The sequence below is a fragment of the Zea mays genome, chromosome 4, assembly GCF_902167145.1.
Source record: "Zea mays cultivar B73 chromosome 4, Zm-B73-REFERENCE-NAM-5.0, whole genome shotgun sequence".
Lineage (NCBI taxonomy): Eukaryota > Viridiplantae > Streptophyta > Magnoliopsida > Poales > Poaceae > Zea > Zea mays.
In genome coordinates, this window is record NC_050099.1 from 111,130,533 (window position 1) to 111,202,621 (window position 72,089).

Consider the following 72,089-nt stretch of genomic DNA (forward strand, 5'->3'; position numbering starts at 1 on the left):
CGACCAGGTCGAGGGCGGACCAGGTGAAGACGTCTTTGTTCTTGGACAAGCAGCAGAGGAGCTTCTCCTCGTCATGCGAAGTGAGGTCTTCGCTGATGATGACTGTCTGCTTGGGCGTGGCCTGGTCGAGGGGAACAGTCTTGGTCCTGTCGTTGCTCTGTAGTTGTGCTTTGTCGTGTTCTTTGTCAGTTGGGCTGGCGGACGCAGGGACCTCGCGCTGGGCCGTGAGGCAGTGCACGTTTCTTTGCCCGGGGACGAAGTCCCGTTCTATGTTGCGCGCAGTCTGCTGGTTGCCGTAGACCGTGATGGCGCCTAACGGACCTGGTATCTTCATGCACAGGTAAAGTCCGTGAATGGCTGCCTCAAACTTGTTGATGGAGCCCCGACCCATAATGGCGTTGTACGGATACACCATATCGACGATATCGAAGGTTACTTGCTCACTTCGGGCATTGGGTGCTACACCGAAGGAGAGAGGCAACTCTATTTTGCCGACGGGAAATGTGCCCTTGCCGCCGAAACCATACAACGGGTTGTCCGAAGGCTTGAGCAGGCTGTGGCTTATGCCCATGCGGTCGAAGGCATGGAGGAAAATGATGTCTGCTTGACTGCCATTGTCGACGAGGACTTTGTGCAAGTCCCATCCTGCCACGCTGCAGTTGATAACCATGGCATCGATGTGGGGGGCGCTGCGCAGATCGACGTCTCGAGCGTCGAAGGTTAGTGGCACATGGGACCACTTCGTCTGCACGACTGGACCGGTGATGGCGACGTGGTTGATGCTGCGGTAGTGGTCCCGCTTCTGCCGCTTCGTGTCGAAATCGGTGCTGGACCCCTCAGTGATCATATGAATGACTCCACGATACGGCTGATCGGCGAAGTCCTCTTGTTTTGGGGCATGGGGGTTGTGGATGTTTTGGTGTTGCTGATGTGGAGGTGGGGGTGGGGGTGGGGGAGGTACGATTTGTACTTCCTGGTGGTGTTGGTATGCGTGGTGCGGTGGATGCGGAGCGGGGGCGTGGATGTATGGTGGAGGGGGCTGCTGGTATGAGTGCGCGACAACTCTAGGGTTGTCGGCTGGTTGCGCCAGTGCCATCCTGTCTCTGGTGGCCTTCGTCTCTAGGCAGTCTCTGGTTTGATGGGCGCAGTCTTCGCCGTGAAACAGGCAGTAAAATCGGTGCGGCGGTTTCGCACGTCCCCGGCCCCATCCGCGAGTTCCGTTTCCGCGGCCCTGGGGGGATAATCCTGGCGGCGAGGGGCCTCACCAGCGGGGTGCTGGTTGGCGATGTTGTGCACCTGCTGTTGATTGCGGCCGTCCCGACCGGAGTCTGGCTGCGGAGTCCTCGTCCACGTGCGGCTGGACTGTGGAGTGTCTTTGGGTTTCCTCTAGGACTCAATTTTGCGCTGGTGGAGCTCTTCGGATTTGGCGTATTTTTCGAATAGCTGATACCACTCCTGGAGGTTCTTGGGTGGATCCCTGATGCAGTGGCTGTTGAGGACGCCGGCCCGAAGGCCACTGATGACGTAGTGGATGGCGATTTGGTCATCGACCGAGGGTAGCTGTGACTTGAGTGTCAGAAACTTGCGGTAGTACTCCCGTAGAGTCTCCTTTTCTAGCTGCTTGCAGAGTGAGAGTTCGGCCAGGGCGTCGGTGTCTGGGCGGTACCCTTGGAAGTTGAGCAGGAATTTGTCCTGGAGGCTTCTCCAGGAGTCAATGGACAACGGGGGCAACCTGGTGAACCAGGTGAGAGCTGGGCCCTCGAGGGCGATGATGAAAGACTTGGCCATCGTGGCGTCGTCCCCTCCGGAAGATGCAACGGCGACCTGATAACTCATGATGTACTGTGCTGGGTCAATACTGCCGTTGTACTTGGGATAGGTCCCTGCCCGGAAGTTAGCAGGCCAGGGTGTCACTTGCAGGTGTGGCGCTAGGGGACTTCGCTCGTCGAGGTAGTTGACACCTTGGAATGTCGCGGCGTGTGGGATGGCATGATCGCGGTGGGGAAAGTGCAGGTCTTCGACTTGTGCGCGCTGTTGCAGGGGTGGCCCGTGTTGCAGGCCGATGTGGCCTTCGCGCTGCATTAGCGTGATCTCTTGCTCGAGCTCCTGGGCCTTCTGCTCTTCGTCTCGTATCATTTGCCGCACCTTGGCTTGTGCAGACACATGTTGGCGCTTGGCCTCAAGTATCTCTTTTTGCTTCTGGAGATTGCGGTTCTTGATGCGCAGGGCGCGCAGTTGTAGCTGTTCTTCTGCTGAGACACCGATGACTTCGTCGTCCTCAGTGAAGTCCGTGCCCTCTGGTGGAGCGAAGCCTGGGGGAGGTTGCGGCTGTCCTTCAGGGCCGCAGGTGCGGAGAGCGTCGTCTTCGCAGGTGCGGAGAACGTCGTCTTCAGTGGCCTCTTGGTGGGTGGAGTGGGTAAGGGCGAGGGCCTTGCCCTTTTTTGCGGCCAGCAGTGCTGCCTTCGCAGCCTCGTTAGCCTTCGAGCTAGCTTCCTTGGGTGCCATCGCGGGTGTTTTTTTCGTAGCACGAACGGTGGGCGCCAAATGTTGGAACTTGCTCTCCGGTGCAAGTTGATCCAACGGGGGAGTGTAGCAACGCAAACAGGGTTTTTGCACGAGATGGCAATAGCTCTATTAATCTAGCCTCTCAAGGGCACTGTGCGGGGGTATTTATAGGTATCTGAGTGCCCAGCGTCCATTGTTAAGGACGCATGTGCCCTCAGGAGCCTAGGTTATCCCCGGAATATTCCCATAAAGCAGGGTTACAGACCGTAATTACAGGGAGGCTTTTACATAATAGGCCCGTAACGCGCAGCGGCCACACAGGGCCTGTTACAATGGCCGGATCACACGTGGGCCTCCATGTAGGGCGAGGTCGCGAGATGGGATGACCTCGTCATAGGTCTTCGTCCGGCGCCATGTCGGGCGAAGGGTAAGTCTGTCCGTCGTCTTGTCTCCGCCGATCCAGTGAGGTCGGCGAAGGCATCAAGCGAAGGGTGGCGTCTTCGCTTTCGCCCCAACACTCCACACAGCCCAAGGATTTTTCAAAACATCTTTCCTTGGATGCGCGAAGTTCTTCAACAGTTTTCTCTATATAGTTTTTCCAATATTCGCTAATCTCTCGGTTAGCTTCTGCGAGTGCACATTTTTCTTTGGCTTCTGCCAACTGTTTCCGAAGGTCTTCAATTTCATTCTTTTGGATTTTGGCTTGAGCCTTGAAACTAGCTTCATCTTCTTTCACTTTGTTTACCAATGAAATCAAGATTTTGTCTTTTGCAAGACCTTCGTTTCTTAATTCGATTACCTTTGAACGAAGGTTGTTCAGAGCCATCGTATATCCTTCATCTTCAATGTTTTCTGGGCCCTAAGCGCATTGCTAAGAATTAAGCCCTGCAAGAGGAGGCCAAAATTAAGTATAGCAAATAAAATATTTCGTTTTCAAATACAAAATTAGCTTTTATACCTTTATGCTATTGTAAGATAGGCTGTCAGCAAGTTCGTCCTTCGATAGAATCGAAATACCATCTTCCAGCTTCAGGAATCCGATGCTTCTACCTATCTCCCGGCAAACGGATATTTCTTTATTATCCGGGAGACAGTACAAAAAATCTTCTTCGCCACTGCCATTAAACACTAATGCCCCCTTCAGATACTTCAATTTTTGGGCATACTGTAGTGCTTCTAGTTTTTCTTCTTGGGATAATTCTTTCCCCGAAGCATGACGAATGATATAGTCAATGTCTTTATCCAAAGCTTCGGGAGCAGAAGCTTCCACCTTTTCAGATGCTATTTGTTCTGTTGCCTTTTCTTCAGATGTGGCAGGCATTGTTGTGATAGGCACTGAAGGCCTAGCTTCGGTTTTAGCTTGAACTTGGGCGGTTTCGGCCTGCCTAGTTTCAGTTTCGGCCTGCCTAGTTTCAGTTTCGGCCTGCGATTTAATTTTGGTTGGAACGACTTTCTTTATGAGAACAGGGCTCAAAACTTTCTTAGTTTCCAACACAACATCCAACACGTTTGACATCCTTCTCCTCTTAGGAGTGGCAGCAGAAGTCTTTTGTATCTTTGGCTCTTCAGCCTTTTTAGTCTTATCTTCGGCTGGCTCTGCTATATGCATCTTCGGCATTACAGCTGGTTCTTCAGTGCCGTGTGTAGTCGAAGCAGTTTGTATTGTTTTGGCCGCTGAAGAGGACCCTGCTTCAAACTCAAGCACCACGACCGGTTCAATGTAACACGGTCGGTGGGTAAGAACCTTCAACTTTTTTTCCTTTCGGCACAGGCTCAACTAGGGTGGCCGAAGTAGCAGCTTTCCTCTTTTCCCCTAGCCCCGCAGCCGATAGTGGTAGTCGGGGCATATGAAGCCAATGGCATCAAAAACCATGTTCAGACTTTTCTTCCCCCGTCTTCCGAAGGCTGCAGATAGAGCATTGTCTTCGGCATTAGAATAAGCTCCAAGCAATTCATCACTTGTAGCTTCAATACACTTTAGCCAGTCGTCATTGGGTTCATCAAACTTCTCTCTGAATCTGAAGGTATATTTCAGTCGTATCAGACCATCTTTGCTAGAGTCGGTGGTGGTCTCCTTGGCATTTCCCAGCTTTCTACAAGCGGCCATACTCTGAAGGCTATATGCTCCTGAGTTAAATCCCTTGTGCCAATAAAGGAGCAAACAGTGCTGAAGGCCCTTTGACATGCTTCAACTATTTCATCAATTTCTATTTTCGGCCTTCAAAGGCCGAAGCGGGACCAAATGGGGTGCATGATGACTTCCTTAATGTCCTCCCTTGCTTTCAAATCATTCTTCACATAAAACCATTCTTCCATCCAAGCTCCGGGCCATCTCTTCCGAAATGTTGGCACCGGGTGGCTTGCGTTGGGGCGAGCGACAAACCCATAACAACCGAAGTTGTCGTGGTACTGTTCTTTACCCATGGCCTTCATCTCATATAGAAGTTCGTGCATACTGCAGAAGCACTTCGCGCTTGGTTCTAGCCCTTGACTCCTTACTGCCTAGACAAAAATTCCCATCCTTATTATAGCTTCGGGGGTAATCTGATGGAGGAAGATCTGGTAGGTTTTCAACACTTCAACTACAAACTTGCTCAAAGGGAACCGAAGCCCAGCCTTGAAGAAGCTTCGATAAATTACAACTTCGTTTTCCTCAGGGGCAGGGACGTTGTTGTCTCCACCAGCCCTCACGATAGACAAATCCCGAAAGTACCTTCCTCTCATATTCTCAAGATGACTGTGTTTGATGGTCTATTTTCCGAAGATTGAATGACTTGGCCGCCAGGGCCGATCCTCAGAATCCTCATCCCCACTTTCCACATCATAGTTGTCACTGTCACCGGTATCTTCAGATAAACCTTCCAGTATCTCTTTAGTAATCTTCTCTGTGTTGGTCTTTGCCATTGATTCAACAAATCCAGCAATATAAGGATCCACAGCCTTCTTCTCCTCGAACAGCTTCATCTCTTCAGTCTGTTTCGTCTCCACAGTAACCTTCTTTTCCTGGGACATAATTTCACCAGACATGGAAAAAATGCGCCTTTTAAAACCGAAGCTCAGAGAACTTGAAAATCTAGCGAGCGCTAGTGAGCAGGAGCTAAAAGATTGAGAAAATAATGCAAATGGCAAAATCAGCGTATCAAATGCAGCCGGTGTGAGTTCCTATTTATACGCCCAGTGCGCTGCAAAATGGAGGGCCCCATCTGTCATTGTTTATTGCTATTCTAGCAAAGGGAAGGTGTTTTTTCAGACCTTCGGCTTAAGGCCTTCGTCCATGTCACAGTTTGAATTCGTTATCTTAACAAATTAATACTGCGAGGGGCTACTGTTGGGGGCCTTCATCTTCCAAAGGTCCTTAAAAATATGATTTAACAATGTTTTCCAAGTGTAACACGTGAACGGGTACCTTTGGACTCGGGTTAAAACCATATACGATGTGAAAAGCGTGGTCGAGACGAAGACTGATGTTGCTCCGAAGCTATGCGCAAGGGAGCTTCAGCGCAATAGCAGAAAAAGGAACCGACTAAAAGAGGAAAAGGCTATCTAGTCCCCACTGGGTTGTCCATAAGTCAATAACAAATATGAGGGGCATGAATATAAATTTGCACAGGCTGTGCCCTGTGCCTATAAATAGATGAACAGCACCCCGTACTGTGGACGCTGACTTATATTCATTTGTACGTCACGCTTGGTCTTTTACCTTCTGTCAAGCCGAAGGTACAAATGTAATTCAATATTGTTGTTGTTTATCTATGTTAATATGAAGTAGATATATTAATAATGTCATAAGAGCATTCATGTTGTCTCTTATATTTCATATGCTTCTTCTTTCATTAACATATGCTGTGATGATGAAGGTATGTCCTTCATAACCTTCGTCCGAAGATCATTACATCATATAATTCATAGCATTTGAGAAAGAAGAAGCCTCGGCGCCCCTCAGCGCGGCGCACCCGCCCCGTCCCACCCAGCGCGCTCGCCCCGTCCCGCCCGGCGCGCCCGCCTGCCTCGGCGCGCGGCCCAGCCCCTCTCCCCGCGTGGCGCCCCTGTCCCGACTTGGCATGGCAGCGCGGCCCACCCTGCGCGCGATGCCCCGGTGCGGCTGTGGCGCCCCCGCTCGGTCCTCCCCGCCCCGGTGCGGCCCCGCTGCCTTACTCGCGGCGTGCGCGCGGCTTGTTCGCGACGCGTCAGTGCGGCCTTGCGCGCGCTAGTGCTCGCGTGGTGCGCACGACGTCTTGGCGCGGTTCGCCGTGGTCTCAGCGCGACGTGTAGCGCCCCATCACGCGTGTTACGTGCCCGTCTACCCCCCCCCCCCCCCCCCCCCCGTGCATTTTATGCGCGTTGATCATGTTATTTATTTTAATGAAATTGAACTCTAGTTTAAAATTGATCACGTTAGTTATCCCCCATAGTTAATCATCGACTTTGTTTAATGTCGACCAATTGGAAATAGTTGTAACTCTATTAGTGGATGTGATTAATACCAATTAGAACTAGATGAAGTAATGATTAATTACACACCTACACGTGGTACACCTCGACTATAGCTTTAGCCACTGCAAGCCCCTTCTTTTTCTGTTTCTATCAATTGCGAATGCAAATCGTATGTCGTATCTTATGCATATCCAATCTATCTGCTCTCTTGTATGGTGTACTGTTTATTTCCTAATTCAAAGAGATGGATGTATGTTTGCGCTCGCATAGAGAACAGTCCAGTTGCGGAGTCCGAAGAACTCGCAGGAGAAGACCCTGAGCAGCAGCTGGTTGGTGGAGGCAAGTGTCCCTTGACCCACTTATGTCTTATACATTCCTTAATTCACTTTCCGCATTTACGCAGTTTATACTTAAGGATTGACTAGCTTTTGTTATCCATGTCCTTGCTTACCTATTTGGGTTGGATTATGGTTTAGCTTTATGCTAGTGCTTAACATTAATCAATGAACATGATGAGATTTATCTATGATACGCTGTTTTCCTTCTTATTTATGATGATATACTTGTGGCATTTAAGGGGACTCGAGCGGTTTCTCGAGTACCTCTCCATAAGGACCTGTTCGTTGGATGACCGCCCGGGAAAACAGTGCAACCATGAGGGTGGAATGGGACGCCCTTTGCTGAATAATTGGAGGAACCGGGGTGTAGTTGTAATACTCAAAATTGAATAAAAGGATTGGATAGTAAATTCTTCATTTTATGTGCCTTATTTGCATAATAAAAGAGCATATATATAATTAAGGGTTATTAATTAAAATAAATGATAAAAAAAGAGAATATGCATCATGTTGGATATTTTTGTTTGCTTGTGCATTTAAATAACAATAACAATAATAGTGGAAACAAAAGAATGACTTGGAATGTAGAATCAACCCCAATTTAGACTTAGGGTTAAAATTAGAGAGAGAAGAGATAAATACTATACAAATATAAGAAAATATATATATATATATATATAATTAAATGCACTTGTTCATGATGGTGCTTGAATTTGAGCAATTCACCTAAGCATGAACTTCACAACAACATTTGAATTCAAATTGAAATTTGAAATTAGGAAAAAACAAGAAAAGAAAAAAAGAAAAAGGGATAAAACCTCACCTGGGCCGGCTTACCACGTTTTGGCCCACTAGGGGAAGTCGTCCGCACAGTCCCGTCACCACCGGGCGCCGACTACCTGGCCCGCACGTCAGCCACTGTCTCCCCCGCGCTAACGTCGTTGCCGCAGTCAGTGACTTGCCAGACCCACGCGTCTGTGACTCACCCCCGTGCCTTGCGCCACTGGCTATCATGCGGGTCCCGCAAGTCAGCAACTACCTCCGCGGACTCCGCTAGATGGCGCAACAGAATGCCCGCCGCGACTCCCCAAGATTGACCAGCTCGCGCCCATCTCCCGGAGCTCTCGGCCACCACCCGGGCCTTATTTAGCAACCCCGTGACCCGTTCCTCCCTAACCTGTCACACGGACCTTTCCCCTGAGCACACCGCCACCGCCACAAACCTTCGTCGCGTCCGCTCAGAAAAGTGCCGCCGCCGGTGATTCCCTTACGCACTCGCGCGCGTATCCGTACGTGTGGTCAGGTGCGTTCGCCGGGAACCCGTGAAGCTGCTGGAGTCCTCAATTCGAACTGCGGAGCCTCAAAGCGACTTGGATTGCTCGCCGCAGTTCGATCTCTGCCGCGCGACCGCTTCGCGTCGTGGCCAGGTGTCCCTGCTTCGCCGCCATTGGTAAGAACTCCCCATACTGATTCGCCCATGCACCTACATCGTGTAGCATCAGTTTGATTTGGGAATCGTGCACTGGGGGCTTGAATCGCGCGCTCGCCGGCGATGGCGCCGCCGGGTTCAGTCTGTTGCGCCGCCGACTTGTTGGGTTAGATGGTGTGTTTGTCGGGCGCCGTAGGATCTGTGATGGGCGGTTGTGATTACTTTCACCGTAACGATTCGGCTAGGGAGACTCGGGGGCGTCGGATCATGATCGGACGCGTAGGATATAGCTGGGGTATTTTAAATCGGGGCCGCAGATCACCGATCCAACGGCTAGTGTAACATGCGGGTTCTGTATGATGATAGAATAGAACCCTATTCTCTGAGTCTCTAACGGCTAGCGTAATCTGCGCCGTCCGGATCTAATCCAACGGCCCACATCTACGGATACCCCTTCGCGACACATTTTTATTAAAGAACCCTTACAATTTTAGAGAATAGAACCCGCAGTCCATGGACCATATTCTCTGAGTCTCGATAAACTTACTCTAGAACCCCTGACCTTCTTGGAAATTGAGGCCCAGTCCATAACAGTATTAAATCAGAGAAAATAAATTATAAAAGGATTTTTAATATGAAAATAAATACTAGAACTTGATATATCCATAGGAAATTCATTTTTAATCCAAATCACTCCATTCCAATTTCTAAATTTTTGTAATAATATTCTCTATCATTTAGTATCTCTGTTTTGTCATGAAAATAGTATGAAAATTAATTTCTCATTTAATCCTATTTCAAGCACATTAAACCTTAGGAAATTCATAACTTGAAACCTATAACTCCAAATTTAATGATTCCAATTCCTATGATCTCATTTTAATGTGTAGATTTTATTGTATATTTTATTTATCTGTTTGATGTGATGTTAATTTATGCTATACTATGTATGTATTGTGTTGATGCAAGTAGACGAGCAAGCTACTGTGGATTCTGAGGTTCAGCAAGTAGAAGTAGCTGAGGAGGAGCTCATTGAAGGCAAGTTGTGCCCTTGATCACTTACTTTTTCCTAGCCATGTTCTTGTTAATTGTAATGATATGCATAGGTTAATTTTGATGGGATCCATTTGGTTACCCCAGTTTTGGTTATCTTTATACCTTGTTTACCACTGAAATATTTTTGGGTAGTACCTGCTATTGCTTTATGTGGATTTGGGTATGGAGATACACTATTCATGATTTCATCTTTATTATCTGTTTATTATTACTGTTCATGTTAAGATCATTATGTTAATGGGAACATGGAGCGACCACTCGGGAAAATAGTGCTACCACAAGGGTTTAATGGGACGCCCTTAGCCGATTAACTAGGAAAGCTAGTGGATGACTTCCTTACCCGAAAGGGGCAAGGGCAGTAGGGGAGTGGTCAGTGTGGCATTTATCTCTATACACTCTGTTATTATATATGTTGTCTTCTTTGGTGCATGTATGAGATGCACCCGACTTTATTCCTTAAAACCGGGTGTGACAGAAGTGGTATCAGAGGAAATATTGACTGTAGGACGAAACCTAGATAGAAATGGACAAAACCCTTCCCTACTTACCTTCTTCTTATTCATTCTATACTTACCTTACTCTGATTCTCTCTATACGTATCTTGATCCTGTCTCACCTTCTACTGTTCTACTCTGATGATTCTTACCTTTTCTACTCTGAGACAAGATGGATTTCACACCTTGGAATCCTACATTTATGACCTTTTTAAGAGATAGGAGACCTAAGACAAATATTAAAATTATTTTATCTATTAAAAATGTTGGTTGATTGTGCTGATGATCAATGCCTGATTTGCTTCTTTGATTGATTGAAATAGTATAGACGAGCATCTTAGTATGTACCACCATAAGGTAATGAATTAGCTTTAGTAGGTGACACACTTAGCTAATAAATCCACCAAAGTAACGTGCTTAGTAATCACTGCGTTGTCTACAATCCTTTCTTTCGTCCCCTCTGTTTCTAACCCAGATGGGCTACCCCTATAGTGTTAGAAGAGAGCAACATAGACGTGATCCTTGGTATGTCGTGGTTAAGAAAGGTAAAGGAAGTTTATACACTGTGCTAAAGGAACCATAGAACTCACCAGTTCCAAAGGAGAAAGATTTGAAGTTGGAATTGCAGTAACTACCGCCACCAGACTAGCGGCATTCTTAGTAGATGGGAAGTTTGTTGGTGTCAACATCCGTGTGGTTAAGAATTTTCCGGATGCCTTTCCAAAGGAGTTACCAGGGATGCCACTAGATAGGGAAGTTGAGTTTGTCATAGATCTCTTACCTGGAACTACTCCTATTTCTAAACGGCCATATAGGATGTTTGTAGAAGAGTTAAAAGAACTCAAGAAGCACTTAATAGAGTTGCAAGAGGCTGGGTACATTTGTCCAAGTCTTCACCTTGGAGAGCACCGATTTTGTTTGTAAAGAAGAAAGATGGATTGCAAGGGATGTGTGTGGTTTAAAGGTCCCTTAATGGTGTCACTATGAAGAACAAGTATCCATTACCCCGCATTGAAGATTTATTTGATCAGATGAGAGGTACAGGGTTATTCTCAAAGATTGATCTCCGATCGGGTTATCACCAAATGAAGATTAGGCCATCGAATATTCCCAAGACAGCTTTCTCAACCCGATGTGGATTATATGAGTTCACTGTTATGTCGTTTGGATTAACTAATGCACCAGCTTATTTTATGAATTTGATGAATAAGGTGTTCATGGAGTATTTGGACAGATTTGTCGTAGTATTTATCGACGATATTCTTATCTATCCTAAGAGTGAAAGTGATCATGAGGAACACCTGAGATTGGTGCTACAAAAGCTAAGGGATAATCAACTCTACGCCAAGTATAGCAAATGCGAGTTTTGGATTAGCGAGGTGCCATTCCTTGGACATATCATTTCTAATGGAGGGATATCAGTGGATCCTGCTAAAGTCAAGGAGATAGTGGCGTGGAGCATACCCGCTACAGTTACGGAGATTCGAAGTTTCTTGGGGCTTGTAGGATACTATCGGAGATTTATTGAAGGATTTTCTAAGATTGCTAAGGCCATGACCTCACTTATGGAGAAGGGAAGAGAGTTTAAGTGGGACGAGAAGTGCCAAGAAAGCTTTGATCAATTAAAGAAGAGTTTGATGTCGCCCCAGTGTTGGTTATGCCAGATCTACAGAAGGGATTTGACATTTATTGTTATGCATGTGGCTAAGGCTTTGGATGTGTGCTTATGCAAGAAGGACATGTGATTGCCTACACGTCTTGTCAATTGCGGAAATATGAGTTGAGCTACCCCACTCATGACTTAGTTAGAACTGGCAGCCGTTGTACATGCGCTTAAGATTTGGAGACATTATATCATGGGAACCAAGTGTCAAGTGTATACGGATCATAAGAGTTTGAAGTATATATTCACTCATAAGGATCTCAACCTTAGGCAACGTCGTTGATTGGAGCTTATTAAGGATTATGATTTGGAGACTCACTATCACCCGAGCACGGCGAATTTGGTTACAGATGCCTTGAATCGGAAGGAGCACGTTCATTCCTCTATTGTTGTCCAGCTACCCGATGAATTAGCAAAAGATTTTGAGAGGCTCAACCTAGGAATTGTTACACACACGGAAGGAGTTACCATTGAATTGGAACCAACCTTGGAGCAAGAAATCCGCAAAGGACAAATTGGTCATGCTAAGTTACAAGAGATTAAGGATCTTATTATGGAAGATAGAGGCCCAGAGTTCATGGAGGATGAGCAAGGCACAATATGGTTCAAGAATCGGATTTGTGTTCCTGACATCGATAGTCTTTGGGAAACCATATTGAAGGAGGCACATGATTCAGTTTATTCTATCGACCCTAGGAGCACTAAGATGTATCAGGATTTGAAGCAAAAATATTGGTGGTATGGATTGAAGAGAGATGTGGTTGCACTTGTGGCTATGTGCGATGTGACAAACATAAAAGCACAGGATAAGCAAACTACCATGTCTAACTAAAACTAACTAAAAGTAAGACTGAGACTAAGACTAAGACTAAAACTTCTATATTTAAACATTTATTATAGGACCCAACACTGACGATCTATGGCTCTAAATTTATCTTGGTCCTGCAGTCGGGGTTGCCATAAGCCTAGTGTCCACGCCGAGGTGAGCAGTACGTGTGTTGAGTCCCGACAGGAGCGGGGGAGCCATCTTCCAGGTGATGATGCTCCACGCGCTCAGCTCGCAGCTGGGCGATCTTAGCACGAGCCCTACTCAGCTCGTCTAATGCATGGTCCAGTTTTATGTTTAGCACGGTGGCTAGGTTGACTGTGCTGCTCAACCTAGGATTGTCCTCACCAACAGGTGAGACAATCACGCCTCCTATGCTGCCAGATGGACGGCGGGGGTAATACTTCAGGTTGAGACCATCGGCTACCCCGTCGAGCACTCAGCAGTAGTGCGAAAGCGCACACCGTGCGGCATCTTGCATGGCCGCCTCATCTGAGTCCCGCTCAGAGATGGAATAGTGCTCTGAGCAGATCTCCACTCTCCGGAGACTGTTCTCCGGACGGCACACCAAGCAGGTCGCCTCCCAGCGGTCCGGGTAAACCCTGCGACTGTGTTGGAAGACCACACAACGATACTCGATGGGCCAAGTACGCTAGTCAAGTGCCTGGCATAGCAGGGTGTCGAGTGCGTCGTGGAAGTGACACCCACGAGCAGCGTCACGAGTGATGGGTCGAGCAACCCATCCTTTCGACTCTTGGTCGACTGAAAGGTCGGTGTTGAAGCTTGAGCTGCTGTCGCTGCCTCCATCGTCTGGGTCTCCTCCAGCAGCTGCTCCAGCGGCTGGGGCGCTCAGTGTTGGTGCAGGGGGCGCCTCTAGCGGGAGCACAGGGGAGCAGCTCCTCACAGACTCTATCTCCTGCTGAAGCGAGAAAGAAGAGCCCTGCTGCTCCAGCTCCTATCGTCGACGCTCCTGCTCCTCGTGCAGGCAGTGGTGCAGCCTCTCCAAGTGGCTAGACTGACCAGTCACTGGACTGCGAAGCGTACGCTCAGTGAGACGAGAGGGCAAGAAGGGGATGATTGACAGTGTGTCTAAGACGAGCCATCTACAAAAGACACCGTAAGCAAAAGAGTAAGAACAGAACTAATATGACCAGCAAGTAAACCATAAAAAGAATTAGGAATTAGAATGAAACAAAATTTTTTAGCAAGGTATAATATATATAGTAGAACATAGGTTTGGTCGATATGACCAACTTTTGAAGGGATACCAAAGTCAAGGTGAGAATAGGGGTCTATAGTCCTTAGAACGACCATTCTACTCTAGGTTAGCGGTCCTACAGTCAGCACGGCTTTGATACCACCAATGTCACACCCGGTTTTAGAAGGCAAACCGAATGAGAACCGTGTACGTGCCAAGATCAGCATTTCACGTACACAACAGTTACATAACTGAATATCATCACACAGTGCTCAAATAATAACATAAAAGAGTAATAATAGTCAATTACATCATAATGTCTGAGACATCCACATAGTCTTTAACAATAATCAAAGTGCGAAAACGAAACGTAGATACACGCGGCCTTCACAAGCAGCCGACTGGGGTTGCCGCTAACCCACGCCTAGAACTCTTCGTAATCTTGGAACTCCGAGAAGTCTTCCTCCACGACTTCATCTTCTCCTGAGCAGTGGTTGCAGCGTGGACAACTTGGGGAAGGGGGGTTTGGTGTGTAGAGCAAGGGTGAGTACACATCAACATACTCAGCAAATGTCATGTTTGGCTGTAGTGGACTAGCTTTATGTGGGGGGTAAGTCATACAGTTGCTTTAAGTTGGTCAGATTATTATTACTAGTAGAGAGAGCCAGGTTTTAGTATTAACCCAAGTTGTTAACCCAAAAGTACCCTTTCCAAACGGAAAGAATACCACCTACCATTACCATAGTCAATACCAAAACCACCATTCTCATCGCCACCTGTAATCCGAACATCTCTGATCCAGTATCACTAATCAATGGAGCTCCCTTGTCCGCTCATAACTGCGAGCACGGCTGATATATCAGTTTCAAACACTCTATAGAGGTTGCGCACTTTACCCACAAGTCGTGATTCCCTTTCTGCCTGGAGATCATGACTCTCCATTGATCACTACCAAGGTGACCCAGCAGGGTATCACTATGTAGCCTTTACAAAGATTCCCCAGGGTTGTAGTCGCCCGTTAGGTTTCCTAAATGCACTGCACTCCTCCCCAAGGGGCGAACCAACCTTGGCAGAGCGAGCCGCATACACCGAGCCCCATTAACGGCACGACGGCGAAGCGAACTACTGTCACACCCGGTTTTAAGGAATAAAGTCGGGTGAATCTCATACATGCGCCAAAGAAGATAACATATATAATAACAGAGTGTATAGAGATAAATGTCACAATATAATCATAGTACTTTATTACATAGCAGAAGTCTTACAAAAATAAAAGATAAATATAACAGGATCTAAAATCTATCCTTGGCGCCAGAAAGCTGACTCGGAGACGCCACCTAGATCAAGTCGAAAGCCTCAGTGTTAGGCGGCTCCTCTTTGACCACCTGTTCTTCTCCTGTGGGGGGTGTGAGACAGCAAGAGTGAGCTCACATACGTTCATAGCTCAACAAGTCGTGGGGAATAATGTGCATGAACTGACCAAAGGTGGGAGTTCATGTGAAGAGTAAGGCTGATCAACAAAATAGAGGCTGAGGCTGAGCATTGCTTTTATAAGTTGGTCAAAATTTTATTAGCAATTACTAAGTGTAAGTAAATACCAAACCTTAATAATATTAAAGAAAAGTAATAATAAAATAATCCCAAATGTGATGCAAATGTCCAATTAAATTTAAGTTCCATAAATTAATCATGTGAGGGTCCGAGCTGCTCATGACCGTGAGCACGGCTACTATACTAGTTTTACACTCTGCAGAGGTTGCGCATCTTTACCCACAAGTCATGTTACCCATCTGCTAAGAGATGGCCAATCCCATACACCTCTACCGAGGAGGCGAGGCAGGCTAACACTACGAGGCCTTTACAAAGTTCCACTAGCTTCAGAAATCCCGCTACAGTTTATAGGAACCTCTAGTGCAGGAATCCCTTGCTTGACCGCCATCGCAGCAAAATCAACCCAAGGACCTCCCTACACTGACCACTCCCCTACTGCCCTTGCCCCTTTCGGGTAAGGAAGTCATCCACTAGCTTTCCTAGTTAATCGGCCAAGGGCGTCCCATTAAACCCTTGTGGTAGCACTACAAGAAACTGGTTAAAGAACGTGGGTGAAAAACCGTCGAACTTAATGTAATAGGCCGTCGAACTTACCATAAGAACGTGGGTTTACCGACGAATATAGCCGACGGCGATTTTTGGACGAACTTAAAGAATTAAGTTCGACGGCCCCCACGTTCTTAACCTTAAGAACGTGGGTACCGTCGAACTTAACATTAAGAACGTGGGTACCGTCGAACTTAAGGTTAAGAACATGGGTTTTTAAGTTCGACGGGGGCCGTCGAATTTTGTCCTGTAAGTTCGACGGCACCCACGTTCTTAACCTTAAGAACGTGGGTACAGGTGGCCGTCGAACTTATGGGTCTTGCTGGGTCGGCGAGGGCTGCCCATTAAGTTCGACGGTACCCACGTTCTTAACCCTTTTCCAGAAAAAATAAAAAATACAGAAATGAAAAATTAGACACACATAATAACACACGCAACACAGAATATCACATACAATACAAATTTCAAACACATGGATATATATACATATCACAAATTCACACAAGTTCAAATACATAAGTTCATAAATTCACACAAGTCCAAATACATAAGTTCACAAATTCACACAAGTCCAAATACATAAGTTCACAAATTAACATAAGTCTAAATACATAAGTTCATATCCATAGTTCTCATTTTTAGTTCACAAGTTCAAACATTAGCTCCATCGTTCTCGATCAGGACATCAGATTGTTGTTCATAGCTCCACCACTAGAATTGAGACATCTGTCCGCAAAGTCAGCGTGAGGGGGAGGAGTCACTTGATGAGAGTCGGAATCCTACAAAATAAACCAAATTTCTCATAAATATACAACTGACATTAAATCACATGTACACCAAGATATAGGAAAGCATGATAAACATAGCGTCCTTTTCTAAATAAATATAGGAAAGCATTAAATCACATGTACACCAAAATTCTCATAAACCAAAATGAGCAGCCCTCGGATGCATTCAAAGTGTAGAGCCAAGCTAATGTATGGCTGACATCCTCGACAGTTTTATCGCCTCTTCGTGGTACAGTCTATCTAATTAAGCATGTCCAGTGGCTCAGACAACTTTTCAGCCTGAAAGCAAACACAGAATCCTCATCACCCTGTTCTGAAATAAGCCCAGAATTATCTGCTGATGTATCTGATGACACAACTGCCATGCTAGCTGAACAGTTCTGACCCTCACACTCCAATCACTGAACTAGTCGTTGCGACATTCTGATACGTTGCCACCTGCGCCTCGCCAAATGTAACTCAGCCATGCAGATTGTGAATGCAAGAAGCAGACTCAAAGTCCCAGATCATCTGTTTAGATGCGCCTCAGCCATGCAAAAACTAATCAATAGGATATACTAATAAGAGATATTTATTTGCATTCATGCATGTAAGGAGTTAGATCCTTGCAGGATTCGAAGGCTTTGAATAATCTTTACCTAGCTAATATCTTTGCTCCACTATATATCTACACTACAGCGAACATCAACTAAACAGCGATCTGCTGTCTGGCTCCAACATAGCTTAGATGGCTGCTAATTTTTAATGCTAATGATGGCTGCTAATTTCCCAGACTAAATGGCTAGCTTAGATGAGTTGGGCATGTTTGGCCCTTTCAAATAGCTTAGATGGCTGCTAATTTTTAATGCTAATGAATCCAAACAATGCTGTTAGATTCAAGGCTACCAGCTATATCCATAGCTCTGATCATGTCGTGCTCTGGGGACATTCTTTAACCAGTACCCCTGTCCCATATTAAAAATCCCATACAATACTTGATGTTGTGTTTTTATCTCTCTCTAGATTCCTCATCATTCAAATGAATATAGACATAAAAACTACTCACTTCGTTCTTTTTTATTTGTTGTGTTTTAGTTCAGAAATAAATTAGTCGGCGACAAATATTCGAGAACGGGGTAGGAAGAGCTAAAACGAATACTATCTTACGATAGAGGGAGTAGATGTTTTATAATTCCTATTTTCGGTTCTTGGTCATTTGTGTCTCCTCTTAACTTGAGGACAATGGCTTTATCCAATATATAATTATATGTACCACTCATATCAATAGTGACAGTTTGGTCGAGTGGTCTAAGGCGCCAGATTTAGGTTCATAGATGGATAGATGGAGTACATGGCCACTAACTACAAACTGAGCCCACAAAGCCTAGCCATGTACCATTTCATTTGCTAGAAATTAAATAGGTTCATAGTCACTAACTGTTTTTAGTGTGCCTCACTTGCTGTTTGCACTTTTTTGCTGAATCTGTAGTTTGATTTCAGATAGTTTGATAGTCACTTTTTTGCTGAATCTGTAGTTTGATTTCAGATAGGTTCATAGTAAATGAAAGTACATGATTATAATTGTAAATGAAAGTAAATATACTACAAAACTATACCTGTGTTTCGTTGGTGTTTGGGGTCTGTCCAGATTGTGACGGACATGTGAACTGGTCCCATTGGAGATCCCATCTCAGCACTATACATCTGCAAATACAATAAGCTTGAGTTTTATTTTAAACTAATGTATATATAGAGTTTAAACTCACACATGGGATGGTAATCTTATCTAGCACATGCATCATAGAAGCCACAAGCAAGTTACCAACTGAACCATGAGTTAGGCTTTACCAACTGAAGTCACAATTCACTGATACAGGCAACTAGCAGATGACAGAAATTGCGATTACACATTACACAAAAATCAGCTAATCAAGAAAGCAAACAGGAAAAGCCTAGATTACACATAACACAAAAAATCAGCTAATCAGCATAGTAGCAGGCACAAACAAGGTCGTGCTCTGCTCCTGCCTCTTGATGCTGATGGCCTTGTCATCAGGTTCTGGTATATATAATACTGACTATATTTTGGGACAATTAGGGGAGAGTTCTTGTTTAAGGACACAGTAGATTGGGTTCCCAGCTGAAATGGAATGTACTATTCGTAGATATATAGAAGTCTGGAAGTGCTAAAAAAATTTGGTGTCAGCTGGACCTCGCCCTTTACCTAGTACATATCAAATGACCTTTACAAGTAAACCACATCTTGCATGATGGAGCTGCTATCTTGAAAAGCTTGAGCGCTGTCATCGACTTTGGCATGTTCATTTCTCTACAGTTTGAGAGCATCTGTTAGAATGCGCGATTGCAAGGTATGCTCTTAAGAAATTGCTTGGTCTGAGTATGCTAGCTTCCTATCCATTTCTTGTTAGAAAAGAAAATAGAGTATTCTGTTACTGCTACCAGATAAACAGCTTGGAAGAAAACCTGTTTAAGTATCTCAGCTCCTCAAGTGCGAGAGAGTATGGTGACGTTCTCGTTAATCATTCAGAATCATGGAAGTAAGATGTGCATCCAATTTAAGGAAGTAGAGCGATTTTGTTAGTTTGATCCGTACCTAGAGAAGTGTCGGTCTGTAGCTGCTCCCATGACAAACTCAGTTACGTTATTAAGAGAGATGAGCTCCTCAAGTCCTTCAGCTACATCATCCGTCTTGATTATTACTTTCGCACAGGCAACCTGAAATGTAACAGCCTTTGCCATCTGCACATACGTATCTAGGCTCTTCTCGGCCTTTGCTCGCTTCTGCTTTCTGTACTCCTTGATTTCTTCTGGTTTCATGTTGGTATGACAGATGCAACGAATTCTAGTTTCAGCCTTTGCCATCTGCACATACGTGCTAGGCGGTGTAAAACAAATGCAATTTTTGCTTTCGAAATTCAGATACAGAGACATGTTTCCTAGTTCTAAAAAAATCTTAGAGCTAAGCAGTTTTGATATTGAACTAAACAAATGCATTTAGACTACTATATTGAGCCCTATAAACTTACTCTGGGCGATTGCTAGTGCAGGGCAATAATGAACATGAGCTATGGCAAGCTTGGATCCGTCCTTGACCAGATGTGCAGCGCCCACAGAAGGGTGCTCCTCCCGTCGCTGACCTCTTTGGGCACCGCGACGAACACCTCGTGTGCGGCCAGCTCGTCCTGCAGCAGGGAGCTTGGGGTGGCGGCAGGGCTGCACCGTGCGCTCTGCAGCGGCTCACATCTCACTCCTCCATTTGCTTGCCGCTTCTCTCTTACGGTCCGAAGAAAAAGAAACGAGCTGGAGCTCGATCAGTGGTGTGGTGCGGCGGCGCGGCCCGCTGGGTCTGGCGAGCCGGGGCGGCCCACCCGCGGTGGCGTAGCCCGCTCGCGACGGCGCGGCGGCGGCGCGGCCCGCTCGTGGTGGCGTGGCGGCGGCGCGGCCTGGCGCTGCTGAGAGAGGAGAGCGTGTGGCGCTGGTGGCTGTTCCTGTTTGCCTGACAAAAATGAGTGGGTCTGTTCACTGGTGGGTTTCATCTAGTAAATGGCCGAGTTGGCTCTTCCAACTATGGAGACTTTTGTAGAGGGACAAAAGTTCTTACTTCCAGCAGAATTTCATAATTTTTGGTTCAGTAGTTTGGGAGATATCAAATTTTAAAGTTAACCATACTGCTGTCTAAAATAGATTCAGTCAGTTATCTTGTCAGATGTTTTAGAACTTGTAGATGGCAGAATTTAATTATCCATTGAATACTGAAGTTGTAGAGTATTTTGTGTAGATACTGCTAGAGTATTTGTTTGATATCACCGCTGTTTTAATTTTAAAGATACAAAATTAACAAACAGCGTTGCTGCTGTATGGCATGTGGTTCAGGGTGGGAGTCTTTCCACTGGGTCTTGGTTTCAAGTGTAGGAGTGTTTTGTTGATTGATGGCAAATGTTTGTGAAATAATTGTACTAAGTTTTATGCCCGCTAGCAGGTGGCTACACTCCAGATCATGTCTAGTACATTTCTTCTTCTTCGCTGAAGGCAAGTGAATGTAGCGGTGGTTGCTTCCGTTCTGACCTATTATTTCTATTGCCTACACTCTAATATTCAGAAGTATTGGATTCTTTCATAATTGGACTCTTTGGTGATGCTTTACTTGCTTGCATTATACTGATGCTCAATCATATATTGATGATGATTATGATTCGAGTATGATTCATGAGATTAATTCATACCCCTGAAGGTAAATGAAGTATTATTTGAGGTTGGTATTGTATCTGAAGGTAAATGAAGTATTATTTGTGGTTGGTATTGTATCTGAAGGTAAATAAAGTATTATTTGAGGTTTGTATTGTATCTGAAGGAAGTGAAGGTTATTGATAAATGCAGCGTGCCATATACATTGCATGACTCATTTGCATCTGAAGTTTTGTCGTGACCTATGGTCCGACCGTACCGGTACAATTTAGCATCGTACGTTGCCCGAGGAGGGGTACGATGCGGCTTCATACCCTTAGAGGTATGAAGGCAGAGGACATATGCATTGCATTCATATGCATTCATTGAAGTGATATTTGCAGATGATGTGGTTTTATAGTCTCAGAGGTATGAAGATAGAGTACCTACACATTGCATTCCTACGCATACATTGAAGTGATATTTGCAGGTATTGTTGACGCAGGGAAGTGTTATAGAACCTATTGTGGTTGTTCGAGGAAATGAGATGGTATTGGTTATAGTGGGACTACTGAGTTCCATATCTACAAGTATTTCTGATTTTAATTGTGACTCTTTTAAAATGTTGATGAATTCAATTTGTGGTTTAAATATCTCGTCAAAATTATTCGCTTGCTGAGATGTTTCATCTCACTCTTGCATTACTCAATGCAGGTGCTTGTTGCTCATCAAGAGAAGTGGGAAGTAGCAGCACATCCACCTTCACTCTTATAATAACGCTGCTTAGGCGCAGTCATGATTTAATTAGAAGCTTCTTGTCAAAAGTTGTTTGTTTCTAACTAGTTGTGCGCACTGGATAATTTAGCTCATGCCGTTACGGTTGTCTTCCCATTGCTAGCAGACTATTAATGTCTATTATGTTTTCTTATCATGATATCTATTTATACTTTGTTGCTTCCCCGTTTATGCCATTTTCAAAGGAGATGCTGTCGAAATTTTATATACGAATGTTAGATGTGTAGTTTAGTAGCATTCTGGGGTGTTTGTGGATCCCGGGGTGTTACAGTTGGTATCAGAGCATAGGTTTTAGATTCTTGGCAATTTGAAGATAAATTTGACACACTTGCACATATAGGAAGGGTATGGGTACAAATATCTTTGATATATATTAATGTCTTTGAAGTGCAAATGACAATAATTTCACCCCTCCCTATTGCTTTATGGTGATGTGGTAAGTTGTTTATGACCTAATGCCTGATATAATTTATCTCTAAATCTTTATATTGTTTTATTAATGCGTTTGATATCACTAGTCTTTTGTGAGATTGACGTTGTTATTATGCTTGTGATATACAAGTATGCCTATGTTGTTTTCACAATGTTTTTCATGGTTGAGTTTTATTACAATAATATTGTTATATATCCTTGATTGAGGATGTATCTAAGAGGAGTGTGAATTGTGTGTCTTGGGTTACAAGGCAACCATCAATTTGAATTTTAGTTGTGGAGCGGTTGGTGGATAGTTCCAACTATCTTTGCAAAGAATGATTGTTTATGACGAGAAACCGATTCTGAAAGAAATGAATATTGGTACTTTATATGGATTTTTGGGGGAAATCTTTTCATAGCCATAATGGCTTACATGTCTCTCTCCTATTGTGTGTTTTAGTTGCCACAAAGCCTAGATGTGGTTTAAAGTGGTTGCCTGTTAGTCATACTAATTGTAGAATAAAACTTTGATTCTCTTGATCCATTGATTATGTATTAATACATTGAGGATCTGATGGTTCCCTTTCCGATGCATGCTTGTGGAGCCATTTTTAGACCACCTATCTATTGGTTTGAAAGAAGTCATTGCCTAGCCTAGAGTTGGTTGGGTGTGGCTAGTCACCTACTCCTAGATGATGTGGTTTTTACATCAGCTTAATATGTTTGTCAAATGTGTGAAGGATTAGGGGTTATTATTGACCTTGTATGTCTGGTACTTTGAGTGCATCGTATGATAGAATGAAATGTAAGTTTCTGAACTACAGTAGATGAAGACATATGTTATCTATAGGTTAACCTCACTAGTTTAGATATTTTTCCCTAGTTGAGTTGTTGGATGGAGTATAGTGACATTGGTTAACCAAGTATTGTGTTGTTGTGCTGTCAGTGCTCTTTGTGGAGCTTTTGGCATTTCTTCGATGAAATGTGCCGCGCAGAATGTTATTGTCTTCTTGTTGGCTTCATTGCTCCATTAGTTCTATAGATTTTCTCCCTTTTGTGGGGTGCAAAGAATGTTAGATTACATGATTATCTTTTCATGATGGCAAGAATAAGATTTGGGAAGATTAGGAGTTTTGTTTCAATAGAACTACTTGTTTCGTGGTGCTTTGAGGTGAGGGGTTTGATCTTCTTATACATTCGTCGGGTGGGGATGTTTCACCATTTAATTAAAATTAATTGTTGAAGTTGGTAAGGGTTGTGCTTAGTGCATATTACCCCTTCATAAAAGAGTGTTGTCTTAAGACATTGATGTTGATGTATAGTTGCATCCAAATTCGATGGTGTGAAATTGTAGTGTTGATTGCATCTATGACTTGCTTTGAGCTTCATTGCATGTCGTTTCATGCTTGATGTCAGGTCGTGTAGTTTCCTTAAACAATTAGTCCAAGGTAGAAGTTCTTGTGTTAATTAAGACCAATAATGGACCCATGTTTTGAATGGTGGTGCTATATGGGGTACCTTGGATGTTTTGGTTGGAGTGGTTGAATTCGAGGACGAATTCTTTTTAAGGGGGGTAGAGTGTAATATCCCAAAAAAATGTTGACCCAAAAGTTGATCTTCGGTGAGTGGATATGGGAAAAAGGGTTGTGGGCCGTTGGATGCTGCATCAGAAGTCATCTGAGGCGTCACCTCTTTTCTCCCACAAAATAAACCCTAGGTGGCCACCCTCTTCCCTTCTTGGCCGCCACCCCCTCCCCTTTCTTGGCCGCCTCATTTTTCCCCCTTGGCTGGTCGCCCCCTCTCCCCCCATTGCAGTAGCCCTCCAATACTTCTTCCTCCCTAGATCTTCCCCCACGCAACAAGGATCGAGAAGAGGAGGAACAAGATGGATTGAAGAGGAAGAGAGGATCAAGGAGATGTGCTACCCCCATCTCTTGCAGATTTTTCTTAGGGAAAACCCTAGGTAAGGATGGGATCCTTGTTTCTCCCTATAATTATGTGCTTTTGGAGGTTGTGGATCATGTGGATTGAAGGATTAGAGGTTGGATTAGGTGTGGGGTTAGGTTTTGATTTCGAATTTAATTTCTGCAGAATGGCAGATTCGACAGTTTCTGTTCATACCAGTTTTCCGTGATCTTAGTGGCCTCAAAAAAATAAAAAGTCTATATGTGAGTCGTAGATAATTTGTAGATCTTTCCGTGGCCACGAAGAACACCTCAATCGGTGTAATACCCAAAAATGTATTCAAAGTGAGTTGAGTTGATCTTCTTAAATGTTTTACCATCTACAACATGGAACATCCAATTTGAGTGAACAAATAACTAATAAAAATACTCTATGCATCATGTTGGGGTTTTTTTATTTGTTTGTGCATTTCATAAAAATAATAATATTAATAAAGGTACATTAATAATGAGAAATAGGATTTTAACATGATTCAAATTCTAGGGTTTGGAAATAATGTATAAAAGAGAGCAAAACGGAACTCTATAAGTACCATAAAGAGAAATATACATATATAAATGATTCTTTTACTAGCATAACTGGATTAACTATTTAATTTAAAATTACCAGTTCACAAGCCAAAAGTTTAAATTCAGTTGAACATTTGAATTCAATAGAAATCTCTGAAAAAAATGGAAAAGAAAAGAAAATGGAGAAAGAAGCTGTGCGGGCCGGCTAACCTCATTTCGGCCCATTACACCCCCTGACCTATTCCTGCGGCCCAGCTCGTGCCGCACTCTCGTGCTGTGTATGACACATGGGCCCCATAGGTCACTCCCCTGCGCCTTCTTCCTCGCGCGCATCCGGCAGGGAGATATCGACAGGTCGTCGGGATCCTGCGCGAGCGCAACAGAATCCGCGGGCGTCGGGGCTTTGAGCTACCTCCGTCGTTCGCGTGCCCTCGATAAACCGCTCATTGACCTCCGCCGCTCACGTTGATTCGGCGCGAGCAGTTCACCAATCTATCGCGGATCTCGTGGCGTGCTCCGATTCGGAATTTGGGTGTCGTTAGGGAAGGCTTGTGCCGCGGATCACGGGAAGAGTCCGGGTCCTTGCAACGTCCGCGTCTCTTTCCCCTGCATATAAGTAGCGGAGCCATCTCGCCTTCTCATGCCGCGGCTACACCCCGTGCTCCCATCGCTGGCATAGGGAGGAAATCGGACCACCACTCCCACATCTCACGCTCGTCGTGATTTGGAGTCGCGGGGAACTACCAGACAACGTGGATCTCGGGCGCGTGAATCCTTGGTCGGGGAAACCTCGCGAGCTTAGGCAATCGCTCGTTGGAGTTCGACCTTCACCCTGATCCACCCCACGTCGCGGTCAGACCTCACCGTTGTTCAATCACCGGGAAAAACCCCTCTGTTGAATTTGCTACAATCTCCTCCGCGCGTAGCACCTTACGGTTGGGAGAATAGTACACCAGCGGGAGAATCCCCACAACTCCGGCGTGCTCCGGTGTTGCCTCAGCCATGGGATCCTGGCGGTGCGGCCGTAATCGTCCGTCGGGGGTAGAAGAAGCTACATGGACCGTTGATCTTTTAATGGATGGCTACGATTAGAATGCGAAAACCCCTTCGATGGATTGATCTGGGCCGCTGGATCGGACCGAACGGTACCGATTGGATTGCACCCCATTAAATCTGAGCCGTTGTGCGGATCAGACGGTTCATATAGTGTACCGGTTCGTTTAAAAAAATATTAAGTGATCCTCGACGTTGATTTCTAATCGGACGGCTCAGATCTATTGATACCCCTTCGCGTGGCATATTTTGTAAAGAGCCCATGGCTTTCTTGAAAATAAAACCCGCCGTCCACTCAGATTGTTTACTGAGCCTAAGAAAGTTTATGATTTAGCCCCTGACCTTCCTGGATTTAGGTGCTCAGCCCAGGAGATAGAAAAATCAGAAAAATAAATTTAGAAAATGATTTTAATGTGAAAATAAATGCTAGAAATTTGTATAATTCATATTTAATTCATTTTAACTCTAAATTGAATCATTCCAGTTGCATTAATTTTGTATAAATATTGTCTACCAACCAGTAACAATGTTTAGCCATGAAACTTAAATTAAAATTGTTCATTCGAATTAATCTATTCTAGGTGCTTAATAAACTCCAGAAATTCATAACTTATTAACCGTACCTCCGAATTTAGCGGTCCTCGAACCCACGATCTCGTAGCGACGCATAGATTATTATTGTGCAGTTTGTTCTTATGTTTGGTGTGATGTTAATCTTGCCTATACCATGTTTGTTTGTATTGCTACGACTAGCGCGAGGTTACGAGTCACCTGAAGATCATCCTGGTACCTGGAATCTCAAGTCCCAGGCAAGTTGTGCCCTTGATCACTTCTTTTACCCACTCATGTTCTAATTAATCATAATGATCTGCATAGGTTAATTTTGATGGGACCTAATAGGTTACCCTAGTTTATCTATCTTTATGCCTTGTTTACCCCTGAACTTTTTGGGTAGTACTTGCTAGTGCTATATGTGGTTTTGGGCATTGAGATACACATTATTCATGACTATACTTTTGTTATCCGTTGTTATTTACTGTTCATGTCAAGATCATTAATGTTAATTGGAACGTAGAGCTTAACTTGAGAAACACGTGCCACCATAAGGGTTTATGGACGCCCTTGGCTGATTAATTAGGAAAGCTAGTGGAGGACTACCTTACCCGAAAGGGGCAAGGGCAGTAGGGGAGTGGTCAGTGTAGGGAGGTCCTTGCTTGATTTTGCTGCGATGGCGGTCAGGCAAGAACTCTGCATTGGAGCTTCCTATAAACTGTAGCGGGTTTTCTGAAGCTAGTGGAACATTGTAAAGGCCTCGTAGTGTTACCCTGCCTCGCCTCCTCGGTAGAGGTGTATGGGAAGTCGCGATCCCTTGGCAGATGGGTAACATGACTTGTGGGTAAAGGGTACAACCTCTGCAGAGTGTAAAACTGGTATACTAGCCGAGCTCACGGTCATGAGCAGCTCAGGACTGTCTGATGATTAAATTATGGAACTTAAATTCAATTTGTCATATGCATTGCATTGCAGGTGATGTTGTTACTTTTGTTCTACTATTTAATTGGGTTGGTATTTACTTATACATAGTAATTGCTAATAAAATTTTGACCAACTTTAAAAGCAATGCTCAGCTCTAACCATCCTCTTTGGTAAGCCTTACACTTCACGTGAGCTCCCACCTTTGGCGAGTTCATGCACATTATTCCCCACAACTTGTTGAGCGATGAACGTATGTGAGCTCACTCTTGCTGTCTCACACCCCCCCACAGGTCAAGAACAGGTACCACAGGATGAGGCGCATGGAGGATGTTGTGATGAGTTCGTGAGAGGTCTAGGTCGTCGTCTCCCAGTCAACTTTGGGTTGCTGGACCGTTGTCTCCTTATAATGTAATTATTTATTTAATTTTGTACAAAACTCTGATTATATAGTAAAGATGTGACATTCGATCCTGTGCCATGATTCATCATATGTGTGAGACTTGGTCCCAGCACACCTGGTGATTATGTTTGCGCCCGGGTCTTGGTGCCCCTAAAACCCGGGTGTGACAGAAGTGGTATCAGAGGAATGTTGACTGTAGGACGAAACCTAGATAGAACCAGATAACCATTATCTACTTACCTTTGCTACTCTGATTCTTTTCTAAACTTTTCTTAATCTTTTCTCATCTATTTCCGCTTTACTCTGATTATTCTTACCTTTTCTTTCTAAAGACAAATGTGGATCTCACACTTTGAGATCCTGTGCCTAAAGCGACCTTTAGGAATAGGAGACCTATTCCTAGGAACAAAAACAAAACTATTTTTATAGGTATCTATACGCTTGAATGCTTGTTCTTATGATATTTGTTTGATTTGGATCTTTGATTGAGTGTGATGAGTTGTGGAGTAATGTCCACAACTACGTCTGCATATATATGCATAAATATAATAAAATTCATAAGATAACTAAACAACTTAGATTATCTTCTATTAAAGTGTATCTAGTTTAAATAGATCCTTCTTACCTTAAAAGATTCTTTCTTACTTTAATAGATCCATCTTATCTTAAAAGATTATCTCTGATCTTAAAAGATTCTTTCTTATCTTAATAGACTCATCTCTTCTCGAAAGGATTCTCATCTTATCCTAATAGATCTAACTAATCTCAAAAGATTCTACCATGGTCTTAGAAACTCATCTTGACCTCTTGTCCCTAATCCGGAAGAAGACCCCAAGATTCGAGAAGAACGAGATCAAACTCGTTGAGGAATGATAATATTCAAGCCATACCTCCAAAGGAATCAAGATCCACAATCTGGGGCAGAGTCTTTCCCTTACCCTACTCATACTTCTAGGACATCTTTTATCCTACATAATAAGGTGGCCATACATATGCCTTCCTAATCACCTGATAATTTGATATAAACTATAAAAAAATTCTTTTCGTACTAGAACTAATTAGAAAATGAAATCTAGACTACAAGATAGACTTGTATCCTCTTTCCTCCTAAATCTCGAGGACGAGATTCTTTTTAAGGGGGTAGGATTTGTAATACCCAAAAATGTATTCAAAGTGAGTTGAGTTGATCTTCTTAAATGTTTTACCATCTACAACATGGAACATCCAATTTGAGTGAACAAATAACTAATAAAAATACTCTATGCATCATGTTGGGGTTTTTTTATTTGTTTGTGCATTTCATAAAAATAATAATATTAATAAAGGTACATTAATAATGAGAAATAGGATTTTAACATGATTCAAATTCTAGGGTTTGGAAATAATGTATAAAAGAGAGCAAAATGGAACTCTATAAGTACCATAAAGAGAAATATACATATATAAATGATTCTTTTACTAGCATAACTGGATTAACTATTTAATTTAAAATTACCAGTTCACAAGCCAAAAGTTTAAATTCAGTTGAACATTTGAATTCAATAGAAATCTCTGAAAAAAAATGGAAAAGAAAAGAAAATGGAGAAAGAAGCTGTGCGGGCCGGCTAACCTCATTTCGGCCCATTTCACCCCCTGACCTATTCCTGCGGCCCAGCTCGTGCCGCACTCTCGTGCTGTGTATGACACATGGGCCCCATAGGTCACTCCCCTGCGCCTTCTTCCTCGCGCGCATCCGGCAGGGAGATATCGACATGTCGTTGGGATCCTGCGCGAGCGCAACAGAATCCGCGGGCGCCGGGGCATTGAGCTACCTCCGTCGTTCGCGTGCCCTCGGTAAACCGCTCATTGACCTCCGCCGCTCACGTTGATTCGGCGCGAGCAGTTCACCAATCCATCGCGGATCTCGCGGCGTGCTCCGATTCGGAATTTGGGTGTCGTCAGGGGAAGGCTTGTGCCGCGGATCACGGGAAGAGTCCGGGTCCTCGCAACCTCCGCGTCTCTTTCCCCTGCATATAAGTAGCGGAGCCATCTCGCCTTCTCATGCCGCGGCTACACCCCGTGCTCCCATCGCTAGCATAGGGAGGAAATCGGACCACCACTCCCACATCTCACGCTCGTCGTGATTTGGAGTCGCGGGGAACTACCAGACAACGTGGATCTCGGGCGCGTGAATCCTTGGTCGGGGAAACCTCGCGAGCTTAGGCAATCGCTCGTTGGAGTTCGACCTTCACCCTGATCCGCCCCACGTCGCGGTCAGACCTCACCGTTGTTCAATCACCGGTAAAAACCCCTCTATTGAATTTGCTACAATCTCCTCCACGCGTAGCACCTTACGGTTGGGAGAATAGTACACCAGCGGGAGAATCCCCACAACTCCGGCGTGCTCCGGTGTTGCCTCAGCCATGGGATCCTGGCGGCGCGGCCGTAATCGTCCGTCGGGGGTAGAAGAAGCTACGTGGACCGTTGATCTTTTAATGGATGGCTACGATTTGAATGCGAAAACCCCTTCGATGGATTGATCTGGGCCGCTGGATCGGACCGAACGGTACCGATTGGATTGCACCCCATTAAATCTGAGCCGTTGTGCGGATCGGACGGTTCATATAGCGTACCGGTTCGTTTAAAAAAATATTAAGTGATCCTCGATGTTGATTTCTAATCGGACGGCTCAGATCTATTGATACCCCTTCGCGTGGCATATTTTGTAAAGAGCCCCTGGCTTTCTTGAAAATAAAACCCGCCGTCCACTCGGATTGTTTACTGAGTCTAAGAAAGTTTATGATTTAGCCCCTGACCTTCCTGGAGTTAGGTGCACAGCCCAGGAGATAGAAAAACCAGAAAAATAAATTTAGAAAATGATTTTAATGTGAAAATAAATGCTAGAAATTTGTATAATTCATATTTAATTCATTTTAACTCTAAATTGAATCATTACAGTTGCATTAATTTTGTATAAATATTGTCTACCAACCAGTAACAATGTTTAGCCATGAAACTTAAATTAAAATTGTTCATTCGAATTAATCTATTCTAGGTGCTTAATAAACTGCAGAAATTCATAACTTATTAACAGTACCTCCGAATTTAGCGGTCCTCGAACCCACGATCTCGTAGCGACGCATAGATTATTATTGTGCAGTTTGTTCTTATGTTTGGTGTGATGTTAATCTTTCCTATACCATGTTTGTTTGTATTGCTACGACTAGCGCGAGGTTACGAGTCACCTGAAGATCATCCTGGTACCTGGAATCTCAAGTCCCAGGCAAGTTGTGCCCTTGATCACTTCTTTTACCCACTCATGTTCTAATTAATCATAATGATCTGCATAGGTTAATTTTTATGGGACCTAATAGGTTACCCTAGTTTATGTATCTTTATGCCTTGTTTACCCCTGAACTTTTTGGGTAGTACTTGCTAGTGCTATATGTGGTTTTGGGCATTGAGATACACATTATTCATGATTATACTTTTGTTATCCGTTGTTATTTACTGTTCATGTCAAGGTCATTAATGTTAATTGGAACATAGAGCTTAACTTGAGAAACACGTGCCACCACAAGGGTTTATGGACGCCCTTGGCTGATTAATTAGGAAAGCTAGTGGAGGACTACCTTACCCGAAAGGGGCAAGGGCAGTAGGGGAGTGGTCAGTGTAGGGAGGTCCTTGCTTGATTTTGCTGCGATGGCGGTCAGGCAAGAACCCTGCATTGGAGCTTCCTATAAACTGTAGCGGTTTTTCTGAAGCTAGTGGAACTTTGTAAAGGCCTCGTAGTGTTACCCTGCCTCGCCTCCTCGGTAGAGTTGTATGGGAAGTCGCGATCCCTTGGCAGATGGGTAACATGACTTGTGGGTAAAGGGTACAACCTATGCAGAGTGTAAAACTGGTATACTAGCCGAGCTCACGGTCATGAGCAGCTCAGGACTCTCTGATGATTAAATTATGGAACTTAAATTCAATTTGTCATATGCATTGCATTGCAGGTGATGTTGTTACTTTTGTTCTACTATTTAATTGGGTTGGTATTTACTTATACATAGTAATTGCTAATAAAATTTTGACCAACTTTAAAAGCAATGCTCAGCTCTAACCATCCTCTTTGGTAAGCCTTACACTTCACGTGAGCTCCCACCTTTGGCGAGTTCATGCACATTATTCCCCACAACTTGTTGAGCGGTGAACGTATGTGAGCTCACTCTTGCTGTCTCACACCCCCCCACAGGTCAAGAACAGGTACAACAGGATGAGGCGCATGGAGGATGTTGTGACGAGTTCGTGAGAGGTCTAGGCCGTCGCCCCCAGTCAACTTTGGGTTGCTGGACCATTGTCTCCTTATAATGTAACTATTTATTTAATTTTGTACAAAACTCTGATTATATAGTAAAGATGTGACATTCGATCCTATGCCATGATTCATCATATGTGTGAGACTTGGTCCCAGCGCACCTGGTGATTATGTTTGCGCCCGGGTCTTGGTGCCCCTAAAACCCGGGTGTGACAATCGGACATCAGAACAGAAAGTTATGACAGTTTGATTATAGCAGATTTTCAGTCTCATAATTCTGTGCAGAATCTGTTCTCTTAAGAGTTAGGCAATTTTATCAACAGAATTAAACTGTGGGTTGGTAAAATAAGTTGTAGATAATTTCATAAGCTTTCCAGAATGTTAAAGAGTGCATTCATATGATTTGTGAAACTCCAGTTATGTTTGTTTTACTGTGGCTGTTCCTGTTTGCCTGACAAAAATGAGTGGGTCTGTTCACTGGTGGGTTTCATCTAGTAAATGGCCAAATTGGCTCTTCCAACTATGGAGACTTTTGTAGAGAGATAAATGTTCTTACTTCCAGCAGAATTTCATAATTTTTGGTTCAGTAGTTTGGGAGATATCGAATTTTAAAGTTAACCATACTGCTATCTAAAACAGATTCAGTTAGTTATCTTGTCAGATGTTTTAGAACTTGTAGATGGCAGAATTTAATTATCCATTGAATACTGAAGTTATAGAGTATTTTGTGTAGATACTGCTAGAGTATTTGTTTGATATCACCGCTGTTTTAATTTTAAAGATACAAAATTAACAAACAGTGCTGCTGCTGTATGGCATGTGGTTCAGGGTGGGAGTCTTTCCACTGGGTCTTGGTTTCAAGTGGAGTGTTTTGTTGATTGATGGCAAATGTTTGTGAAATATTTGTACTAAGTTTTATGCCCGCTAGCAGGTGGCTACACTCTAGATCATGTCTAGTACATTTCTTCTTCTTCGTTGAAGGCAAGTGAATGTAGCGGTGGTTGCTTCCGTTCTGACCTATTATTTCTATTGCCTACACTCTAATATTCAGAAGTATTGGATTCTTTCATAATTGGACTCTATGGTGATGCTTTACTTGCTTGCATTATACTGATGCTCAATCATATATTGATGATGATTATGATTCGAGTATGATTCATGAGATTAATTCACACCCCTGAAGGTAAATGAAGTATTATTTAAGGTTGGTATTGTATCAGAAGGTAAATGAAGTATTATTTGAGGTTGGTATTGTATCTGAAGGTAAATAAAGTATTATTTGAGGTTTGTATTGTATCTGAAGGAAGTGAAGGTTATTGATAAATGCAGCATGCCATATACATTGCATGACTCATTTGCATCTGAAGTTTTGTCGTGACCTATGGTCCGACCATACCGGTACAATTTAGCATCGTACGTTCCCCGAGGAGGGGTACGATGCGGCTTCATACCCTTAGAGGTATGAAGGCAGAGGACATATGCATCGCATTCATATGCATTCATTGAAGTTATATTTGCAGATGATGTGGTTTTATACTCTCAGAGGTATGAAGATAGAGTACCTACACATTGCATTCCTATGCATACATTGAAGTGATATTTGCAGGTATTGTTGACGCAGGGAAGTGTTATAGAACCTATTGTGGTTGTTCGAGGAAATGAGATGGTATTGGTTATAGTGGGACTACTGAGTTCCATATCTACAAGTATTTCTGATTTTAATTGTGACTCTTTTAAAATGTTGATGAATTCAATTTGTGGTTTAAATATCTCGTCAAAATTATTCGCTTGCTGAGATGTTTCATCTCACTCTTGCAATACTCAATGCAGGTGCTTGTTGCTCATCAAGGGAAGTGGGAAGTAGCAGCACATCCACCTTCACTCTTATAATAACGCTGCTTAGGCACAGTCATGATTTAATTAGAAGCTTCTTGTCAAAGGATGTTTGTTTCTAACTAGTTGTGCGCACTGGATAATTTAGCTCATGTCGTTATGGTTGTCTTCCCATTGCTAGCAGACTATTAATGTCTATTATGTTTTCTTATCATGATATCTATTTATACTTTGTTGCTTCCCCGTTTATGCCATTTTCAAAGGAGATGCTGTCAAAATTTTATATACGAATGTTAGATGTGTAGTTTAGTAGCATTCTGGGGTGTTTGTGGATCCCGGGGTGTTACACATACCCAAATCCACATAAAGCAATAGCAGGTACTACCCAAAAATATTTCAGTGGTAAACAAGGTATAAAGATAACCAAAACTGGGGTAACCAAATGGATCCCATCAAAATTAACCTATGCAGATCATTATAATTAACAAGAACATGGCTAGGAAAAAGTAAGTGATCAAGGGCACAACTTGCCTTCAATGAGCTCCTGCTCAGCTACTGCTACTTGCTGAACCTCAGAATCCAAAGTAGCTTGCTCGTCTACTCGCATCAACACAATACATACATAGTATAGCATAAATTAACATCACATCAAACAGACAAATAAAATATACAATAAAATCTACACATTAAAATGAGATCATAGGAATTGGAATCATTAAATCTGGAGTTATAGGTTTCAAGTCATGAATTTCCTAAGGTTTAATGTGCTTGAAATAGGATTAAATGAGAAATTAATTTTCATATTGTTTTCATGATAAAACAGGGACACTAAATGATAGAGAATATTATTACAAAAATTTAGAAATTGGAATGGAGTGATTTGGATTAAAAATGAATTTCCTATGGATTTATCAAGTTCTAGTATTTATTTTCATATTAAAAATCCTTTTATAATTTATTTTATCTGATTTAATACTGTTATGGACTGGGCCTCAATTTCCAAGAAGGTCAGGGGTTCTGGCGTAAGTTTATCGAGACTCAGAGAATAGGGTCCATGGACTGCGGGTTCTATTCTCTAAAACTGTAAGGGTTCTTTAATAAAAATGTGTTGCGAAGGGGTATCCGTAGATGCGGGCCGTTGGATTAGATCCGGACGGCGCAGATGATTCTATCATCATACAGAACCCGCATGTTACGCTAGCCGTTGGATCGGTGATCTGTGGCCCCGATTTAAAATACCCCAGCTAGATCCTACGCGTCCGATCATGATCCGACGCCCCCGAGTCTCCCTAGCCGAATCGTTACGGTGAAAGTAATCACAGCCGCCCATCACAGATCCTACGGCGCCCGACAAACACACCATCTAACCCAACCAGTCGGCAGCGCACCAGACGGAACCCGGCGGCGCCATCGCCGGCGAGCGCGCGATTCAAGCCCCCACCGCACGATTCCCAAATCAAACTGATGCTACACGATGTAGGTGCATGGGTGAATCGGTATGGGGAGTTCTTACCGACGGCGGCGAAGCAGGGACACCTGGCCACGACGCGAAGCGGTCCCGCGGTGGAGATCGAACTGCGGCGAGCAATCCAATTCGCTCTGAGGCTCCGCAGTTCGAATTGAGGACTCCAGCAGCTTCACGGGTTCCCGGCGAACGCAACTGACCACACGTACGGATACGCGCGCGAGTGCGTAAGGGAATCACCGGTGGCAGCACTTTTCCGAGCGGACGCGGCGAAGGTTTGTGGCGGTGGCGGTGTGCTCAGGGGAAAGGTCCGTGTGAGAGGTTAGGGAGGAACGGGTCACGGGGTTGCTAAATAAGGCCCGAGTGGTGGCCGAGAGCTCCGGGAGATGGGCGCGAGCTGGTCGATCCCAGGGAGTCACGGCGGGCATTCTGTTGCGCCATCTAGCGGAGTCCGTGGAGGTAGTTGCTGACTTGCGGGCCCCGCGTGACAGCCAGTGGCGCAAGGCACGGGGGTGAGTCACAGACACGTAGGTCCGGCAAGTCACTGACTGTAGCAGCGACGTTAGCGCGGGGGAGACGGTGGCTGACGTGCGGGGCCAGGTAGTCGGCGCCCGGTGGTGAAGGGACTGTGCGGACGACTTCCCCTAGTGGGCCAAAACATGGTAAGCCGGCCCAGGTGAGGTTTTATCCCTTTTTCTTTTTTTTATTTTTTTTATTTTTTTCCTTATTTCAAATTTCAATTTGAATTCCAATGTTGTTGTGAAGTTCATGCTTAGGTGAATTGCTCAAATTCAAGCACCATCATGAACAGTTGCATTTAATTTTATATATTTTTTCTTATATTTTTATAGTATTTCTCTCTTCTCTCTATAATTTTAACCCTAAGTCTAAATTGGGGTTGATTCTACATTCCAAGTCATTCTTTTGTTTCCACTATTATTGTTATTGTTATTTAAATGCACAAGCAAACAAAAATATCCAACATGATGCATATTCTCTTTTTTATCATTTATTTTAATTAATAACCCTTAATTATATATATGCTCTTTTTATGATGCAAGTAAGGCACATAAAATGAAGAATTTACTATCCAATCCTTTTATTCAATTTTGAGTATTACAAATCCTACCCCCCTTAAAAAGAATCTCGTCCTCAAGATTTAAGAAGATCTAGGAAAAAGATGGGGTAAATCTATGCGAAGCTCTTCTTCTCTTTCCCAAGTAGCTTCATCTTCACCGTGGTGGCTCCATTGCACTTTGCACATCTTTATAACCTTATTCCTCGTGACACGAGTCAGTGTATCAAGAATCTTGATGGGGTACTCAGCATAAGTTAGGTCATCTTGAACACTAAGGTCCTCCATTAGTAACTGCTCTTCAGGTACCCTAAGACATTTCCTTAGCTGAGATGCATGAAAGACATCATGAACATCCGCAAGATGATCCGGTAACTCCAATTGATATGCCACCTCTCCCACTCGCTTTAAGATTAAGAAGGGTCCAATAAAGCGAGGGGACAACTTTCCCTTGACTTTAAATCTTCTCATACCCCTGAGTGGTGACACCTTCAAATACACATAATCTCCCTCCTTAAACTCGAGCAGTCTTCTCCGGGTATCAGCATAGCTTTTCTGCCTTGACTGTGCAGTTCTCCAATTCTCCCTTATTTGCTGGACTTGCTCTTCTGCTTCTTGTATAATCTCAGGCCCAAACAACTGCCTTTCACCAGTTGGATCCCAATACAGTGGAGTCCTGCACTTTCTGCCATACAAAGCCTCAAACGGTGACATCTTCAAACTGGCCTGTTAGCTATTATTATAGGAGAACTCCGCATAAGGCAAACTCTTATCCCAACTTCCACCATGTTTAAGAGCACAAGCTATTAACATATCCTCTAGTACTTGGTTGGTCCTCTTAGTCTGCCCATAAGTCTGGGGATGGTAAGCCGAACTAAAATTCAATCTTGTATCCAAGGACTCGTGCAACTTCTTCCAATACCGAGAGGTAAACTGTGATCCCCGGTCTGACACAATCTTCTTTGGCACACCATGTAAGCAGACAATCCGTGCCATGTAAAACTCTGCCAACTTGGCTCCTGAATACGTGGTCTTCACTGGAATAAAGTGGGCTACTTTAGTTAGCCTGCCCACAATCACCCATATAGAATCATACCCAGCAGACGTGCGGGGTAATCCAACAATGAAGTCTATGCCAATCTCTTCCCATTTCCACTCAAGTATCTTCAGTGGATGCAGTAGTCCAGCTGGTCTCTGGTGTTCAGCCTTAACTCTTTGACAGAGTGTGGGCATCCCCTGCACCTTGGTTTACCTATTAAATGTTAATGGAGTTAGCTATCTAGTTGGGAAGCCTTTTTATTCCACTTTCCTCTTTATCTGAGAAGCTGTGTTTGCCTATGTTGGAAGTCAGCGAAGATGTTTATCTGTTCAGTATTGTGGAAGGATTCTATACTCTTTTCTTATGCTGCAAGCTTGCAAGATTAGTTCTGATGTATGATTGCATTCTGTAGATGTCAGAAAACAGGCGCAGATGAGGAAGGTGTGCTCAGCAGGAGCAGGCAGCCCCGCAGGATGAGGCACCCCGTCAGCACTGCCCCCACCGCCCCCGATGACCATCGAGCAGATGTTCCTAATGCAGACTCAGGCGGTTCAAGCCATTGGTCAGACCCTGGCCGCCATTCAGCAGCAGCAGCAGCCACCACCTCAGCCTCAGATGCCCGAGGACAAGCGTGCTGAATTCATGAGAGGTCATCCCCTAGTATTCGCTCACTCTTCTGATCCCATGGATGCTGAAGATTGGCTGCGCACTGTGGAGCGGGAGTTACACACCGCCCAGTGCGACGACAGGGAGAAATTTCTGTATGGTCCCCGTCTGTTGAGAGGAGCAGCTCAGTCTTGGTGGGAGTCCTATCTCGCCACCCATGCCAACCACGATGCCATCACCTGGGAAGAATTCAGAGACAACTTCCATCAGTACCATGTTCCTGCAGGTCTGATGATAGTAAAGAAGGAGGAGTTCCTGGCACTCAAGCAAGGGTCAATGTCTGTTAGTGCGTACCGAGACAGGTTTCTGCAGCTGTCCCGCTATGCTCCTAAAGATGTCAACACCGACGCCAAAAGGCAGTATCGTTTCCTGATAGGCTTGGTCCCTCAGCAGTTCAGACAGAACCAGCGTCCACCTCAGCAGTAGCAGTTTCAAAGGCAGTATCCTCAGCACCAGCATCAGAATCGCCAGAACAATCAGTCAGGAGTAGGTCAGTTCCAGAGGCAGAATCAGCAGGCACCTCGTCTTCCTGCCCTAGCAAACCAGCAGAACAGTCAAGCAGCACCAGTTCAAGGTGGAAGCAGAGCATGTTTCCACTGTGGAGAGCAAGGCCATTGGGTGATGCAATGTTCGAAGAAGGCAGCCCAGCATCAGTTAGGCCCTGGCGCCCCAGCAAAGCAGAATGTGTCTCAGCCTGGAGCAGCCAACCCGCTCCCAGGCGCGCTACAACCATGGGAGACTGAACCACTTGGAGGCTGAAGCAGTTCAGGAAACACCCGGCATGATAGTAGGTATGTTTCCAGTCGACTCCCATTTCGCAGAAGTGTTATTTGATACTGGAGAAACACATTCTTTTATAACTGCATCATGGGTAGAAGCACATAACCTTCCAATAACTACCATGTCAACACCCATTCAAATTGACTCAGTCGGTGGTAGGATTCGAGCCGATAGCATTTGCTTGAATGTAAGTGTGGAAATAAGGGGGATAGCGTTTCCCGCTAATCTCATAGTAATGGGTACTCAGGGAATAGATGTCATCCTTGGGATGAATTGGCTAGATAAGTATCAGGCAGTTATCAGTTGTGATAAGAGGTCAATCAAGTTGATGTCCCCACTAGGAGAGGAAGTGGTGACCGAGTTAGTCCCGCCTGAGCCAAGGAAAGGAAGTTGTTATCAGATGGCTATTCATAACAGTGAAGCAGATCCACTTGAGATTATCAAGGTTGTGTCCGAGTTCCTAGATGTGTTTCCAAAGGACTTACCAGGCATGCCACCCGAGCGAAAGGTTGAGTTTGCCATAGAGCTTCTTTCTGGAACCGCCCCCATCTTTAAGAGAGCTTACAGAGTATCCGGACCAGAGTTGGTTGAACTCAAGAAGTAGATCGATGAGCTGTCAGAGAAAGGTTACATCAGGCCAAGCACCTCGCCTTGGGTCACCCCTGTCCTATTCGTGGAGAAGAAAGATGGCACTAGAAGGATGTTGTTGGAGACTTGTTCTCAAATACTATGAATCAAGAACAAGGCAACACAAGATGTTAAATATTAATGTCCTTCATCCTTCGAAGCATTATTTCCCTTAGGATATAATGATCTTCAGACGAAGGTCATGAAGGACATACCTTCATCATCGCAATATATGCTAAATAAAAGAAGAAGCGTATGACATATAAGAAACAACATGAACTGTCATATAACATTATTAATTCATTCTTATTCATTATATCATCATGGAAAAGTAGAAACAATATTGAATTACAAAAGTACCTTCGGCTTGTCAGAAGGCAAAAAAGTACAAGCGTGACGCAAAAGCAGGTACAAGTCAGCGTGAATAGTACGGGGGTACTGTTCATCTATTTAAAGGCACAGGACACAGCCTATGAGAAATTACAGTCATTCCGTTTACATTTACTATTGACTTATAGAAAAATCTATGAGGACTGAATGGCCTTTTCCCTTTTAAGTCGGTTCCCTTTTCTGCGATTTAGCCGAAGCTCCCTTACGCACAGCTTCGAAGCAACAACAACCTTCGTCACGATCACGATCCTCATTGTGTACGCTTTTATCATGAATCCAAAGATACCTGTCCATAAGCCATACTTGGAAGAGTAGAAACAATATTGAATTACAATATAATTCGGGATAAACGAGTACGAAAGAGAGGGTGAAAACAAATCACAAGCGAATAAGAGCGGATGACACGGTGATTTGTTTTACCGAGGTTCGGTTCTTGCAAACCTACTTCTCTATACACCCTAGAAGTGAGAAGATGTATCAGGATCTGAAGAAGAAATTTCTGGTGGTACGGAATGAAGAGGGAAATCGCAGAGCATGTGGCTATGTGTGATAGCTGTCGACGGATCAAGGTAGAGCATCAGAGACCAGCTGGGTTGTTGCAACCATTGCGAATTCCTCAGTGAAAATGGGATGAAATCAGTATGGATTTCTTAGTCGGATTGCCTCGCACTCGAGCCGGCTACGATTCCATTTGGGTAGTAGTGGATCGTTTAACCAAGTCAGCCCACTTCATACCTGTCAAGACCAACTATAGCAGTGCAGTATTGGTAGAGTTGTACATGTCCCGGATTGTTTGTCTTCATGGTGTACCAAAGAAGATAGTATCAGACAAAGGAACACAGTTCACCTCTCATTTCTGGCAGCAGTTGCATGAAGCCTTGGGTACCCATCTGAATTTCATTTTAGCTTATCATCCGCAGACAGATGGTCAGACCGAAATAACTAATCAAATCCTTGAAGACATATTGAGAGCTTGTGCGTTGTAAGATCAGTCCGGATGGGACAAGAGGTTACCTTATGCAGAGTTCTCCTATAACAACAACTACCAGGCCAGCTTGAAGATGTCACCTTTTCAGGGGCTTTATGGAAGGAGTTGTAAAACTCCGTTGCAATGGGATCAGCCTGGGGAAAAGCAGGTGTTTGGGACAAACATTCTGCTTGAAGCTGAAGAGAACATCAAGATGGTTCGGGAGAACCTGAAGATAGCACAATCAAGGCAGCAAAGTTATGCAGACACAAGAAGAAGAGAGTTGAGTTTCGAAGTTGGAGATTTTGTCTACTTGTAAGTTTCGCCTATCAGAGGAGTTAGAAGATTCAGAGTCAAAGGCAAGCTAGCACCCCGCTACATTGGTCTGTATCAGATTCTCGCAAGGCGCGGAGCAGTGGCCTATCAGCTCAGCCTGCCCGAAAATTTGTATGTCGTGCATGATGTCTTTCATGTGTCTCAGTTGAAGAAATGTCTGTGTGTGCCAGAAGAGCAGTTGCCAGTGGAGGGTCTTGAAGTCCAAAAAGACTTGACCTATATCGAGAAGCCAACGCAAATTATTGAGACTGCAGACAGAGTCACCCGGAGGAAGACCATCAGAATGTGCAAAGTCAAATGGGGTCATCACTCCGAAGAAGAAGAAGAAGAAGCCAACCTTGAATCTCGGGGGCGAGATTCTTTTAAGGGGGATAGGTTTGTAACGCCCCGAATTTGAGAGTTAAATTTTTTTCTTTCTCCATCACTCGCCAAATTCAAGCGTTACCCTTTCCTATTTCTTTTTCTTCTCGCTATGCCTTGTTCTTTTCCAAAGTTATAGCGAGATTTAGCTCGTCATCTTGTGTAAGTAAAACCCTAAGGGTTAGATCTTTTGGTTGTTGCACCATGCCGGACCATGCATTTTTTTGGTTGTTGACTGAATTGGTGAAATCATGCATTTAGAAAATAGATTAGGAAAAGGGAAAAAAACCTTTTTCCCTTCTCTCCCCTTCGCCCCTCCCTGGCGCGGCCTAGCCGCGGCTTTCCCCCCTCTCTCCTTCTTGGGCTGGCGCACGGCCCAGCCGCCCCAGCGCCCCCACCTCTCCCCGCGTCCCCCGGGCGCAGCGCGTGGGCAGTTACACCGCCGCCCTGGTGGGGCCCACCTGTCAGCCCCCCTCCAAAACTCCCTCTCTCTCTCTCTCCTCTACCCCCCTCTGCACGCACGTTCTTCATCCCCCGTGCAGCTCGTTCCCCCTCCTCCTCCACCTTGTCGCCGACCGGGATCGCCCCCTCGACGCCGTCCTCGCCCCCCCCCCCCCCCCCCCCCCCCCCCCGCGGTGAGCCTCTCTCCCTCCTCTCCCTCGACCCCCTCTTCTTCCCTACTTCCCCAGTGAAAGTCGCCTAGAGGGGGGTGAATAGGCAAATCTGAAATTTATAAAGTTTAAGCACAACTATAAGCCGGGATTAGCGTTATAAATATAAACGAGTACGAAAGAGAGGGTGAAAACAAATCACAAGCGAATAAGAGCGGATGACACAGTGATTTGTTTTACTGAGGTTCGGTTCTTGCAAACCTACTCCCCGTTGAGGCGGTCACAAAGACCGGGTCTCTTTCAACCCTTTCCCTCTCTCAAACGGTCACCTATACCGAGTGAGCTTCTCTTCTCAACCAACTGGGACACTAAGTCCCCACAAGGACCACCACACAATTGGTGTCTCTTGCTTTGATTACAATGATCTTTGGAACAAGAAATGAGGAAGAAGAAAAGCGATCCAAGCGCAAGAGCTCAAAAGAACACGACAAAACTCTCTCTTCTAGTCACTATTGCTTTGAGTGGAATTGGGACTTGGAGAGATTTTGATTCACTCTATTTGTGTCTTGTATTGAATGCACTAGCTCTTGAATTGAATGTGTTGGCTGAAAACTTGGATGCCTTGAAGAGTGGTGGTTGGGGGGTATTTATAGCCCCAAACACCAAAAATGGTCGTTGGGGAATTCTGCTGTCGAAGGGCACACCGGACAGTTCGGTGCGCCACCGGACACTAACTGGTGCGCTAGCCACGTCACCCAACCGTTAGGGTTCGACCGTTGGAGCTTCTGACATGTGGGCCACCGGACAGTCCGGTGGTGCACCGGACAGGCACTGTTCACTTTCCGGTGCGCCATCTGACGCCTGCTCTGACTCTACGCGTAGTCGGCACTGTTCACTGTTTACTGTAGCCGTTGCAGACGACCGTTGGTGTGGGTAGCCGTTGCTCCGCTTGGCACACCGAACAGTCCGGTGCTACACCGGACAGTCCAGTGAATTATAGTGGAGTGGCTCCCAGAATTCCCGAAGGTGGCAAGTTCGGAGTTGATCTCCCTGGTGCACCGGACACTGTTCGGTGGCACACCAGACAGTCCGGTTCACCAAACCAGGGCAGCCTTCGGTTGTCTTTTTGCTCTTTTTATTGAACCCTTTCTTGGACTTTTTATTGGTTTGCTGTGAACCTTTGGCACCTGTAGAACTTATAATCTAGAGCAAACTAGTTAGTCCAATTATTTGTGTTGGGCAATTCAACCACCAGAATTATTTAGGAAACGGTGTAAGCCTATTTCCCTTTCAATCTCCCCCTTTTTGGTGATTGATGACAACACAAACCAAAGCAAATAAATAAGTGCAGAATTGAACTAGTTTGCATAAGGTAAGTGCAAAGGTTGCTTGGAATTAAACCAATATTCATTTCATAAGATGTGCATGGATGCTTTTTTCATATTTAATATTTTGGACCACGCTTGCACCACTTGTTTTGTTTTTGCAGACTCTTTTTGGAAATTCTTTTCAAAGTCTTTTGCAAATAGTCAAGGTAATTGAATAAGATTTTGAGAAGCATTTTCAAGATTTGAAATTTTCTCCCCCTGTTTCAAATGCTTTTCCATTGACTAAACAAAACTCCCCCTCAATGAAATTCTCCTCTTAGTGTTCAAGAGGGTTTTAGATATTAATTTTGAAAGGGATTATACCAATTTGAAAATCCTATTAAGAATAAGATACTAATTGAAAAACCTTCTTTTAATACAAATTGGGAAGACTACATTTTTGAAATTGATGGTGGTGCGGTCCTTTTGCTTTGGGCTAACACTTTCTCCCCCTTTGGCATGAATCACCAAAAACAGATACTTGTGAGTGAAATATGAACCCTTGTTTCAAACATTCTCACCCTTTGGTAAATAATATATGAGTGAAGATTATACCAAATTGCAGAGCGGTGCGGAGTGACGGCGAAGGATGAATAATGCGATGGAGTGGAGTGGAAGCCTTGTCTTTGCCGAGGACTCCATTTCCCTTTCAATCTATGACTTAGCATGAAATACACTTGAAAAAACACATTAGTAATAGCACATGAAAGAGAGATGATCAAAGGTATAGAAATGAGCTATGTGTGCAAGGTATCAATCAAAATTCCTAGAATCAAGAATATTTAGCTCATGCCTAAGTTTGGTAAAAGTTTTCTCATCTAATGGCTTGGTAAAGATATCGGCTAATTGTTCTTTGGTGTTAATATAAGCAATCTCGATATCTCCCCGTTGTTGGTGATCCAAGAGAAAGTGATACCGAATGGCTATGTGCTTAGCGCGGCTGTGCTCAACGGGATTATCCGCCATGCGGATTGCACTCTCATTATCACAGAGAAGAGGAACTTTGGTCAATTTGTAACCATAGTCCCTAAGGGTTTGCCTCATCCAAAGCAATTGCGCGCAACAATGGCCTACAGCAATGTACTCAACTTTGGCGGTAGAAAGAGCTACAGAATTTTGTTTCTTAGAAGCCCAAGATACCAGACATCTTCCCAAGAACTGGCAAGTCCCTGATGTGATCTTTCTATCAATCTTACACCCTGCCCAATCAGCATCTAAATAACCAATTAAATCAAAGGTGGATCCCCTAAGGTACCAAAGGTAAAACTTAGGAGTATAAACCAAATATCTCAAGATTCGTTTCACGGCCCTAAGGTGAACTTCCTTAGGATCGGCTTGGAATCTTGCACACATGCATACGGAAAGCATAATATCCGGTCGAGATGCACATAAATAAAGTAGAGATCCTATCATCGACCGGTATACCTTTTGATCTACGGATTTACCTCCCATGTCGAGGTCGAGATGCCCATTAGTTCCCATGGGTGTCTTGATGGGCTTGGCATCCTTCATCCCAAACTTTGTGAGTATGTCTTGAATGTACTTCGTTTGGATGATGAAGGTGCCCTCTTGGAGTTGCTTCACTTGAAATCCTAAGAAATACTTCGACTCCCAAATCATAGACATCTCGAATTTTTGAATCATGATCCTACTAAACTCTTCACAAGTAGATTTGTTAGTAGACCCAAATATGATATCATCAACATAAATTTGGCATACAAACAAATCATTTGCAATCGTTTTAGTAAAGAGAGTAGGATCGGCTTTGCCGACTTTGAAGCCATTAGTGATAAGGAAATCTCTTAGGCATTCATACCATGCTCTTGGGGCTTGCTTGAGCCCATAAAGCGCCTTAGAGAGTTTATACACATGGTTAGGATACTCACTATCTTCAAAGCCGGGAGGTTGCTCAACATAGACCTCTTCCTTGATTGGTCCATTGAGGAAGGCACTTTTCACATCCATTTGATAGAGCTTAAAGCCATGGTAAGTAGCATAGGCAAGTAATATACGAATTGACTCAAGCCTAGCTACGGGTGCATAGGTTTCACCAAAATCCAAACCTTCGACTTGTGAATAACCCTTGGCCACAAGTCGGGCTTTGTTCCTTGTCACCACACCATGCTCATCTTGCTTGTTGCGGAAGACCCACTTGGTTCCTACAACATTTTGGTTAGGACGTGGAACTAAATGCCATACCTCATTCCTCGTGAAGTTGTTGAGCTCCTCTTGCATTGCCAACACCTAATCTGAATCCCTTAATGCGTCTTCCACCCTGTATGGCTCAATAGAAGACACAAAAGAGTAATGTTCACAAAAATGAGCAACACGAGATCGAGTAGTTACCCCTTATGAATATCGGTGAGGATGGAGTTCACGGGGTGATCTCATTGTATTGCTTGGTGGACTCTTGGGTGTGGCGGCCTTGGACCATCATCATCTTCCTCGTCTTGATCATGGGCATCTCCCCCTTTATCATTGTCCCCTTCTTGAGGTGGCTCATCTTCTTGATCTTCATTTTCATCCTCTTGAGCTTGATCCTCATCTTGAGTTGGTGGAGATCCTTGCATGGAGGAAGATGGTTGATCTTATGCTTGTGGAGGCTCTTCGGATTCCTTAGTACACACATCCCTAATGGACATGTTCCTTAGCGTGACGCACGGAGTCTCTTCATCATCTAGCTCATCAAGATCAACTTGCTCTACTTGAGAGCCGTTAGTCTCATCAAACACAATGTCACAAGAAACTTCAACTAGTCCAGTGGACTTGATAAAGACTCCATATGCCCTTGTGTTTGAATCATAACCAAGTAAAAAGCCTTCTACAGCCTTAGGAGCAAATTTTGATTTTCTACCTCTTTTAACAAGAATAAAGCATTTGCTACCAAAGACTCTAAAATATGAAACATTGGGCTTTTTACTGGTTAGGAGTTCATACGATGTCTTCTTGAGGATTCGGTGAAGGTAGAGGCGGTTGATGGCGTAGCAAGCGGTGTTGATTGCTTCCGCCCAAAACCGGTCCGATGTCTTGTACTCATCAAGCATGGTCCTCGCCATGTCAAGTAGAGTTCTATTCTTCCTCTCCACTACACCATTTTGTTGTGGCGTGTAGGGAGAAGAGAACTCATGCTTGATGCCCTCGTCCTCAAGAAAGCCTTCTATTTGTGAGTTCTTGAACTCCGTCCCGTTGTCGCTTCTAATCTTTTTGATCCTTAAGTCGAACTCATTTTGAGCCCGTCTCAAGAATCCCTTTAAGGTATCTTGGGTTTGAGATTTATCCTGCAAAAAGAACACCCAAGTGAAGCGAGAATAATCATCCACAATAACTAGACAGTACTTACTCCCGCTGATGCTAATGTAAGCTATCGGGCCAAATAGATCCATGTGGAGTAGCTCAAGCGGCCTGTCGGTCGTCATGATGTTCTTCTGTGGATGATGAACACCAACTTGCTTTCCTGCTTGGCATGCGCTACAAACCCTGTCTTTCTCAAAATGAACATTTGTTTGTCCTAAAATGTGCTCTTCCTTTAGAAGCTTGTGAAGATTCTTCATCCCAACGTGGGCTAGTCGGCGATGCAAGAGCCAACCCATGTTAGTCTTAGCAATTAAGCAAGTGTCGAGTTCAGCTCTATTAAAATCAACTAAGTATAGCTGACCCTCTAACACTCCCTTAAATGCTATTGAATCATCACTTCTTCTAATGACAGTAACACCTACGTCAGTAAATAGACAGTTGTAGCCCATATTGCATAATTGAGAAACAGAAAGCAAATTGTAATCTAAGGAATCTACAAGAAAAACATTGGAAATAGAATGGTCAGGTGATATAGCAATTTTACCTAGTCCTTTGACCAAACCTTGATTTCCATCCCCGAATGTGATAGCTCTTTGGGGTCATTGTTTTTCTCGTAGGAGGAGAACATCCTTTTCTCCCCAGTCATGTGGTTTGTGCACCCGCTATCAATGATCCAAATTGAGCCCCCGGATGCATAAACCTACAAAACAATTTTAGGCTTTGTTCTTAGGTACCCAAACGGTCTTGGGTCCTTTCACATTAGAAACAAGCACCTTGGGTACCCAAATACAAGTCTTTGAGCCCTTGTGTTTGGCCCCAACATATTTGGCAACTACTTTGCCTGATTTATTAGTTAAAACATATGATGCATCAAAAGTCTTAAATGAAATGTTAGGTTCATTTGATGCAATAGGAGTTTTCTTCTTAGGCAATTTAGCATGGGTTGATTGCCTAGAACTAGATGCCTCACTCTTATACATAAAAGCATGATGAGAGCCAGAGTGAGACTTCCTAGAGTGAATTCTCCTAATTTTGTGCTCGGGAAAACTGGCAGGGTATAAAATGTAACCCTCGTTATCCTGAACCATGGGAGCTTTGCCCTTAACAAAGTTGGACAATTTCTTAGGGGCACTAAGCTTGACATTGTCTCCCTGTTGGAAGCCAATGCCATCCTTAATGCCAGGGCGTCTCCCACTATAGAGCATGCTTCTAGCAAATTTAAATTTTTCATTTTCTAAGTCATGCTCATTAATCTTAGCACTAAGTTGAGCTATGTGATCATTTTGTTTTTTAATTAGAGCTAGGTGATCATGAATAGCATCAACATTAATGTCTCTACATCTAGTGCAAATAGTAACATGCTCAACGGTAGATGTAGAGGGTTTGCAAGTATTTAATTCAACAATCTTAGCATGTAAAATAGCATTCTCATCTCTAAGATTGGAAAATAGAAACATTGCAAACATTTAAATCTTTAGCCTTAGCAATTAATTTTTCATTCTTAGTTTTAAGGCTAGAGAGAGATGCATTCAATTTGTCAATCTTAGCAATCAAATTAGCATTATCATTTCTAAGGTTGACAAGAGAATCATCACTAACATTTAATTTCTCAACCTTATTAGCAATCAATTTATCATTTTCAAATCTAAGGTTGGAAATAGTGTCATGGCAAGTGCTTAGCTCACTAGTTAATTTTTCACATTTTTCTATTTCCTGAGCATAAGCATTCTTAACTTTAACATGCTTCTTATTTTCTATAATAAGGAAGTCTTCTTGGCTATCCAAGAGTTCATCCTTCTCATGAATAGCACTAAACAATTCATTCAATTTTTCTTTTTGTTGCATGTTTAAGTTGGCAAAAAGGGTGAGCAAATCATCCTCATCATTACTAGAGCTAGCCTCATCACTAGATGTTGCATACTTAGTGGAAGCTCTAGATTTTACCTTCTTCCTTTTGCCGTCCTTTGCCATGAGGCACTTGTCGCCGACGTTGGGGAAGAGAAGACCTTTGGTGACGGCGATGTTTGCGGCATCCTCGTCGGAGGAGGAGTTTGTGGAGCTCTCATTGGAGTCCCACTCCCGGCAAACATGGGCATCGCCGCCCTTCTTCTTGTAGTATCTCTTCTTTTCTCTTCTCTTTCCCTTCTTGTCGTCGCCCCTATCACTATCACTAGATAATGGAAATTTAGCAATAAAATGACCGGGCTTACCACACTTGTAGCACACCTTCTTGGAACGGGGCTTGTAATCTTTCCCCTTCCTTTGCTTGAGGATTTGGCAAAAGCTTTTGATGATTAAAGCCATCTCCTCATTGTCGATCTTGGAGGCGTCGATGGGGAGCCTACTTGATGTAGACTCTTCCTTCTTTTCCTCTGTCGCTTTGAAGGCGACGGGTTGCACCTCGGGTGTGGAGGTGGCGCCTCGCTCGATGATTTGTTTGGAGCCTTTGATCATTAGTTCAAAGCTCACAAACTTTCCTATCACTTCCTCGGGAGACATTAGTTCATATCTTGGATCACCACGAATTAATTGCACTTGAGTAGGATTAAGAAAAACAAGTGATCTAAGGATAACCTTGACCATTTCATGGTCATCCCATTTGGTGCTCCCGAGGTTGCGCACTTGGTTCACCAAGGTTTTGAGCCGGTTGTACATGGCTTGTGGCTCCTTCCCTTGGTTGAGCATAAAGGGATCGAGCTCCCCCTCGATCGTTTCCCTCTTGGTGATCTTGGTCACCTCGTCTCCTTCGTGCGCGGTCTTGAGTACGTCCCAAATGTGGTGGAACCACCCGAATTATTCCAACTTAAGTGCCTAAGTCAATATTGTTTCATCATGGAAAAGTAGAAACAATATTGAATTACAAAAGTACCTTCGGCTTGTCAGAAGGCAAAAAAGTACAAGTGTGACGCAAAAGCAGGTACAAGTCAGCGTGAACAGTACGGGGGTACTGTTCATCTATTTAAAGGCACAGGACACAGCCTATGAGAAATTACAGTCATTCCCTTTACATTTACTATTGGCTTATAGAAAAATCTATGAGGACTGAATGGCCTTTTCCCTTTTAAGTCGGTTCCCTTTTCTGCGATTTAGCCGAAGCTCCCTTACGCACAGCTTCGAAGCAACAGCAACCTTCGTCACGATCACGCTACTCATTGTGTACGCTTTTATCATGAATCCGAAGATACCTGTCCATAAGCCATACTTGGAAGATATTGTTAAATCATGTTTTTGAGGACCTTCAGAGGACGAAGGCCCCAACAGTAGCCCCTCGCAGTAATAATGTGATTAAGATAACGAATTCAGACTGCGATATGGACGAAGGCCTTAAGCCGAAGGTCCAAAAAAACACGTTCCCTTTGCTAGAATAGCAACAGTCAATGACAGACGGGACCCTCCATTTTGGAGCGCGCCGAGCGTATAAATATGAACTCACCCTGACCACATTTGGTACGCTGTTTGTGCGACTTGCTTTGTTTGCTCTATTTTATAGCTCTTGTTCAGCAACGCTTGCTTAGTTTCTCAAGCTTTCTAAGCTTCGGTTTGAAGGACACATTTTCACCATTTCCAAAGAAAAGATGTCTCAAGACAAGAAAGTTGCTGCTGAGACGAAGCTCACCGAAGAGGAGAAGCTCTTTGAGCAGAAGAAGGTTGTTAATCCTTATATAGCTGGGTTTTTGAATCAATGGCAAAATCAAATACAGAGAAGATTACAAAAGAGATATTGGAAGGCCTATCTGAAGATACTGGTGACAGTGATAGTTATGATGCTGAAAGTGGCGGTGAAGATTCTGAGGACCGGCCCTGGAGGCCAAGTCATTCGATTTTCGGAAAATCGACCATCAAACAAAGTCACCTTGAGAGCATGAGAGGAAGATACTTTCGGGATATGTCCATTTTGAGAGTTGGCGGAGACAACAACGTCCCTGCCCCTGAGGAAAACGAGGTTGTAATTTACCGAAGCTTTTTCAAAGCTGGGCTTCGGTTTCCATTGAGCAGGTTTGTGGTCGAACTGTTGAAAATTTATAAGATTTTCCTTCATCAGATAATCCCCGAAGCTATTATTAGAATGGGAATTTTTGTCTGGGCTGTGAGAAGCTAGGGAGTGGAGCCAAGCGCGAAATGTTTCTGCAGCATGCATGAACTTGCATATGAGACGAAGGCCATGGGCAAGGAACAATATCACAATAACTTTGGCTGTTATGGATTTACTGCCCGCCCCAACGCAAGCTATCTGGTGCCAACATACCGAAAAAGGTGGCCTGGAGCCTGGATGGAGGAATGGTTTTACGTGAAGAATGACTTGAAGGCAAGAGAAGATATCAAAGAAGTTACTATGCGCCCCATTTGGTCCTGCTTCGGCCTTCGAAGGCCAAAGGTTAAGACTGACGAAGCTGCCGAAGCGTGCCAAAAAACTTTTGGTACTGTCTGCTTTTTTATTAGTACAAGAGATTTAATCCAGGAGCATATAGCCTTCAGAGTATGGCCACTTGTAGAGAACTAGGAAATGTCGAAGGAGATTGTCACCAAGTCTAGCGAAGGTGAGCTGGTTCGACTGAAATACACCTTCAGGTACGGAGATAAATTTGATGAACCAAATGATGATTGGCTAAGATGTATCAAAGGTACAAGTGATGAACTGCTTGGGCCGTATTCTAAAGCGGAAGATAATGCATTATCTGCATCCTTTGGTGGCCGAGGGAAAAGAGATTGAATAGAGTTTTCGATGCCATTGGTTTTGTTTACCCCTACTACTGCTACCCGCTGCGGGGACGGGGAAAGAAGAGGAAAACTGCTACTTCGACCAAGACTGCTGCTTCGGCCACTCCAGATGAGCCTGCGCCGAAGAGCAAGAGGTTGAATGTCGTTACCCACTGGCCACGTTATATTGAGTCGGCCGTGGTGCCTATGTTTGGCAGGGAGACTTCTTCAACTGCTAAACCAAAGGAGCCCATTCCTTCTACGCAGAAGGCTGAAGAACTGGCTACCATGCCGAAGGCGCCCTCAGCCGACCTAGATGAGTCAAAGGCTGGTAGAGATAAGGCCGAAGAGCCAAAAACTGAAGAAACAAAAATGTTAGAGATTTTAAGCCCTTCGGCAGAAGTAAAAGTGCCGAAGGCAGAAAAATTTCTTGCGGCAACTCCCAAAAGAAGAAGAATGGCAAATGTACTAGATGTGTTGGAAACAGTAAAGGCTTTAAGCTCTACTCCTTCAGGGGGAATTGCCGAGGCTTCGAAAATGCAAACCGAAGATGAAACAAAACCGACCGAAGTTGAAGTCGCGGTGAGCCAGGCTAGTGCCGAAGCGGGGCCTTCAGAGCCTGCTGAGAAAAATCCTTTGGAAATTGAAGAGAAAGCAGCAGAGGGAGAGATTATAGAACAGACTTTGCCTGAAAAAGTTGCCGCTCCTGCTCCCGAAGCTTTGAAAGAAAGTATTGAATATATCATCCGTCATGCTTCGGGAAAAGACTCTCAAAAGAAGAAGAACGAGAAGCTCAACACTATGCCCAGAAGCTGAAATATTTGAAGGGGGCATTAGTGTTCAACGGCACCGGAGAGGAAGATTTTTTGTACTGTCTCCCGGATAGCAAAGAGATATCTGTTTGCCGGGAGATGGGTAGAAGCTTCAGATTCCCAACATTAGAAGATGACCTCTCAGTATTGTCAAAGGATAGAAAATCAATTTTTGTATTTAAAAACGAATTATTTCATTTGTTTATACTTAATACTATACTCCTCTTGCAGGGCTTGATCATTAGCAATGCCCTAGGGCACAGAAAAATATCGAAGATGAAGGATGCACAATGGCTTTGAACAACCTTCGCTCAGAGGTGATTGAACTAAGGAACGAAGGCCTTGAAAAGGATAAAATATTAATTTCATTGGTAAACAAGATTAAAGAAGACGAAGCTAGTTCCAAAGTTCAAGATGAGGCCCAAAAGAGTGAAATTGAAGACCTTCGGAAACAATTAGCTGAGGCCAAATTAAAATGCGCTGTTGCCGAAGCTGATCGAGATGCCAGTGAATACTGGAAAAATTATTTTGAAAAAACAGTTGCAGAGCTTCGTGCATCCAAAGAAAGATGTTTTGAAAAATCTGTGGAGTGTGTGAAAAAGATAAAGACTATCTTCGCCAACGTGGGCGCCTACTCAAACGAAGACAACTTAATACGGGGCGACCATGAGGGCATCATCGAGTGGATCAGTAGTGAAGCCAAGGCTTTTGAGGAGATTTTGAGTGACCGCGGGGACGTCTGTGCATTCTCTGGTGCGAGGGGGGTTGCAGCCGTTTTGGAGAAGGCAGGTTGCGAACATGTTAAAACCTTGGCCCAGGCCGAAGCTGCCTTTTCCGTTGACGACACGAAGGACCCTCGGCCGAAGCAAGTTTATTGGGCGGCAAATTTTTCATTGATATTTGGGACAATGGCGACCGAGGAATGGCTCATGAAATAATGAAGAAGAGCGAAAAAGATATCCACGACTCTCGAGAAGCAGCGAAGAAAGCTGAGAAAGTTGCAGAACTTGAGAAACGGATAGGTATTGCTTGTTGGCTTGTAGCTTCATCCTTTGTTTTCGAGACTTCGAACTGATTGATTTTTTCTATCGCAGTTGAGCTACCTCCTCCACCAGAGCCGTTCGACCCTTTAGCCGACCCGGAGACAAAGAAAGTGATAGAAATCATTAATATGGCCGAAGCTTTTGTCGACGAAGTTGTTACTAAACTGCTTAATGAAGCTGCAGAAACAGTTCTGAAGGAAGAAGAGTAGTTATTGTAAAAACATTTGCTGAACTAAGTTTGTAATATTTTATGTTTACAATTTTGAATCTAATATGTAAGTTGTTTGTAATTTAATTCTTTGCGATGCATGAAATTGTGCGTACATACTGTTTTTGAGCCTTCGGCGAAAAAACACCTTCCCTTCTTTTCATGCTTCGTAAAGAAAGCTTTTTATGCCTCATAAGAACATCCATACTTCGTAAAAACATAAATGCTTCGTAAACAATAGATCCCTTCTTCCACATCGGAACTGACAAAGCTGTAATTCTCAGCTTACTTTGTGCCTTGGCACCTTTTCATTTTTGTAAAGTGTTCTCCGAAGATCAGCTTTGTTTCCAATTCATGTTATTGGTGTGATATGATGTATGATGTGATGCTATGCGGTATGATGCGATGAAATGATGTAAAGAATGATGCCAATGCCGAAGACACAATCACGCTAAAACACAATCTGTGCGTCCCCTTAGGGACAATCAAAATTTCTTTGCCGCTTATTTTTTGGCTTCACCGCATATTTTTCGGTGTAAGTTCTGCATCCCCTTAGGAACGTATTTTAAACTTCTTCACCTTCTATTTTGGCGATATTCGCGTTGACTTTTCGTGCTTCGCCTTATATTTCGGCGGTATTTGGCTCTGCATTCCCTTTGGAACGACTTTTGAGCAGAAAACTTACACTACGCTCCCTTAAGAACGACTTTTTGTAGCTTCGGCAAACTTACGCTGCGCTCTTTAGGAACGACTTTTTATGGCTTCGGTGGAACTTTCACTACGATTTTTAGCTCTGCATTCCCGTAGAAATATCTTTTTGTAGCTTCGGCATTCTCGTAAGTCTGTGACGAAGATATATTTCATTTTGACATAGACGAAGCTAGTACAGGAAATTAAAAATGACGAGAAAACTAGGTTTACATTGATTGTTCCTTATTGAAAAGAAAATGACAGTGAATGTAAAATTGTGCCAAAGGTAGGATATCTGTCAATAGATGTGTTTTGATTCTGGCACAGTACTATTAACTGTGCGAGCTTCGGATCCCTCCCTGAAATCTCGCTACTGATGGGTCTGTTGGCTCCCTTCTGGCTGCTGACCTCGTGAATAGGCAGGTTGTAATGGTGGCGGAGGTGGAAGATGTGGCCAAGAAACTTGCGACTGACTAGCCGAAGCAACAAAAGCTGCAGGATGATTACCCACATATTCTGGTATGTAGGGTGAGTGACACGAAGCAGTGTGCAGGACCTGCTTCGGTTGACTTTGCTGGGTTTGGCTTCTGCGATCTCTTTCTACTTTTGGATGGTGATTTGGCACGTTCTTGTATTGTGGCCCTTGTCTTCACCACAAAATAAGAAGTAGATCTTCCTGGGCTGGTCCCCATATCTTCCTCCGAAGCCCCTGGCGCCTCTGCCTCTTGGAGCTGGCGGCCGGAAGAGCTTTGTTGCTGCCCCAAAGCTTGTGAAGAATATTGTGGCCTCTGCAGTTGACTTCCTCTGTCATCACTCTGAGTGGAGTTGTGAATTGACCTGACGTGCCTCGGGTGGATTCTTCCTCCGAAGCCCCTGGTCATCTCAGAGAACCTGTATGCTTCCTCCCTTCTTTGGCGGAAGTCATTGTTAGCCCGGATGTACTCATCCATCTTCTGAAGCAGCTTCTTCAGAGTCTGTGGGGGCTTTGTAGCGAAATACTGGGCAGTAGGTCCTGGACGAAGCCCTTTAATCATGGCCTCAATGACAATTTCATTGGGCACTGTAGGCGCTTGTGCTCTAAGACGTAAGAACCTTCGGACATATGCTTGGAGATACTCCTCATGATATTGCGTGCATTGAAACAAGGCCTGAGCTGTGACTGGCTTCATCTGGAAGCCTTGGAAACTTGTCACCAGCATATCCTTGAGCTTCTGCCACGAAGTAATAGTCCCTGGCTGAAGAGAAGAATACCATGTTTGGGCCACATTCCGAACTGTCATGACGAAGGACTTGGCCATGACAGCTGCATTGCCTCCATATGAAGATATAGTTCCTTCATAACTCATCAAAAGCTGCTTCGGTCTGAATGCCCATCATACATGGGAAGCTGAGGTGGCTTGTATAATGGAGGCCATGTGATAGCCTGCAGTTCTGCTACTAAGGGAGAAGCATCATCAAAGGTAAAGGTATCATGATTGAAATCATCATACCATCCATCCTCGTTGAATAAGCCTTCTTGATGAAGCTCCCTGTGTTGGGGCCTTCGCTCTTGTTCGTCTTGAGCAAGATGACGTACTTCTTCAGTGGCTTCGTCGAACTGCCTTTGAAGATCAGCTAGCCAGGCCATCTTCTCCTTCTTCCTTTGGACTTGCTGATGGATTATCTCCATGTTTCTAATTTCTTGATCCAACTCTTCTTCCTGGAGTGTTGGACTAGTGGCCTTCCTCTTCTGGCTTCGGGCCTCTCGGAGAGAAAGGGTCTCCTGATTTGGGTCCAGTGGTTGTAGTGCGGCAGCCCCTGGCGCTGAAGCTTTCTTCAGCGGCATGACGAAGGTCAGTGCTTGCCGAAGGTGGTCGAAAAAGGGTTCACCGGAGGTGGGCGCCAATGTTGGAGACTTGTTCTCAAATACTATGAATCAAGAACAAGGCAACACAAGATGTTAAATGTTAATGCCCTTCGTCCTTTGAAGCATTATTTCCCTTAGGATATAATGATCTTTAGACAAAGGTCATGAAGGACAAACCTTCATCATCGCAATATATGTTAAATAAAAGAAGAAGCGTATGACATATAAGAAACAACATGAACTGTCATATAACATTATTAATTCATTCTTATTCATTATATCATCATGGAAAAGCAGAAAAAATATTGAATTACAAAAGTACCTTCGACTTGTGAGAAGGCAAAAAAGTACAAGCGTGACGCAAAAGCAGGTACAAGTCAGCGTGAACAGTATGGAGGTACTGTTCATCAATTTATAGGCACAGGACACAGCCTATGAGAAATTACAGTCATGCCCTTTACATTTACTATTGGCTTATAGAAAAATCTATGAGGACTGAATGGCCTTTTCCCTTTTAAGTCGGTTCTCTTTTCTGCGATTTAGCCGAAGCTCCCTTACGCATAGCTTCGGAGCAACAACAACCTTCGTCACGATCACGCTCCTCATCGTGTACGCTTTTATCATGAATCCGAAGATACATGTCCATAAGCCATACTTGAAAGACATTGTTAAATCACATTTTTGAGGACCTTCGGAGGACGAAGGCCCCCAACAGATGTGTATCGACTATCGAGCTCTGAATGAGGTCACAATCAAGAACAAGTACCCCTTGCCCAGAATAGAAGATCTGTTCGACCAATTGAGAGGAGCCAGCGTGTTCTCAAAGATAGATCTGAGGTCAGGTTATAACCAGCTCAGGATCCGACCTTCAGACATTCCGAAGATGGCATTCATTACCAAGTATGGGTTGTATGAGTTCACTGTGATGTCTTTTGGCCTAACGAATGCACCAGCCTTCTTCATGAATCTGATGAACAATGTATTCATGGATTATCTTGACAAGTTTGTGGTGGTATTTATTGATGACATTCTTATATATTCTTAAAGTGAGGAGGAGCATGCAGATCATTTGAGGATGGTATTGCACAGATTGCGAGAGCACCAGCTGTATGCAAAGTTGAGCAAGTGCGAGTTCTGGATTGATGAAGTCCTGTTCTTGGGTCACATAATTAACAAATATGGATTGGCTGTGGATCCAAAGAAAGTGGCAGACATTCTGAACTGGAAAGCGCCAACAGATGCCCGAGTAATCAAGAGCTTCATTGGAATGGCCGGATATTATCGGTGATTCATTGAAGGGTTTTCGAAGATTGAGAAGCCGATGACAGCTTTATTAGGAAACAAAGTTGAGTTCAAGTGGACCCAAAAATGCCAAGAGGCCTTTGAAGCGCTGAAAGAGAAGTTGACTACATCACCTGTCTTAGTCTTGCCTGATGTGCACAAGCCCTTCTCAGTGTATTGCGACGCTTGTTACACTAGTTTGGGATGCGTGTTGATGCAAGAGGGAAGAGTTGTGGCCTACTCGTCCCGACAGCTGAAGGTTCATGAGAAGAATTATCCAATCCATGACTTAGAGTTGGCAGCTGTGGTTCATGCACTGAAGACATGGAGGCACTATCTGTATGGGCAGAAATGTGATGTTTACACAGACCACAAGAGTCTGAAGTACATATTCACTCAGTCGGAGCTGAATATGAGGCAACGAAGATGGTTAAAATTGATCAAAGACTATGAATTGGAGATTCATTACCATCCAGGCAAAGCGAACGTAGTGGCAGATGCTTTGAGCATGAAGAGTCAAGTCAATATGATGGTCGCTCATACGATGCCTTATGAGTTGGCCAAAGAGTTTGATAGGTTGAGCCTCGGATTTCTGAACAATACGCGAGGAGTAACAGTTGAGTTAGAACCCACCTTGGAGTGGGAAATCAAAGAAGCACAGAAGAATGACGAGAAAATCAATGAAATCTGGCAACTGATTCTATAAGGCAGAGGTAAAGACTTTCGGGAAGATGCAGAAGGTGTGATATGGTTCAAAGACCGCTTGTGTGTTCCCGATGTCCAGTCCATTCGGGAGTTGATCCTCAAGGAAGCTCATGAGACAGCTTATTCTACCTCGATCGTTTCCCTCTTGGTGATCTTGGTCACCTCGTCTCCTTCGTGTGTGGTCTTGAGTACGTCCCAAATGTGGCGGAACCACCCGAATTATTCCAACTTAAGTGCCTAAGTCTCGCCTTAGAGGCTAGACCACACTTAAATGGGAATAACATGTCAGTCCCTCGGATCTAGTCCGATGAGGCCACTAACAGGATCAAGTACCACGTACTCACTCGATGGTGAGGCACAGAGCAAATACAATAAAACATAAAATCATACATTAAGGAGTATTAAATTTATTACATCATCATCAGAGTTTTAGCAAAAGTAGTAATCATTGTTCGGAATGCAGCGGAATAAAACTAACGATAAATGGAGGTATGGGGAAGCCTGTCCCATCACTCCTCATGCTCCTCCTCAGCCGAGGTAGGGTCCCACTCGACTGTCCAACCCGGTGGCAAGATGGACGGCCAAGTCAATCCAGCAACCATGTCCTCCAGAGAACCTATAAAATTATGCCACAAGCAAGGCTGAGTATACTAATACTCAGCTAGACTTACCCAGTGTGAGGAGTCTACTCCTCTACCTCTAGACATGCAGCTGTTTGGCTGAGGGGTTTGGTTGCCAAAAGCACTATCTGAGTCTAAAAATCAAGTTTTAGCTTTTTCAAGTTTTAGTGTGACTCTCTTAAGACTAAATGTGTCCTATCTAATCATTCATGGTATCAAGCAATTTAGCAATCAACATCTTTTGTCAAATCATCACATTTCCACTTGTTACTCAATGCAGTACAATGGATCAAGCAGTCTCATTAGCTGCGAGAAGCAGACGATTCGAATCGAGTTTTTATCCTTGCAAGGTAAACCTAAACACACAACGTGGCGAGGCACTCCGTCCCCACACACATCAACCATCCCCATCGATTCCCAGGCAACAGAAAGGGGCTCACCACCTTGGCGTACAATGCCTCACTGACCCCGACTACCGTCGTGCAATGACCACGTCTCAGGTCGCGTGAGGAGGGCAATTTGTGGGCAGGTTCACTCAGGTACTAGGCTTACCGATTTACCAAAATTCTTGGCATGTTTAGTACGTTCAAACGCTTGACACAGGTATCCGCACGTTAATCCTTATTCCAATTTCATCTCGTAGACCACGCATCCCCATGGATCCATGTCCACAGACCAACATCAGTATGATATGAAAGTGGATACAACCAATTTCCTAACCTCGCGCGAGTGTTAAAAAATCACTCGACTTCTACCGAGATCCCTAATTAGTAAAGCAGCTACTCGACCTAGCATACTAGTATCCATCTCAAAAGGTATCCTGAGTCATGCAACTAAGGTTCCAAACAACTCCTACACTTAAGTGCACAGTACAAGCCTACAAACATTAAGTGCAGTAAAATAGCATATAGAATAGGTTATGCATAAAACCGGGGCTTGCCTTCCAAAGCTGGGGCAGGCAGATCCTCGATGGCAGGTTCTGGTGCTGGATCCTTGGCTACCTCCTGAGCTACTCCTTGCTCCGGCACGAGGATGTACTCTCCGTCCGCGAGGTTGCAATCAATCGAATGCAATGAATAAGAAATATGTATGCTATGATATGCAGGATTTAGTAACCATTATGCTTAGTGAAGAAAAACTAAGTTAGTTGATAACTTAGGGTTTCCTTGTTATCAGAAGCTCTTAGTGGTTTATGCTTATCAATTTAGGTCTGAGGTTTTGCTTAGAGGTAAACATAGTGGATTAAGATTTGGATTGCCCTTTAAAGGTTCTATTAGGTATTCAAGGGTTTTGTTGTTTTGGTTAGGGCAACATTAATCTCCACTACTAATTTCTCTTTTTATTGTCTTTTTATGCTCTTAAGGGGGTTTGAACTACAACAGTGATTTCAAAATTTCCAAAAAATCTTGTAAAAGTTACAGTGGGTGAATATTGGTCTCTGAAGTCTGTCCAATAAATTTGAGGTCAAAAATAAGCAGGACATGCCCTGGACAAAAATAACAAAAGTTGGGGCAGAGGGGTCACTTTGCACTACAACTCTGATCTAGGTGTGGGTTCTGTACTAAGAGTTATTTTTGCTGGTATCTATGGGTAACAACATGCTTCTGTGCCAAAAATCATAAAGAGTTACTTAGTGATTATTCAGTTATGATTTTCTAAAGTTAAATGCCAAAAAGACACTTATAACTAACTTGCTATTTGAAAAATATCAAACAACAGAACTTGTATTTTTTCTAGGTTCTTCTTAGCACAAGAATAGTCATTCCTAAGGTAGGGGTGTTTTCTCCTTAGGATTATTTTCTTATGACTTTTCAAAGTTTTCTCTGTTTTTCATGAATAATTGTGAGTGCAATTTCCTTTCACTGGACTATGGTTCAATAGATTTTTCTTGTGAACTACATAACTTAGGCATGCTAGGAAAAATATGGTTGCCCCCTGGTTTTTCTTTTTAATCCCCCTTTTTAATTTTCATAAGTTTGAGCATAAACAAGTTTTAGTGAATAAACCTTCCTTAACCTTGTATACTAGGGTGTTTATTAATTTTAAACAGTGTAACTACTAGGTTAGTGTCTCCACTATTTTTCTTAACCCTGGTCTAACAATATTTCTATTTTCCCTCTAATATTATGTTTTGGGCAGTTTTCTTATTTAATTCAAAACTCTAGAAAATATTACAGGAACTATGGGGTTTATCATTTTTTCCTGATAGTTTATATTTCACAAAGTCTGGCAAAATTGGTTTGACTAATTTTGGATGATTATTTTTCAAGTTATGCATTTATTAATTTCTCTGCAATATTTAAAAGAAAAGTAAATTCGAAATAGAAAAGAAATACAGATTTGCGCTGAAGCACCTAGGTTTTCTCCCCCTTTTCTCTCACAAAACAGCCCTCAGTCTACTATTTGCATGAGTCACTGACCTTGCACAAAACCCCCTGGACTTAATCTAAATCTAACCCGCGATCCCTGGCTAGCTGAAACAGTACCCGTGGTAAAAATCATGGTGGCGACGCTTACTGGCAGCAGTAGAGCTCCGGCGGGGTGGTCAGTGGCGTCGGGGAGGTCACGGCGGTCACGTCGGTGTGCGGGTCGGTGTCTAAGGTGGTCGGAGCTGCCCTGGCCACGAGCGCAGGCGGCGGAGGTCATCGGCGGCTCCTGCTCCAGCCAAACCACGGCGGTAGGGTTCAGTTAAAGTGCACGAGGAGCTCCACGGGGTGATGTAGAGGCCATGCGCGCAACTAATTGAGAAATGGTGCAGAGGGTTACCCGGTCCACGTGCTCCGACAGGTTCACGAACTCCGGCAAGTGCGATTACACTATTCCGGTGGGGCTGGTCCTCGGCTCCAGCTCGGGCAAGCTTCACGGCCTCCCGGGAAAGCTATCCGAGGGCTTGGATCGAGCGAAGGTGGGCGGGAAAGGGGTTGGCCACAGTGGTTGCCCTCGGGCGGCTCTGGCGGAACGCGGAGAGGTCGCCGGAGCTGCAGGCGAGCTCGGGAGAGTTAGGCGTGGTACAGAGGAGGCAACGGGGAAGATGGTCGTGCACTAGGGTGGGCTTTTATAGCCGCGGCGCGGGTGTGGGCACGGGGCGGCCGAGGGCGCGTGGGGGTTCGCGTGCGGGCGTGCTCTGGATGCGCCCCTGAGTGTCAGCCCACGTCGAACACGTGGGGGTTTACTTCTACCAGGGTTTAACGGCCGATTTGGTCGACTTAGCGTGCAGATCTTAACAAAACCATGTGTACGGTCTCTTCTATGCACCAAATCCTACCTTTCCGATGTGAGTTCCAAGCAAAGATATGGTCGGAGTAGAGAGATATGGGAGTGAGAAGTTGGCTCTGTCCGAGCTATCCACACCGAGACAAAAGCCATGCCAAGTCGTGTCAAATGGCTTAAGTGTAACACCCCAGGTGTTTATATTCCTCTCGACAACGAGTACGGATTTAAGCACGCAAAATCAGTGGATAAAACGGATGCGAAATTTTAATAATCTTCGCCTATCGCGATTTTAATATCGCATCTGTGCCATCTGTCGTGAGTGCGACATAGTTTTTATTTTCATCTATTCGGGCTCATCCTAAATTTTCGTGCTGTTCGGAACATATTTGTTCTGAATATCGGTGCGTCCGATGATTAATTAAAATTCATCGCTCGCGCGAATCCGAATTCGGAAGCCCGACCACTCGGATACTTTTATCCCGAACAAATTAAATAGAACCTGACGACTAAGTTTCCGGTGAAAAATAAAGTAGTCCCCTTTTTGTCATCCGTAACATCACATCTACGGATGTTTAATTAAATTGTTCTTTAGTCGAATATTCAGGTAGCGGTGAAATTCGTTTAAGTTCAACTAAATCGAATGTCTATTAAAACATCGAATCTGATATCGTTTAGTTTGATCCGTTAACAGCAGGCTGTTTAAATAAAATAAACCTGAACTAACCAAAACCATAGCAATTGTTAGCAGATTTGGTGTCCTATTTTAAAGTCCAAGAAAATAATATGTGTAACCGAAATGTCGATTTAATTCGGTCTAATTGCTTCTCGCTTAGATATACATCTTCAGATAAAAATACATTCCGATAAAAATAACTGATAAAAATTTATCTGAACTCTAGAGTATCCGCTAAATCAAATTCTATCCAAATTTGGTATTTAATACTGTTCTGATCCAACTGGTTGGGTAGCGAGTGAATATTTGTTTGGTTCCAGATTAATTAAACACAATCTAAAGCTTACCATGGAGCACGTTAGTGTTAAGAAAAAAAGAAAAATATCCCCAATCGTTCTAATCTCCAGCCGAGTGGGCAGCTCTATCCTCCCGCCGCCGGTACCAGATTTTTCCAGCCACGATCTTTGTCCCTGCGCCGCTCTGTGTGCCTGAGGAGATATTTCAGCGCCCAGCCTTATCGCGCTGCCGCCCCTGCTCAAGATTTTTTCGATACCGCTGTCTTTTTCTACTCCCAGCCGAAATCTCCTTCTCCCTGGTCATTTCCTCGCGTTGCATCCTGCTTCCTGTTCTGCGCGCCGGTGGTCTCGAGCTCCCATGGCGCTCGGACTTCTGCTCGGGTTCAGGATCTTTGCGCGCGAGCCTCTGCGCGCCCTGTCTCTCCCTTCGCGCGCGCTGCTCCCTGTTGGCCCGCGCAGTTTCCCGGTTGCCGCGCCCGGATTTCTTCCTCGGTGCCCAGCTTGGATTTTTGCTTAGTCGCCTGCTATTTCCTAGTGCCGTGGTCTCGCTCGGACGCGTCCTGTCAAGGTTATTCCTACACGTGTGTCCTGGTACCCCTGCTCGCTGTTGGGCCGACCGTCGGCAGCTTCCCGGCCTCTGTCGCACTCGGCAGCAAGTAATTCATGTCAGAGCAGCTACTGCGACGCCTTCCCTTGCATCGTGCTCATCAGATCGAGTCTCGCGTCGTCGATCTGTGCAGTTTCTGTTCGGCTATCGGTTTCACCGGTCGTCGATTTCTTATTCGCCATGGCTGTCCCTATCCGAACTTGTCAGCTCACCGACTGACCGTCGTGTTCCTTGTTTTCCTTCGTCGGCCGACTCCACCGCGACTTAGTTCGTTCGTCGTGCTGGTCGCTGTCTCATACTGTGCCTATTAGCTCGGATCCTGCCCCAGCTAGTCGTTACGTCATTCACAGTCGAGTCGTCGAACCTGTCATCCTCTGCTCAAACCCCACCTCACCAACTTGCTCCAAACACGATCTCGTCGTTGTCCCGCGCGTCATAAGAATCCCAAGAATCAGATGAAGACGAAGCTAGCAGCGCGATATTTCCCAAGCGCTCGACAAATTGCTTGGATCGGAAAATCGCTACCGATCTTGTGGCTTCGAGTCAGCTGCTGAAACGGTAAGCTGATAAATTATTCAGAATAATTTGATCGTTGAATAATTTAATGTGCTAGTGCGATACTCATTAAGGTGCTCGATAAATTGCGCAAGTCACGAAACTCTCGTCGACTTCGCAGTTCTTGCGATTATCGAGCCAGATTCAGTTATAGCGAGTTATTTCGCTATTCCGGTCACTTAGCTGAATTAGTGGACCGAATAGAATTTTGGTAGGCATGCGTGATGATAAAATATTTTAATCACTTATAAAGATGTAGTATAATTTATAAGGCAAGGGATTAGTTCAGAATTAAATTTGTTAACTGATAAGTTGTGGTTAGGCTAATTATGTTAAGTATGTATTGTTTGTGTTTCGTAATGTTTGCGTTAGATTCGGTTAGTTTAGAGAAGCGTAATTATTGCGCGTAGTCGTCTGTCGATAACTAGTATTTTCTTATAAAATTGTACAACGCCTCGCCACTAGGTGTTTAATTCGCTATCGCGTAGTACTATTTAGGTTTGAAATATTCCTGTCTATATGCATTCATGTGCATAATGCATTTCATTCAGGTACGTTAATTAATCGCGTGATGCGGAAGACAAGCCAAGTCGACCCCAAGCGCGGGCTAACCCGCAGGATGATGTAGATGGATAACCCGATCAAGTACCAAGACAAAGGCTGCTCGTCAAGCGAACGTCGTCTAACAACACTAACCTAGTGTTACTCAGGCAAGCCCCGGTGCATGCAACCCCTTCCTTGTGTTTTTAAATAATTTTTGCACACTTTAAGTCTAGTGAAATGTGCATTAGGTTTATAGGAGTTGCTTGGAAACCCTTTGATGCATTGCCTTCCTTGATATCCATACCTTTATAGATACTTCTGGTGAAGTATCAAAATATGATTTACAAAAATGCTTAGCCCTGCTTAGATCTTGTGGATAGAGGTTGTCCTTAGCCTAGCTCGAGAAAGGATGGCTTCTATCTGCAAGAATATTTTCATTGAGAGCGTGGTGGGATCTTACTGCAAAGTTCCCTTTGATGCTCTTTTCATCCTAAGGAATACAAACAATCCTAAGGGTGGAAGTACTTAAATCGGGACATGGGCTAGGAGCAGGTGATGCTCCGCCCGGGTCAATTAAGGATTGGATGCGTATGTAGGCCTGATAGATCAAGGACTATCTTAACTGGCCACATGCCCTGGAAATGGGACAGGGTAAGCTTGAACCCGGCTATTCCATACGTGAAAAGACAACCGCGCACTGGGCGTGGGAGATGGTGGGAGTAGCGTGTGCCCTCCTAGCTAGAGGCTGGATGGAGGAGTACTGTGCTCCCGGGTAGCGCGGACCGGTTCACGTTGTGGAGGATCTGTGGGAATGGTTGACATTTGCAAGGGTTAAGTGCTACATATGTCGTGTGGTTAGAGATCCTCAGCTGAGTAAATCGATTCGGATCGCCGTTATATCCCCGGAGAGTGGAGACTTGATCACTGACCTGCAACCTAAGTCAGGATGTGAACCTCATGAATAAAAATGATGTTTTATTGATGAGATGGTGAAATTAGACCAGATGCAAACAGAGTCTATTAATATCTAATCTGGCGTTAAAATATTGAAAATAAGGACTCACTTTAGTAAGCTATTTCTGCAAAAGTATCTAAGTTGATTTTTGATAAAGCCTCTCCTTGATTCACAAATCCAGCATACCCTTGAGAGTCTTTTCCTTAGTCGGGTAAGACTTGCTGAGTAATTCCATACTCAGGGTTTTATTCCCTATTGTTTTTCAGGTTCTAACCTTGTGCTGTTGTGATGGTGTTAAGTGCCGGTGGGCTCGGCCTTCTTATAAGTTTAAGTAACTCCCTTATACTTCTTATTGAGGATGGTCACTTGAGCTAGCATATATTTCAAACTTATACTTTTGTAATCACTCCGATAAAATAATGTAAAATTTTTGTAACCTGTAAAATTTGGTAATAAGATTTCCGCTTTAAAAATGTTGTGTGTGTGCTTTATGTTACTTAATCCCGCGATTCTGGTTGAAAGTGGTTTATCCGATGTCCTTGGGGCAATCGGACAGATCCTGTTGAGTTATCTGGTGCACATGCATGGTCGTCTGAGGTCTTTGGGACAAGGACAGGTGCATGTGGGCCCAATAACTTGGAGGTTCTGCCACAGCTGGTATCGGAGCAGGATTAAGTATCTACGGTCACATACGTATTTTCAAAACAAAAGTTTTGGTTTTGAAAAACCTATTTTCAACTAAACACATTGTTTGGTTTTGAAAAACTATAATGCTAGCGACATCCTCTATTAAGCCCTAAGTTAAGGACTATCAGGTGGCTTATTCAAAACACTAACCCACAACCGGGTGGATATTGCATACATGTGTATTGTTATTTTTGAGGCCATTCAGTATTGAATGGATCGACGCTAAGGTAAGGTGAGATGTGAGAGCATGACCGAACAATCGTCGGTCTAGGGAAGAGTGTAAAAAGCGCTTGATTATATACATGTTCCACATATGTATATATGAAGGCTGCGATGTGGAGTAATTACTTTTCTGGGATTCAGTACCCCATGGATGTGTATGGGTATACAGACATGGGAATACTGAGAAGTGTAATGTACTTGCAACGACGCACCTACGCTCAGGTAAGAAGGTAAGTTACCATAATGAGCTGCCCTATGGTTAAAAGTGTGGCAGCGGCGCCTATGCGTGGCTCGGCGCTTAATGATGAGCTGGCCTCCGTATAGCAATATATGGAGTATAAACTGTGATAAACTGTCATGTGTGAACTGCATCATTGGGAAATTGGGCTATGATGGATTTTTCTGCAGGTACACTAACTTCAAAAACGTATGTGTAGTTGACGACTAGCAAAATACTGTGAGAGTCGTAAGTATGCCACCGATATAGAACGTTATTGCCACATTTGGTTGGCAAAATCAGTGAGGACGTGTAAGACGAGCATGCATCCTGATTGTTGCATCATGTTTGTCACCTATACACCCAAGATGCTTCTCTCATCTTTATTCCAGTAACCATTGATTGTAGATAATATGGTGTAATGCTGAATTATGAACTTCGATGAAATAGGTGTCCTCCATTCTTTAGGTAACCTATTCAGGTCTTATATGGTGTTTGCTCTCGTGCTTGATGTGCTGATAGAAGGTTGGTAGTTTGGTTGCTTAAACCCAAAATTAGGCCATGTTCTTATTTAGTGAACCATGCCCCCAGAGTTGAATTCTCCATTATCACTCCATGACTAAACCCATGCAAATAAATGCGTAGATAATTTCTTTGTTGGACATAAATTGTGCCTAGGCTTAAACAAGAATCTCGAGTCATGCTTCCTTCTAAAACCATTCCCTTGTTTATTGGTGCAAGCTGATGTACCTTAACCAGTTCGCCTGTTCTTAAGGATCGCCATGTTGAATTATCAACCCAACCTAGGAAAAGTATGTCCGACCATTTTCTTGAATTTGATGCCTTTGGTTTCCCCATACCTATCGAAGGCATACCAACTTAATCTTATGATTGTTTCCCCTCTGTATCTAATCAGATACTAATCCTTGACCCTTGTACTCTCTGCGATGGGCATAGAGATATGCTTGGGGCTGAACTTGCAGTCTCCCATCGTACTCCCTCACCACCCAGTTTAGGTTATGGCCATGTCTTGTTCATTTCATCGGGCCATGATCTATTTGGCTCTCTACTTATAACTATTCATACAGGTGGAGTATCTCTTTGTATATTATCACCCTTGCCCAGTCTAATTGTGTTGTGCGAGATTTCTTATTGGTTTTGTCTGGTAATGGTGTTATGACTAAAACCGGTGGTGCCGTGACGAAACCGAGGGCCTTCTGTGTGTGCGCACACATGGTCGTGCTGCTCGGCACGCGCTAGTATCACTGTTAGTAGTTGTAATCCATTATGAGACTATATCAATGTGTTATCTTGGCACAATCTGTTTTTGCTACGTGAGATTGTTATTGGTGCCAGTTCGGTAGTGGTGTCACGATTAAGGACTTATGGTGCCGCTGCGAAACTGAGAGCCTCCTGTGAATGCGCACACAGGATTTTGCTGCTTGGCGCATGCCGGTATCGAGGTTTCTAGTCATGATCCATTATGGAACTACATTGATATATTATCTTCCATGGATCCTTCCTTGGAACAATTTCGGTGTTGTTTGTCGAAGTGACCAAGCAACATCTATCATGACTGTTGGATCAAAACGGGCATACCCCTTACATGTGTGGTCTCTTTTCCCTTGACTTTGATAGCGACTGCACGCATACACATTCCCTTCACATCCTTTGTGTAAAGGTGAAGCCTTGGAGCTTTTTAGTGTCGAGGGACAACTGATTAGCTCTCAAAATAGAGATTTGGCTTTCCCTGCCACTAAGATGCAGGAGTTTGTTCATTCGCTCTCTTAATTAATCCATGTATTCCCGAACCAAGTCATTTCATCTCCCATGGAAGAAACGGATGAACAACGTGACCAAATGGATTTCTACCCAAGTGCATGATTTCCTGTTAGTAAATGTGAACTCTCAACCCTTGGATTCCCAATGGTACTGAGAGGACTTGCCCAATGTCAAAAGTAGTTCAACAAGTTGGTTTTGACCAACTTGTAACTGCACTTGAAACAAAGATTGAGTTTAGAGATCGTTTTATCGATTTGCCTGAACTCACTTTGGTCTAACCCACTCTAAAGAAAGTACTCACAAAAGTTAAGTTAAGTCGACCAGTAACCACCTAATCATCGCTCTAGTCATGCCTCGATCGCCTCGTGTGTGTTTTTCCAGCATGGGTGATCAAGTCGAGCCATGGTTAGTGCTGGATTCAATGGGCTGGTTGTAAAGTCCGTATCTACAGATCCCTTTGCGGGTGATTCTCTCGAATCTATCTCACCTTCTGGGAGTTAGATTTTCTAGCGGGACACGAGTTAACTGTGATGTTGTTCGACATTCACACCCGTCTCGTGTGCTATGAACTTATCGCGACCACTTGTTGGTAAACCTCCTTCTGTGTGTTTTACCCAAGATGGTGCATCTAGTTCTATTTGGGTAAAATTGCATATCTGGCGCTTTCTCAACAAACTCAGATAGTACAATGTCATCAGAAAAAGCAAACTGCACACATGGAACCTTATGTGTTCCTCTGGCAGACATGGTCTCTATTGATGGACATTCTAAATTAGCCTAAGGCGATTCATGCTATGTCCACTAGAGAAGCAACATTCTGAAACACTTGTCTTCGCTCAGAACTGCCTTATGATTACCGCTGATATGGACGTGGGTTACATGTTTCTCTACTCTTGAAAGTCTTTCGCTCCGAATCTCGGGACGAGATTCTTTTAAGGGGGGAGGGCTGTAACACCCCAGGTGTTTATATTCCTCTCGACAACGAGTACGGATTTAAGCACGCAAAATCAGTGGATAAAACGGATGCGAAATTTTAATAATCTTCGCCTATCGCGATTTTAATATCGCATATTTGCCGTCTGTCGTGAGTGCGACATAGTTTTTATTTTCATCTATTCGGGCTCGTCCTAAATTTTCGTGCTGTTCGGAACATATTTGTTCTGAATATCGGTGCGTCCGATGATTAATTAAAATTCATCGCTCGCGCGAATCCGAATTCGGAAGCCCGACCACTCGGATACTTTTATCCCGAACAAATTAAATAGAACCTGACGACTAAGTTTCCGGTGAAAAATAAAGTAGTCCCCTTTTTGTCATCCGTAACATCACATCTACGGATGTTTAATTAAATTGTTCTTTAGTCGAATATTCAGGTAGCGGTGAAATTCGTTTAAGTTCAACTAAATCGAATGTCTATTAAAACATCGAATCTGATATCGTTTAGTTTGATCCGTTAACAGCAGGCTGTTTAAATAAAATAAACCTGAACTAACCAAAACCATAGCAATTGTTAGCAGATTTGGTGTCCTATTTTAAAGTCCAAGAAAATAATATGTGTAACCGAAATGTCGATTTAATTCGGTCTAATTGCTTCTCGCTTAGATATACATCTTCAGATAAAAATACATTCCGATAAAAATAACTGATAAAAATTTATCTGAACTCTAGAGTATCCGCTAAATCAAATTCTATCCAAATTTGGTATTTAATACTGTTCTGATCCAACTGGTTGGGTAGCGAGTGAATATTTGTTTGGTTCCAGATTAATTAAACACAATCTAAAGCTTACCATGGAGAACGTTAGTGTTAAGAAAAAAATAAAAATATCCCCAATCGTTCTAATCTCCAGCCGAGTGGGCAGCTCTATCCTCCCGCCGCCGGTACCAGATTTTTCCAGCCACGATCTTTGTCCCTGCGCCGCTCTGTGTGCCTGAGGAGATATTTCAGCGCCCAGCCTTATCGCGCTGCTGCCCCTGCTCAAGATTTTTTCGATGCCGCTGTCTTTTTCTACTCCCAGCCGAAATCTCCTTCTCCCTGGTCATTTCCTCGCGTTGCATCCTGCTTCCTGTTCTGCGCGCCGGTGGTCTCGAGCTCCCATGGCGCTCGGACTTCTGCTCGGGTTCAGGATCTTTGCGCGCGAGCCTCTGCGCGCCCTGTCTCTCCCTTCGCGCGCGCTGCTCCCTGTTGGCCCGCGCAGTTTCCCGGTTGCCGCGCCCGGATTTCTTCCTCGGTGCCCAGCTTGGATTTTTGCTTAGTCGCCTGCTATTTCCTAGTGCCGTGGTCTCGCTCGGACGCGTCCTGTCAAGGTTATTCCTACACGTGTGTCCTGGTACCCCTGCTCGCTGTTGGGCCGACCGTGGGCAGCTTCCCGGCCTCTGTCGCACTCGGCAGCAAGTAATTCATGTCAGAGCAGCTACTGCGACGCCTTCCCTTGCATCGTGTTCGTCAGATCGAGTCTCGCGTCGTCGATCTGTGCAGTTTCTGTTCGGCTATCGGTTTCACCGGTCGTCGATTTCTTATTCGCCATGGCTGTCCCTATCCGAACTTGTCAGCTCACCGACTGACCGTCGTGTTCCTTGTTTTCCTTCGTCGGCCGACCCCACCGCGACTTAGTTCGTTCGTCGTGCTGGTCGCTGTCTCATACTGTGCCTATTAGCTCGGATCCTGCCCCAGCTAGTCGTTACGTCATTCACAGTCGAGTCGTCGAACCCGTCATCCGCTGCTCAAACCCCACCTCACCAACTTGCTCCAAACACGATCTCGTCGTTGTCCCGCGCGTCATAAGAATCCCAAGAATCAGATGAAGACGAAGCTAGCAGCGCGATATTTCCCAAGCGCTCGACAAATTGCTTGGATCGGAAAATCGCTACCGATCTTGTGGCTTCGAGTCAGCTGCTGAAACGGTAAGCTGATAAATTATTCAGAATAGTTTGATCGTTGAATAAATTAATGTGCTAGTGCGATACTCATTAAGGTGCTCGATAAATTGCGCAAGTCACGAAACTCTCGTCGACTTCGCAGTTCTTGCGATTATCGAGCCAGATTCAGTTATAGCGAGTTATTTCGCTATTCCGGTCACTTAGCTGAATTAGTGGACCGAATAGAATTTTGGTAGGCATGCGTGATGATAAAATATTTTAATCACTTATAAAGATGTAGTATAATTTATAAGGTAAGGGATTAGTTCAGAATTAAATTTGTTAACTGATAAGTTGTGGTTAGGCTAATTATGTTAAGTATGTATTGTTTGTGTTTCGTAATGTTCGCGTTAGATTCGGTTAGTTTAGAGAAGCGTAATTATTGCGCGTAGTCGTCTGTCGATAACTAGTATTTTCTTATAAAATTGTACAACGCCTCGCCACTAGGTGTTTAATTCGCTATCGCGTAGTACTATTTAGGTTTGAAATATTCCTGTCTATATGCATTCATGTGCATAATGCATTTCATTCAGGTACGTTAATTAATCACGTGATGCGGAAGACAAGCCAAGTCGACCCCAAGCGCGGGCTAACCCGCAGGATGATGTAGATGGATAACCCGATCAAGTACCAAGACAAAGGCTGCTCGTCAAGCGAACGTCGTCTAACAACACTAACCTAGTGTTACTCAGGCAAGCCCCGGTGCATGCAACCCCTTCTTTGTGTTTTTAAATAGTTTTTGCACACTTTAAGTCTAGTGAAATGTGCATTAGGTTTATAGGAGTTGCTTGGAAACCCTTTGATGCATTGCCTTCCTTGATA